Here is a 72,089-nt window from a genome sequence, read left to right as displayed (position 1 = left end):
GAGAATTTCTCTACAATCCTTTCATGGAATATTGTAAAATTAATGGCATTAAAAGACAGTTGACAGTTAGCAGATGTCCTCAACAAAATGGAGTAGCTGAGAGAAAAAATCGCACGATTGTGGAGATGGCAAGAAGCATGCTAAAAGGCAAGGGAATTCCAAATATGTATTGGGCTGAAGCTGTACACACAGCTATATATATTCTCAATCGATCACCAACCAAAGCTGTCAGAAATAAAACCCCGTTTGAAGCTTGGTACAAGAAAAAGCCAGGAGTTGATCATTTTAGAATATTTGGCAGCATTTCTTATGCACTTATACCATCCCAAGATCGCGAGAAATTTGATGAGAAAGGCCAGAAACTTGTGTTCATTGGCTACAGCGATGAATCCAAGGGATATCGTTTGCTAAATCCATCAACAAACAAAATTATTGTATCTCGAGATATTGTTTTTGATGAGAAAGCTACTTGGGATTGGAAAGAGAAAGAAACTGTTGACATGGCATCACATCAATTTGATAATCCAGTAACTTCTCAAATTGGTACATCTCAAGCTTCTACACCAAAATTTCCTACAAATCAAGAATCTGATTCTGAAAGCTCTCCAAGAAAGACAAGATTACTAAGTGACATCTACGATTCATGTGAGCTTGGATTGTTCTCGTGTGAGCCGCAATCTTTTGAAGAAGCATCAAAAGATAAGTGTTGGACAAAATCAATGGAAGAAGAATTGTCCACAATTGAGAAAAACCAAACGTGGGAGCTTGTTGACTTGCCTAGAGGAAAAAAACCATTGGTCTAAAATGGGTCTACAAAATAAAATACAATGAGGATGGATCGATTCAAAAACACAAGTCTCGACTGGTTGCAAAAGGATATTCTCAACAACCAGGAGTTGATTTCACAAAAACATTTGCTCCGGTTGCAAGAATGGAGACAATCCGTACTGTTTTAACCATAGCAGCGCAGTTGGAAGTAAATGTTTTCCAACTTGATGTAAAATCGGCATTCTTAAATGGAGAGATTCAAGAAGAAGTGTACGTCGAGCAACCCGAAGGTTTTGAGATCAAAGGTAAAGAAAACAAGGTATTTCGACTCAAGAAAGCATTATATGGGTTGAGACAAGCACCCCGAGCATGGAATAGCAAAATCAATAGCTATTTCATCAAAAACGGCTTCAATCGAAGCACAAGTGAATCATCTCTCTATGTGAAGAGTGTTGAAAAGGATTTCTTGGTTGTATGTCTCTATGTTGATGATCTCATCTACTTTGGAACCAATAAAGCCATGGTGGAAGAATTCAAAAATAAAATGATGAAAGATTTTGAGATGACAGACTTGGGACTCATGAAATACTTTCTTGGAATTCAAGTCAAGCAAAGTCCTGGAAGATTTTTTCTATCTCAAGAAAGATACATTGAAGATCTTCTGAAAAAATTCAACATGAGCAAATGCAAGCCAGTCTCCATTCCTATGGCATTGAATGAAAAATTTCAGGTTAATGATGATGGTGAAAAGGTTGATTCCACTCTCTACAGGAAATTGATTGGTTCTTTGATCTATCTCAACACAAGGCCAGATATCACGCATTCGGTAAGCTTGCTTTCCAGATTTTTGAATGAACCTAGTAAGATTCATTTGGCAGCAGCAAAAAGAATCTTAAGATACCTCATGGGTACAAAGAATCATGGAATTGAGTTTAAGAAGGAAAATAATTGCAAGCTCATCGGGTTGACAGACAGTGATTGGGCAGGATCGGTGGATGACCGAAAAAGCACCTCCGGATATATCTTTTGCCTAGGATCAAATGTGATATCATGGAGCTCAAGAAAGCAAAAATCTGTAGCATTGTCTTCGGCAGAAGCAGAGTATATAGCTTCCACAGATGCAGCATGTGAAGCAGTTTGGCTCAGGAGAATTTTGAAAGATTTGAAATTTGAGCAAGACGAGGCAACAATAATTCATTGTGACAATATGTCTGCAATTGCAATGACGAAGAATCCAGTCTTTCATGCACGATCCAAGCATATCAAACTACGACATCACTTTATAAGAGATTTGGTTAATCAAGGAGAAATATGTATGGAGTTTGTCAAGACAGATGATCAGCCAGCAGACATTATGACAAAAGCTATTACTATCGACAAGTTCGACAAATTCAAGAAGCAACTCAAGATTACAAATTAAGAGGGGGTGATAAATTGAATTAATTTGCAATCTTGGGAAATCAAAGGATGTCAATAACCTTCTAGAATTGCATATGAAAGGATGGTCAAGGCTGGAAGAATGAAGTGTTAGTCTCGGGAATGGTCATCATTTTAATATTGTTGATTAAGTTTAAATGTCTTTGTTTAACTATAAATTGGCTCTCATGTACGTGAAGTAAAAAAGAAGAGAAGTAAGAAAAACAACAACAAAATATAGGAGTGTGCTGTAGCTACTCTCAAAATTCAGTCAATAAAATTCTTATTTTTATGCTTCCGAACCCAACAGATTCTCCCAATGGTAAAATTCCACCATCTTCTCTTTAGTGCTTTGATTTGCTCGCTCCATTGCAAGGTTATAGTGACTAGAACATTTGACATCTTTGGCGCGACCATAAGGATTTTACTTCCTTTGGCTTTTGGATCAATGAGGAGCAGACCAGACTGTGAGAGGTTTGGTCATATTCCACAATAGAAATTTTCTTAAGTTTAGATATGGGAATGGTAGGAATCGGGGCAGGATGAATCAGCTCAGATGCATGATTTATTAGTTTGATTCTATTTATTTTGGGCTTTTTATTCTGCTTCTTATTGTCAAAGAATACTTGTGTGAGAGGAACTTTCTCTCTAGTATCTTCAGAGTTTGAAGAGAGAACCAATTATCTCTTAATCTCCTTGGCTGGTGTCTTTGCTTTATCGGTCAACTTCTTCTTCTATTTCTTGTTCTTTTATTTTTTCTCAACTTTCTCAATTTTAACAGCGGGGAGTTCCTCTTTTGTTGGAATATTATTCCAAGCAAAATATTTTACAAAGTTCCAATCAAACAACTTGACTTTGTGTAGTTTGGTAGCGTACAATAACTTGAATTTCATCTACTCCAGGAGATAACACAATGGGATGAAAACCTTGGAGATTAGCCCTCTTTCTTCACCATGGCTGTGAAAATCTTGAAGAGTATATTTGACAAGTTGAAATTAAGCTTTGTGGCAATGGTCGCCATGACCAAAACGTTTTATGTAGTGACTTTGCCGAAAGCCCCAGCCTTGACCAACAATGACTTACTCACGATATCTGCCAGCAATTTGTATTCTGGCTTGAGAATCGAGATCTTTCTTCTGAGCAGTGGGCTTATCCAGAGGAAAGTTGGAAATGGTGAACCATGTCCTCTAGTGATCAACATTATCATTTGGTAGAGCAGCAAATGATGCGAGTCCAACCGCTGGCATATCGAACATTTCGGCTAACATTTTCTGTGTGATATTGATACTTAGACCACCCACAGTGCAGAAAACTGATCCATGCTCTGCTCCATCTTAGCAATCTCAAAAAACTCATTTAAGGAGGTTTCGGATAAACGAAAGCTACATCGGAGAAACTTGTGAAGCCTCGATGCTTCAAGCATTCTGAACATTTTCGCCATTGCTTTTTCCTTCATGGCCAGAAAAGATGCAAAGTTGATAGCAAGTGTGTTTGCGGAGTATGAAGTAATCTTGAAGCTTGATTTGGGTGAAGCAGTTGACTTGACCTATATAGCGGTTAGAAAACAAGGGAAACAAGAAAGCAAGAGAGCAAGAAAATTAAATATACAAGTAGTCGGAAAGGAATGATGTTGGTGAATATGAATTATAGATATGATCCAATTTGATAGACATGACAACCCATAAGTATGCATATCATTTGTTAATGTTTGAAAATTTGAAAGGTAAAAAATATGACTTTAGGCAGTTCTTATAGCCGCGTAAGAATAAATTGATAATAAATATCAGAACAATAATTGCAACAATAAAATTATTTCAAAATATGAAAATTCAGAAATAATGAGATTTCGGACTCTTCAAATGATTAATATGCCTTAGGAAAAACTCTTCATAGCATATGATAAAATCGAGCTTTAACGACTTCTAACCGGAGCGGTAAAAAATATATATTAGTTAGATTAATTATTTTACAGACTCAACTTTTGTTCCTTTTAAATATATGCACCAATTTAAATCAACTAAACCAATAATATTACGAAAGTGAGAAAACTTTGCGTCTGATAATGGCTTAGTGAAGATGTCAGCGGTTTGTTGATCAGTTGAGATGCATTCTTGCTGGATGTCCTTCTTCATCACATGATCTCGAATAAAATGATGTCTTATATCAATGTTCTTGGTCCGAGAATGAAGAACAAGATTGTAGATGATTGCTATGTCACGCTTATTATCCAAGAAAATGGGGGACTCAGCGGCTTGAATTTCATAATCTCTTGATTGTGGTTGAATCCGGAGAAGTTGTTCACAACAACTCCCAATGTCAAGATATTCTTCTTCAACCGTTTATGTAGCAATTGAGTTCTTTTTTTTTTTTTTTTTTTTTTTTTTTTTTTTCTGAACCAAGATATCAATCTATCTCCCAAGAATTGACACGTTCCACTGGTGTTTTTTTGGTCAATCTTGCAATCTGCATAATCGGCATCTAAATAGAAAATAAGGTTAAAAGTTGAGACTTTGAGATACCGAAGACCCACACATGGAGTTCTTTTGATATATTTAAGTATGTGTTTAATTGTAGTGTAATGAGATTGTTTAGGATTAGTTTGAAAACAAACACATAAACAGATTACACAGAATGTCTAGCCAGCTGGAAGTTAGATATAATGTGAACCAATCAAGCCTCTATACATAGTGGTGTCCATTGACATCCCCCTTCATCTTTGTCTAACTTGATTGATGAACTTATTGGGGATAGCGACAACTGCACAATTATCCATGCCAAATTTTTTGAGTAGATCTTTTGTATATTTGGTCTGGCTGATGAAGATGTCATTTTTGAGCTGTTTGACTTGCAACCCAATGAAGAATGTGATTTTTCTCATCATGCTCATTTCAAACTTTTCCTGCATTATCTTGGAAAGTTTTGGATTAGTTGAAGTAAAAGTTATGTCATCCACGTAGATTTGAGTAAGTAAAGCATGGTCACCCTTAACGAATTTGAATAGTGTTTTATCGACTGTTCCAATCACAAAGTCATGGTCAAACAAGAATTTAGATAATGTGTCATACCATGCACGGTGAACATATTTTAAACCATTTAATGTCTTATCAAGTTTATAAACATAGCTTGGATGATTGTGACTAATAAATCCAGAAGCTTGTTCAACATAAACTTCTTCATTTAACAAACAGTTAAAAAATGCAGATTTAAAATCCGTTTGATAAACCTTAAAGTCTTATGGGCAAAAAAATGGCTTCAAGTCTAGCATAATGAGTAAATGATTCATCAAAGTCTATTCCTTCTCCTTGTGTATATCATTGTGAAACTAATCTTGCTTTATTTATTACTACTGATCCACTCACATCCATTTTACTCCTAAATACCCATCTAGTTCCAATAAAACATTCATTTTACGGTCTAGGAACTAGGTGCCAAACCTTACTTTCCTCGAATTGATTAAGTTATTCCTGCATTACATTTATCTAGTTTGAATCTTTTAATTTTTCATCAATTTTCTTAGATTCAAGTTGAGATACAAAAGCAACATGCATAAAGTCATCTATCATTTTTTTCTCGTTCTAAGAGGAATGGTTGGTTACCGATGACCAGCTCGAGTGGATGATTATTATTCCACTGGTGACTTGGTACAAATGGATTTGAATCTAGCTGTTGAACTGTTTAATCTTCATTGGTTTCGTCTTCATCAATATCTTGATGTATTTCAGGCAGGTGATCGATCACTGTCTCAACTTCTTCAACAATTTGATTTTGATTAGTTTTTCATTGCTGGTTGGACTTGCTTCATGGGTGATTCTGACCATTCTTCTTATATATATCTCATGATTACTTGTTGGAAACTTAATTTCGGATGTTTGACAAACCGATTACTTATTGGAACTAACTGATCAAATATGCGATCCATACAGCTTGCCTAACTGAAGAGTATCGCGCATATTATCAAAGGCAACCGAACCCACCTGAACTGAACTTTCGAAGAAAACCAACTGATCAGTTGGAAACCGATCAGTTGATATATTCAGCCGTTCGCGCATATTATCTAAGGCAACCGAACCCAGCTGAACTGCACTTTCGAAGAAAATCAACTGATCAGTTGGAAACCGATCAGTTGATACATTCAGCCGTATGCTTCCTTCAACTAAACATGTCTCGGGAAAGAACGATCAAACGACAAAGAGACATAGAAGATTGCAACGCCGCACTTAAATCAATAAAGCTTAGAACAACACATTTCGGTGAAAGCAGTTAAGACGCCGCATCTAAATAAATGAAGGAAACAATATCCAAGGAATAATCAAGTAAAAATCAACGGATACAAAGATTCAAATTTATCTCAAGCTACCGTTGGAAAGGAAGTATATAAATAAGTGAACAAAGTAGTTGAGGACAGAAAATCAACGCATTATTGAAGCTTGCTGTTACGCTGCTATAATCACAATTCACAGCTCACGTATATCAGATATATCAGTAGCATCTAAAGCTACACTTTGAGCGTGTTAGCACCTTGTAATTCAATCAAGAATATATCAGTTGTGCTAAGATCAGTCACGAACTGATAAAAGCTGTTGTATGGTAAGAGTTTCAGTTTTGGGTGTGTTAAGTCCAAACTGAAGTGGGTCAGTACAAGTCTTGTATTCGATCAAAGTCTTTTAGTGGAAATCCTATCCTTGATATAGAAGGGGTGACGTAGGAGTGATTGAATTCTCCGAACATCCAGAAAGAATCCTTGCGTACTTTATTTCAGTTTTGTATTCTATCTTTCAATCAGTTATTTTCCGCAACTACTCTTAGTTTAACTGATTGTCATCGACCAACAAGATTCCAAGAATCAGTTTGTCACCAAACTGAATTCAAAATTCGAAAAAAATAAATTTTAATTGTGAGTGTTTATTCAACCCCCCTTCTAAATACTCTTGATACATTAATCGATCCTATCAAGTGGTATCAGAGCGGTTGAATCTTGTTCTTGAATACTTTTGATCTATAAACTTGCCAGCATGACCTCATTCAACAAAATCCCTATGTTCTCCAAAGAAGAATTTGATGATTGGAAAATCAGAATGCAGGCTCATTTAGCTGCACAAGATGATGACATGTGGTATGTCATAACTGATGGACCCATGAAGATTCTGAAAACTAATACAGCAGTTGCCATAACAGAAGGGGCACCACAAAGAATAGAAAAGCCCAGAGAAGAATGGACAACTGAAGATAAAAGAAAAGCCAATCTTGATAATGTGGCTAAAGACATTCTGTACAAGACGCTGGACAAAATAACTTTCAGCAAAATAAAGATGTGTAAGACAGCCAAATAAATTTGGGAAAAGCTGATCCAGCTCTGTGAAGGAAATGATAAAACCAAGGAAAATAAACTTTCAGTTGCAGTTCAGAAGTTCGATAATATCAAAATGAAAGCAGGAGAATCAATGCACGAGTAGGATGAAAGAGTAAGCAGTATTGTGAGGCCCGGGGCCGAAGAGGGAGGGGGTGATCGCCGGTGCCATCAGTTGCACGGACAATGAGCGGCTCTTGGCAGGCTTCTAGGTGGAGGGAACATGAATGAACCGATCCCACACGGGAATGAGAGGGATTCCGAGACTGTTCAATGTAATGGACTGTACAGTTGAAGAGGGCTTAAAAGATTTGATATGTACTACTCATACCACGAAGGTGCATCTTCTTTTCGGTATCACATAAGAACTTCAAAGTTAAGCGTGCTTGACTTGGGACAATTTTGGGATGGGTGACCTTCTGGGAAGTTTCCCAGGGTGCGTGTGAGTGAGGACATAAGCACGCTGGAAAGACTCGTCTTGGTACAGTGAGGACAGTCGTTGAATCTGGGGCGTTACAAGTATCATCAATGAGTTAAATGCACTTGGAAAAGTGTATACAAACAAAGAGGTTGCACAGAAGGTAATGAGAGGTCTTCCCGAAGAATGAGATGTCAAAACTATGGCAATGAGAGAATCCAAAGAATTGAACCAGATTGAACTTCATGATCTATTTGCTGATCTTAAAGCTTATGAGTTCGAACTGCAAATCAGAGAAGGAGAACCATGCACACCAGCAGCTACAACTGCTCTAGCTGCTGTCAGAACAAAACCAACTAGTTCAGTTGAGAAATCTGTTGATCAGTTAAGCAATGATGCTATGTCACTATTCATCAAAAAGTTTGGAAGGTTCATGAGAAAGAATCAAGGAAACTTTCAGAAGTCATACCAAAGAAACAACTCCAAAGATGAAACAAATGCTTGTTACAATTGTGGCAAATCAGGTCACTTCATTGCTGACTGTCCTAAACCCAAGAAGGACAGTCAAGGCTCAACTGATAGAAGAAAGAAATCATATGATAACAAAAGAAAACCCAAGGATGATAAGAAGTCCTTCAGAAAGAAACATGAGGTACTTCTAGTCGAAGAAAGCAAATCTAAATGGGCAGAAACTGACAGTGAGGAGTCAGAACCAGAAAGCTCATGCAGCTCTAGTGATGATGAGGAAGACAAGTGCCTGATAGCTAATGATGCAGAAGAAGAATCATCTAGTCAACAGGTATTTGATTTCAGCTCAACTGACTTTACACGAGAAGAACTCATTCTAACACTACATGATATGGTAAATGAATATCAAAAGCTTGCATCATTATTCGAAAAAAACAAACCAAAGCAAACTGATCCACAGACAATAAAACCAAAACTGATGAATCAATTGACGGGTTGAGTCTAAATAGGGAAATTGCTGAGTTAAAAGCATAAAGAAACAAAGATCAGTTATTAATACAAAAGTTGATTCTTGAAAACTCAAAATAGACTGAGCTCATTCAATCTTGGAACAAGTCATCTACTGCACTAAATGAAATGCAGAATTCACAAAAATCAGTTTCTGATAAAATTGGTTTAGGATTCAACACTCAAGGATAAATGTGTCCAAATGACAAAGGGAAATATATTCACTTTGTTAAATCAGCAGTAGTACAAGAACAAATTGAGCATAGTAAGCTGATTGAGCAACCTACTGAAAATATAAACAAGGATAGAAGATATGGGATTGGTTATAGTCAAAAATCTTCAACTGATTCACAAAGTCAGTCATCAAAGAGGTTTCACAAAAACTATTCAAATAGCTACTTCAATTACTATAACTGCAAGCCAGTTCAGAAGATATATAGACTAAACAATCAGTTGAATAAACCCGAAATACATAATGTATCATCTATACACTACACACCATGCACACAAAAACCGAGAAAAACAATCTGGAATACAACTACTGGAAAGTCTGTTAGACTAATCCAAGTGTGGGTTCCTAAGGAACTAATCAGCTTAGCACCCAAATAAGTATGGGTACCAAGTTTTATTATGTGTGTGATTGCAGATAACAGGTACAAACAAGAACTCAATATGGTATTTGGACAATGGATGTTCGCGACACATGACAGGAGATGCAAGTGTGCTATCTCAACTGACCAAATACAGTGGTCCAAACATCAGTTTCGGGGACAATTCCAAAGGTAGAACTGTGGGTAAGGGTAAGCTTATCCATGGTAACTTTACTTTTAAAGATGTTCTATTAGTAGAAAACCTGAAGTATAACTTGATTAGTATCAGTCAGTTATGCGACAGTGGATTCTCAGTACAATTTGACAAAAATTTATGTTCAGTCAAAACTTCAACTAATGAAATCATACTAACTAGCAAACGTTGTGGAAACACATATAAAGTCAGTTGGAATGATCAAACTTATGCACCAGTTTGTTTTATTGCTTCCAAGTCATCTAAAAACTGGTTGTGGCATAAGAGACTAAATCATTTAAACTTTAAAACCATTGCCTATCTGAGTAAACATGAACTTGTAACTGGTTTGCCCAAAATAGATTTTTCAAAAGAAAAACTTTGCTCAGCATGTCAGTATGGTAAACAAGTACGATCCTCTTTTAAAAACAAAGGTTGTAAATCTTCATCCCGATGCTTAGAACTGTTGCACATGGATCTTTTTGGTCCTATACCAGTCATGAGCTTAGGGGGAATGAAATATACCTTAGTGGTCGTAGATGATTTTTCAAGATTTACTTGGGTTATCTTTCTCAAATCCAAGGACCATACTGCTTCACAACTGATAAAGCTCTTCAAAAGACTTTAAATGAAAAATCAGTTCGAATTGATCGAATCAGATCTGATAGAGAAACTGAATTCATCAATCAAACTCTTTCAAATTTTATAAAAAATGCTGGAATTAAGCATGAGCTCTCAGCAGCAAGAACTCCTCAGTAAAATGGTGTAGCTGAGAGAAGAAATCGGACCCTTAAAGAAGCCGCTAGAACAATGCTTGCTGATTCTGGTATTTCTCAAAGATTTTGGGCAGAGGCAGTAAACACTGCGTGTTATACTCAGAACAGATCAATGATTAATAAGAAGCATATGAAAACACCATATGAGATCTGGCATGGAAGAAAAAGTATAATGACTTATTTTAAAGTATTCGGATGCAGATGTTTTATCCTTGATAATGGTAAAATCTATTTAAAAGAATTTGATGCTAAATCTGCAGAGGGAATATTTCTTGGATACTCATCAGTTAGTATAGCCTATAGAGTCTTCAACAATAAAACCCTAAATGTTGAAGAATCAGCTCATGTTGATTTCGATGAAACTGAACTAACTGATAAGCCAACTGATCAAGTTGAGCTAGCTGATCGATTTACAGATATCAGTTTGGAAGATGATAGCAAAAATGGAAGTCACGGCAATCGAAACAGATTTCAAACACCTGAACCAGAAGTACTGGACCAATCAGATGTACATAAAGTTGTTGCTGGTGATCAGTTGACAGAGCATAATGATAACATTCAAATACCAGTTGACGATGCACCAACTGAGACTGAAAATTATGTTCAGTTACCAACTGAAGAAATTGCTGATACAACAAATACTGAGTACAGATGGAAAAAATCACACCCACCTGAACTGGTAATAGGAAATCCATCAGATCCAGTAAGAACTCGAAATCAAATGCTAAATTTATTTATCCATTCAGCTTTTGTTTCACAACTAGAACCAAAGAAAACTGATGAAGCTCTTGCTGATCCTAACTGGGTAAATGCAATGCAAGAAGAGCTAAATCAGTTCACTCATAACAATGTCTGGAATTTAGTTCCAAGACCAATTTCTAAAACTATTATAGGTACAAAATGGGTGTACAGGAACAAACTGAATGAAGACGGTTCAGTTGTACGCAACAAAGCACGATTAGTGGCACAAGGATATAGGCAAGAAGAAGGAATTGACTATGATGAAACTTATGCACCAGTTGCAAGACTGGAGGCAATAAGAATCTTTCTTGCTTATGCATCACACAAGAACTTCAAAGTATACCAGATGGATGTGAAGAGTGCTTTCTTAAATGGTCAGCTGCAGGAAGAAGTATATGTTGAACAACCTCCAGGTTTTGTAAATCATAGTTTACCTGATTATGTTTATCATTTGAACAAAGCCCTGTATGGTCTTAAACAAGCTCCCAGAGCTTGGTATGAAACCCTTTCAAAATTTCTAACTGATCATGATTTTTCCGTAGGATCAGTTGATAAGACTTTGTTTAAATTTTCTAAAAATAATCATATCTTACTTGTTCAAATTTATGTTGATGACATTATATTTGGGTCAACTAAACCCAAATTGTGCGAAAAGTTTGCTAAGTTAATGCAGGACAAGTTTGAAATGAGCATGATGGGTGAACTGACATTCTTTCTTGGACTGCAAGTGAAGCAACTGGAGACTGGTATATTCATCAGTCAGACTAAATATACAAAGGAATTGCTAAAGAAATTTGGAATGGAATCATGTTCAGCTGCAACCACTCCCATGAGCTCATCAGTTAAAATGGACACTGATCAAGGGGGAATATCAGTTGAGGCGACGCTGTACCGAGGTTTAATAAGTTCATTATTATACCTAACTGCCAGTCGTCCTGATATTGTTTTTGCAGTCTGTATGTGTGCCAGATTTCAAGCAAATCCTAAGCAATCACATTTCTCAGCTGCCAAAAGAATTTTGAAATATCTTAAGGGCACACAAAATGTCGGACTATGGTATCCTAAAGATTCATCTTTCAATTTAGTTGGATATTCAGATGCAGATTATGCAGGATGTAAGCTAGATCGTAAAAGCACAAGTGGATCATGTCAGTTTCTTGGAGACCGACTGATTTCTTGGTTCAGCAAGAAGCAGACATCTATAGCTACCTCAACAACTGAAGCGGAATATCTAGCTGCTGGTAGTTGCTGTGCACAACTGATCTGGATCCAGCAACAACTGAGAGATTATGGAGTAATTACAAATTAATCGCCTATATTTTGTGACAATACAAGCACAATTGCCATTACCTATAATCCAGTTCTTCACTCAAGGACAAAGCATATAGATGTCAGACACCACTTCATTAGAGATCATTCTTTGAAAATGGACATTCGACTGGAGTATATATCAACTGAGCAACAAGCAGCTGACATCTTCACCAAACCATTACCCGAGACTAAGTTTTCTTACTTTCGCAATATTCTTGGTTTGATTGATTTATCATAAGAAAATTGTTAATGCCACTTTACTAATGAAATTGTTTGCAGAAAATAAGGACACAACAATAAACTGAAAACGATATGTTATTAAGAATAAAAACGATTCCATCTTACAGTAGACAATTCAGAACCAACTGAATCCTGCCATTCTGTAATAAAATTGTTCAATTCATACATTCGCATTCTAGAGAATGATTTAGTTATAGAAATCTTCTTAATCACATGCCACTCCTTCCACAGCATTGCTTGTAACAGAACCTTGTCAACGACAAGCTCTGTAACATGTCTTACTTCAAATCGATCCAAGTATTTTCTGGCTGTTTTTGCTTGAACTCGAGAAGGAGTCGCACCACTACTATTTATTCTCTGCAACTCATGAATTTTGAACCATGTTGACATCATCTTTTTCAAGACATATTCTTCCATCTTCTTCTTCAACTCTTCCAAATAAGCACTTGTTTCTTCAGAAACGTAAACATGCGTACTACTACAAGCATCGGAAATATCTGAATCTGCCATGTTTAAATGATATTATCTCACTACTCACTGCTATTATCTTATAGACAGGTGACATTTAATGTCAAAGAAGTTGAAGAGTCTCAAGCCAACAAAAGCGTTTTCTCAATTACCCAGACTTCTTATCTATCAGTTGATTATTTGATATCAGTTTGTTAATTATCAGTTGATTCATTTTTAACTGATTTCAGTTTGGCTTTTAAATCTTAACTGATTTCAGTTTACAGTCAACTAATATTAGTTCTTTAACAGTTCATTTGTTCAGTTAGTAATTCATTTATAACAACTAATGCAACTGCCAATTTACAGGAAAGAAAAAGACAAAATTAACTCAGATAAATATTTTATTCAAGCATAAACATTAGCTCGCATTACAGCATAATATTTTTCCTCTACATCAATTATCCACATCTTCAACCAAGTGGATAAAGGTGGAGTGGACGTCTTGGCAAAGCTGTGTGAATAAGCTATGCGCCTCATGATTTTCAATTCCTTCCGGAGCATCAGCTGATGAATATGACCATCTTTAAAGACGTCAATCCACTCAGCTATGTGCAAGTGCTCACCTTCCTCAGCTCTGCCACCCATTTAGGAGTGGTAGCCTCTCCAGTGTTATACAAGAACTCAAGTTCTTGTGACTTCTCCCAGTACTGAAGATTCTCATAGAAGACTTCATCTTCTATCTCAGTCTTCCTGGCCTCCAGAGAAAACGGCGACGCACTCGAGCTACTCGCACCAGCCATTTCTTTTATCTTAAATATTTCACTAATATGACTGAAACTAACTGTGTTACTTCTATTTATAGCCGAGAGTTATGGAAGCTGAAGGGCCGTGCACGTTCCAGCAAACAATAAATTTCTTAAGCTTTAAATTTATTTTTATCGTCATTTTTAATTATTTTGAGCACCCATTAAGGGGGAATATTAGTTTTTAAGAGGTTAACTGAGAAGACAATTGTTTGTAAATTCTCAACTGAAACGGATCAGTTTCACAACTGATCGTTCAGTTGGTTGTTTTACAAAACTTCTCACATAAGTTAACAAATTAAAAAACTTATTATATTCCAAATCAACTGACGTGACTGCAGTTTCATAACGTGGCCTATTTTAAAACCATTCACTTTTTGCACACACACTTATAGCACACGTACACATATTTTTATTCAAATTTTTGGGACTGACAAGTGTCCTATAATTCGAACAGTCACGAACATAAGTACTTTACCCGCCCCATTTTAGTTCTTCTTCTTTACTCTTATCCAAATTTCTCAGAGCAAAAACAAAATCAAGCATTCTCTTTCGCAGGAAATCATTCAGTTCAACTGGCAAACCAAATCCCCGCGCACGTTCTAAATGCTATGACCATTGATTTCGATTCAGTTTTATCAGTAACTGAGGTTGAAGTGAAGAATGTTTTTTTGAAACTAGAATCAGTTGGGCTGAAGACGTTTCTAGGGCAATCTTCACAAACCATCTATCCAAAGGAAATCGATGATTTCTATACAAAAGGTTTTGTTACTATTGATGGAAATATCTCTATTACTATCAATAATCAGCTAATGATCATATCTGAAGAAAGCTTCGGGGAAATTTTCTCTCTACCAACTGAAGGAATTATCAGCTTCTCTGAGGTACGAACTGCTGATATTGAAGAAATGCAATCTCTGTTATCTGCTGATGGACGGAAAATCAAAGTCTACGATCCAAAGAAAGAACTAAAGCCAGAAATTCAATTGCTGGCTGATATTGTTGCCAAGCGCATTCTGGCTAAGGCTGGCTCATTTGCAGCCCTTCCTCTTGAAAAATTCCAAGCCATGACCGTGATAATGGCAGAAAAGAAAATGAACTGGAGGCATATTATTTTCAGTATTTTGCGAAATATGCTTCAATCTACCAAGCAGTCCAGAGGTTATGCAGTTCAACTCAGTTATCTACTGAAAACAAAAGGTTTAGTGGCTGACAATGCCGAAAAGCTATCCAAGTTTAAGGTATTCTCTGAGAACAACATATTGCCACCAAAAACCAAACTGGAACTGTCTCTTGATCAATTCGTGAAGATCAAGAAAGAGATTGGGACGCAGCAGGCTGCTCCCAAATCAGTTAAAAAGGCTAGGTCTCAGGCCCAACTGAAATCTACCAAGAGNAAAAATTTTATTTGGGATTGCAGAGTTAATAGATCAGTTTCTAGCTGAGTGATCANATGGCTTCGCTGACAGCTGTTCCTGAGAAACCAAAGGCATCAGATACTCAACAGCCTATTCAGGCTGTTCCCTTGACAGCAATTCCTGCTGATAAGGAGAAAAAATCAGCAAAAGCTTCAGCCCCCTTGACTCAAATCAAACGACCCTCAATTCCTGCTCCTGCTCGACCTAAGGGAATTGTTATTCAGGAAAAAGTGGACTCCACTCACTCTGGACTAAACATTCCACATATTCTTACTGATGAGAAAGGAAAGGGCAAGATGATCAAAGAACCAAGGCCCTCAAATGCTATTCAAACTCATATTGACCTCATATGGGAACAGGTAAATGCCTTTGCTGCATAAAAAATGAACATTTTTGAAGCTTGGATGAAGTTTAGAACACATACTTTTGCCAAGCAGCTGAAGAAGAAGTCCAAGCTGAATACATTTATCAAATTGGAGACAACTGTTCTAAGAGTGGTCAAAGCTGCAACAATAACTCAGGCCTTGGAGCGCAAGAACTACTTCTTTGATCAAGTCCGAGCTAAAAAGTTGGACCAACTGATCGAAAAATTGAAAGTCAACTATATTCCCACAAGTCCAACTGCATACAATGATCGAGCTGTGATCACTCAGCTAGAAACTGATCTATTAACTCTGCAATCCCAAATAAAATTTTGGGAGACGGATCAGGAGCTTGTTATTCATGAAGGCACTTCAGAAGATGAAGAAGCTGATTCACCTTCTCGGCACCGTGAACCATCTCCTGAACAAGCTGCTACAACTGATGAGCCAGTTCAGAATGTGCCTCAACCTACTGCTGCTGATCCTCAAATGTACTCAGAAGCTGACCTGACACTCGCCAATATTGATGAAATTATTCAGTCAGTGATTCAAGAATCTCAAACAGAGGAACTTGTTTCTGTCTCAGTTGATCACTCAACTGATCGAGCAGTTCTAGAGGATCCCGTCTTACCTGAAGAGCTTGTTCAGCCTACTGATGTGCCAGCTCAGTCACCTGGTCAAGAAACTACTGAAAATGTGGAGGCTCAGTTGCTACATTCTGAAAATATTCCAACTGATGAGCCAGTCCTCGTTTCAGCTGAATCTCCAGCAGAAGCACCAGTTCTTGATGCTCCGACTGAAGATACCACAAATTTGCCTATTCAGCCGGACAATTCAGTTGCTACTCAGGATCTATCTTCTCCTCCCCCAGATCAAATTGGAGTTGCTGAAAAAATTGTTCCAGAACAGACCATTGCAGAGACAGTTATAACTGACAGGACCTTAGTGGTCTTTGATCCAGTCTCCGAAGGACAAGCACCTGGAACTTCTGGACATTCACCACCTCATTCATCTAATGATCTTGAATTAGTTCTTGAAGAAATTCAAGATATTCAGAATAATATGCATAAAATTCTCTCTGCCATCTCTAACATTCAGCATACTCAACTCGCCCATTCTCTGAAACTGGAACATGCAGAAGTATTTAACTCAGAGAAACTGAAGGCAGTTCAAGCTACCGTGACCTCTCTTTCCTTTGCAATTGCTGAAATAAAAAAGAATAGAGGTATAGCAGAAAGTCTCTCAGCGACTCAAGACACTATCAGCAAAAGAGTTGATGCGGTGGAGACACTCGTATCAAGAAAGATAGACTTCATGCAAACCACTGTGCTCAATGCAGTCGCAGACGTAGCCACTTCTGTCAAGATTCTTTCAACCGATGTTAAGAGATTATCTGTCAGAATGGAGGCGTTTGACAAAAAGGGGGAATAGATCATCAGATCAGCAGTTCAATGGAGATCAGCTCAATAGATTTGATACAATGTAGCTACAGATTATTTCATTCTTATTATTTCATTCTTTCATTGTACGAATCTGTACACAACAGTTGATTATTTTATCTACAACGAACTTGAAGCTCATATAAGCTTCATTGATCAGTTATTAGTTGCTCAGTTTTGTCAAACACAAAAAAGGGGGAAATTGTTGGAAACTTAATTTCGGATGTTTGACAAACCGATTACTTATTGGAACTAACTGATCAAATATTCGATCCATACAGCTTGCCTAACTAAAGAGTATCGTGCATATTATCTAATGCAACCGAACCCAACTGAACTGAACTTTCAAAGAAAACCAACTGATCAGTTGAAAACCGATCAGTTGATATATTCAGCCGTTCGCGCATATTATCTAAGGCAACCGAACCCAGCTGAACTGAACTTTCGAAGAAAATCAACTGATCAGTTGGAAATCGCTCAGTTGATACATTCAGCCGTATGCTTCCTTCAACTAAACATGTCTCGAGAAAGAACGATCAACCGACAAAGAGACATAGAAGATTGCAACGCCGCACTTAAATCAATAAAGCTTAGAACAACACATTTCGGCGAAAGCAGTTAAGACGCCGCATCTAAATAAATGAAGGAAACAATATCCAAGGAATAATCAAGTAAAAATCAACGGATACAAATATTCAAATTTATCTCAAGCTACCGTTGGAAAGGAAGTATATAAATAAGTGAACAAAGCAGTTGAGGACAGACAATCAACGCATTATTGAAGCTTGCTGTTACGCTGCTATAATCACAATTCACAGCTCACGTATATAAGATATATCAGTAGCATCTAAAGCTACACTTTGAGCGTGTTAGCACCTTGTAATTCAATCAAGAATATATCAGTTGTGCTAAGATTAGTCACGAACTGATAAAAGCTGTTGTATGGTAAGAGTTTCAGTTTTGGGTGTGTTAAGTCCAAACTGAAGTGGGTCAGTACAAGTCTTGTATTCGATCAAAGTCTTTTAGTGGAAATCCTATCCTTGAGATAGAAGGGGTGACGTAGGAGTGATTGAATTCTTCGAACATCCAGAAAGAATCCTTGCGTACTTTATTTCAGTTTTGTATTCTATCTTTCAATCAGTTTTTTTCCGCAACTACTCTTAGTTTAACTGATTGTCATCGACAGACAAGATTCCAAGAATCAGTTTGTCACCAAACTGAATTCAAAATTCGAAAAAAATAAATTTTAATTGTGAGTGTTTATTCAACCCCCCTTCTAAACACTCTTGATACGTTAATCGATCCTATCATTACTGTTAGAATCAAGATTAGTATAATCTAATTTATTACTTAAATCATGGATATTGCTACTATTATTATCATGACAGATAAAAGATTCATAAAAAACCACATGCACAGATTCTTCAGTGGTTAGATTTCTATATTTCTAAACTCTGTAAGCTTTTCTAATCGAGGAATATCATAGGAACACACCAGTGTCAGATTTATCATCAAAAACAGTTGGATGTATTTTACCATTGTTATAAATGAAACTATTGCAACCAAATATGCGAAAATATGATATTTTGGCTGTTTTCTTGTCCAAATATCATAGAGAGTTTATCCATGATTTTTGTTAATTATTTATCTATTTTATGTATAGCATTCAACGTTGACAACTTCTGCCCATAAACTTTGTGAGATATAAGATTATGTTAGCATGGTTGGAACCGCTTCTTTGAGTATTCTATTTCTTCTCTCGGCAACACCATTTTGTTGAGGTTATATTACGGTTGAAAGCTCATGCTTGATGTCATTATCTTCTAGATAGGTTGATAGGAGTCTGTTGGTAAATTCAGTGCCTCTGTCACTTCAGATCCTATCCATCACAACGGTTCTTTCAGTCTGCAATCTTCTTAAAATCTTGATTAGCAGGGCAGTGGTCTGATCTTAAGAACTCAGGAAGATCGCTCATGTAAACTTTGAAAATTCATCAACAATCACTTGGATGTACTTATTTCCCCCTAGACTCATAATGGCTATAGGACCAAATAAATTCATGTGTAGAAGTTCAAGGCATCGAGCCGTTGAGGTACTACCTTTGTTCTTGAAGGTTGATATGACATGTGTACCTAACTGACATGCTGAACATACTTTATCTTTGACAAAATCAATATTAGGTAACCCTAAGACAAGCTTTTGCTTACTTAGATTGACAATAGATTTAAAATTTAAATGTTTAAGCCATTTATGCAAAATCCAGTTCTTAGATTGACAATAAATTTAAAATTTAAATGATTGAGCCGTTTATACCAAAGCCAATTCTTCTTTCCATGCACGAAACAAAACATGTATAAGCAACAAAATTATTATTATTCCAGCTCACTTTATAATTTTTTTGTTCTCTTAGTCTAATTAGCATAATATCCCCACTTGCAAATTTAATTTTGCAAGTATGTTTGTGAAATTCAACTGAATAGTCATCGTCACTAAGTTGGCTTATATTAATCAAGTCGTAACACAAATTTTCAACTAACAAGATATCTTTAATGATGACCTTACTATGAATAATCTTATATTTACCCACGATCTTACTTTTGAAATTATAACAGAATGTGGTTTTTGGTCTTTTGTAGACAATGAACCTCAAACAACAACTTGATGTCTCTAGTCATATATCTTGAACACATACTATCCAGAAACTAGATTGATTCCTTGATGATGGTCTTCCTTGACACATGCAATAAAAAAACCAAACTTTGGTACCCAAAACTAGTTGGGTCCTAAACAGATTAACTCCTTCAGACCCACATTTGAATAAGTCTAACTAGCTTGCTCGCGTGTGTGTCTAAAAGAGTACGAGCTTGTGCATAAACTGGTGAAGTTTTGTTAGGTGTTGTTTCTCTCACCATATGTTTTTTTAGATAATTCCTTCTTCCTATTCACTCTGTATCTCTTTTAAACATGTCTACAATTATGGTAACAACTATATGTTCCCTTCACAGAGCACTGTCCAGTTAGATTTGGTTTTCTGTGAAACCAGTTTGAGCTGTTATAACTAGATTGACTTTGTCTGCATTTTAATCATGTCACATTGGCATTAGAACTCTCTGAATCGATAGTCTAACCCACAACGCTTGCCTCTGTTCACAAAATTTACATTTTGGATGGGTTGAACTTCGGGCTTGTCATGTTCATATACCGCACTAGACTTGAAAAAATTTGTCATTATAAATTTACCCTTGTCTAGACACGATTGAGTTTTTACCTCAGAAGCACAACACTCATTGTTACCAAACCTTAGCCCAGTTCTATTATCGGTTGTTTTTTGCAACTCATTGCATCTTCTCAATATAGGCAAAAGATTTGTTCCAATAATTGACTATAAGAATCAATCATTTATTTCCATTTAAAGTTTCTTCGATCACTCTTCACATATCATCATTTATAGCAGCTAGTAGATTGTCTTTGCTTTCAACCCGTCAATCTTTTTTTATTATGAACAACTAGATTTGGTTGACTTATCTGTTAGCCATTTAATTTATACTTTAGCTTCATCAAACAATTTTGAGAGTTTCTTAAACTCATCTACCACGTCATGCAGTGTTGTGATAAGATCCTCACCTGTAAATTCTATTGTCAAAATTAAATACGATGTCATTTGAAGTTTTCAGCTCAGCATCTAAAGTCTCCAGCTCAAAATCTGCCATAAGACACTCGACCTTCTCGTCATCACTCTCGCTGGTATACGTCTTTGAACTTGATTGTTCTGAATCTGAATCATCTCACTTGCTCTTAATTTCCTCACCAACAATAACTTTCTGGTCACTTTTCTTCTTATTTAATCTTTTCTTATCTTCGATCGTCTCTTCTCAAATGGCTTCTTATTGTGTTTGTTTATCCTGTTACAATCTGCAATGAAATGAACTTGTATTATACGGTTAAAACAAGCTTGATTTTCATCAGCTTTGTATTTTTTACGATAAGAGTTAAATTTAGATTGATTTTTCTTCATAAATTTACCAAATTTCTTAACAAATAAGGACATAGCCTTATTACTTATCTGGTCAATCTGGTCAACATATTTTCTGCTAAAAGCTTCTTTGCTGACGGTTGGAGTTGATGTAGTGGCGGCTAGAGCTTTGGTAGTTTGAGGAACTGATGGCTTTTCTTCTGTCTGGATCCACAGCTCAGACTCGTAATCTTTAAAGTCGGCAAACAAGTCATGCAGCTCGAGTTTGTTGAGATCTTTGGACTCCCTCATAGCCACCGTTTTGACATCCCATTCTCCGAGAAGTGTTCTCATGACCTTCAAAACAATATCATGGTTAGAGTATTCTTTACCAAGATAAGTTAGTTCAATAATGATATTACTAAACCAATTCATTAAGAGTCTTGCAAGCTTCATCTTGGCATTATTGAACTTCTGGATTGCAACAGTCAGCTTGTTCTCTTTGGTTTGAACGTTTCCCTCGCAAAGTTGGGTAAAATTTTATCAGATTTCTTTGGATACAAGTCTTTATCTTCTTGAACATGTTCTTATCCGGAGTCTTGTTCAAAATTTCTTTGGCCACATGTCGAGGTTGACCTTCTTTTCGTCCTCTATTATCTATTCAGATCAGTGCTTCTCGATCATCGATGGAGCACATCAGATACTGCGACTGCTACATTTGCTTTGAGTGTTCTTATTGGACTGTCAGTGATGACATAACACATGTCATCCTCTTGAGCTGCTAAGTGTGCATGCACTCGAATTTTCCAATCATCATAATCTTATTTGGAAAGCATTGGAATATTGTTTAAAGATGTCATTTAAAATATAATTATCATACTTTGATAAAAAAACCTCTCTGATACCACTTGTTGGGATTGGATTGAAGTTCAAATGGGGTGAATAAATTCTAATAAAAAATTTGACTTTCAACAGTTCTTAACAATTTTTCAGACTATCGAGAAATATTCTTGAATTACTAGACTTGCTGGACCACTAAAATGTGTAAGTCCGGAAACAACACGGCTTGACTAGTCATGAACTATATTTGACAATGTAACAAAAATGGATTGAAATAATATTTACAAGAATTTTAAGTGCGTAATGAAATAACATAAGTGTTTTTATGGATATTCGGAGATAAAACTTCTATGTTTTCCCTCATTCCACTCAGGAAGATTTCCACTAAAAGACTTTGGTTTTACGTCTTGTTACAACCCACTTCAATTAGGACTTATCACTGCCTAACTGAAACTCTTAGTTATCACTTTACAAGTCTGGACATTTAAGAACTCTTTGTTCCCCAGACACCAAATATAAAACTTCAATAGTCAAACTTGACAGTTTACGTTGGATACAACATCACAAAATGATCTTTGGTTGATATGATGTATTCTGATAAGCGTGTTCTTGAGTGAGCATATTATGATAGAAAGATTAGGTGTGCTCGAAGATCTTGAAATATGCAGGCTTGAGATAAATTTGTTGATAGATTTTGTGGTCTTCTTCTCTTCAAAGTTATGCATATTTATAGTTGAAAAGATTCAACGGTCGGATTTGATTTTCAACGATCATCTGTATTATCACCAGACATAATGAACATGTCTCTTTCATTCGCCCTACAAATCATTGAATCCTCATTTAATGTTCATTGTTCTTTTGCGACTTTAACCTCTTGCTTTTCAAAAAGTTGACACACCGTGTCCAAAATAATAAATTTATGTTATTCGGGAGTTGGTAGGATATTGTGAAATCATTCATTATTGGGCAGACATTTGAACGTCTTGAATTCTACATCCTATATGAAATAACACTTTTATGACCTGTGGCAGTGTGGTTGGCTCTTCAACGATTTGAACACATGTTATGCCGGTCAGTTTAAAAGATAATATCTTGTATTTGAATTTCAAACAATCTTTCCAAAGTATCTTGATATTCTAATGTTCTTATTTGAATGATTTGAACTGATCCAATTATCTGAAAAGCTTAAAATACAACAAAATGGTGTAATTAAATATTTGAAAACAAATAGGAAATAAACGCGTACTTAAATGTGATGTCTTTTCATTTTATATTTTAAAATTCAGATTTGAATTTGAATTTGATGTTATTTGAAAATATAAACTACATTTGAGTGTTTACATTTGTTATATAATTTAATTTAATTTCTATTATTATTTTAAGGTTTGTATCACTTTATTCGTTTAGTTTTCACTTGAAACGTCTCTTACTTTTAACTTTAATACTTAAAATGTCCCTTACTTGTAACTTTAAAATATAATAAATACTTTTTTTTAAAAAAACATTTTCCTCCAAACTTCGAAACCATCCAACATAAATAACTAAAATTTAAAAATTTTGAATATATAAATACGTAAATCGTTAATCATAAAATGTAATTCGACTTAAAACAATCAGACAATTTAAGCTTAAAAATCAAACATTAAATTCCATAAAATAATCCTCTAAATTTTTATTAAACTTTAAATTTTAAGCTAATGTGGAAAATAGATATTTGTCCCTCGAGAGTGTACTGCCGGGTCCGATCCACTCAAGCGTCAGCGCCTCCCTCAACCTTATCCTCACCTGCAACCATTCAACCTAGTGAGTCTAATGACTCGGCACGTTCTAACCGTACGTAACAGATAATACATATACATGCACATGTAGCTTTAAAAGAAATCTTTTAATAAAATAAGCTGGCTTAAAAACTCGTAAGCATATATCATTTTCGTAAATCATTTAAATATATATCATCATTCAATCTTTCCTCTTTGTAAATCATTTTAGCATATAACATCATAAATCATTTCCTCATCATATATCATTTTGTGTGAAATTTGATCCTTGAAAGTGACAACATTAAGTCGATTGATCAATTTATAAACCATAGTATTAGGCAGCCGGGTTCAACTTCCACTTCTTCGACGATCCCTCTGACTATCATAAAATAACTTCACTGTTCACTTCTTCAACAGATCCATTATTATTGAGATTCCCGCCCCCGTTTTCGACAATTCACTCCTTTTTCATTGTAAGGTCACCGTTCCCGTTTTCAACGGATTCCTTAATAGGTTTAGGTCACGATCAATTCACATTCCTCAAAAATATTTTTTCTTTCCTTTATTATATCATAAAAACATGCATAACTTTCCATATTCTTTAAAACACAATAAAAATGGCTTAAAACATTCCGGTATGTCGAGCCTGCTAAAAATAGCATAAACATGCAGATATATTAAAGCTTCTAAAAATAGCATATATCATGCATATACCTATAAACTTCTAAAAATAACATTTAACATTATATGGAATTGTTTTAGGAAGTTTCAAACCACCTTTGACTTTCCTCGAATTGACCGCACACGATTCAACTCTTTACTTACCCGGATGACCTCGGACTTTGACTTAATGGCAACGATCGATTCAATAATTTTAAAAATACCAAAATGTCCAGAAACTTGCTGTAAATTTCACGTTAGGACCTAAATTTCAAAAACGACTCTATTCGCTCAAAAAATGATTCGTTTACCTCCGTTTTCGTGTTTTTGGACAAACAAATTACCAAACTACCCTTCCGGCTCGAACCAACCCGAGACAGACCCTTATTAACATCCCAATACTCAATTCAAGCTACTGGAAGTCCCAAATCCCAAGCCAAAACCGAAACTTGAATCAAAATTCTAACCTGGCCCATTTCGTCTCTATTTTGACATGTTTGGACAAGTTACCATTCCGAACGGACCACGGCTCGAAATGACCCTAAACCAGGCCCTAGACCTCTTCCTTAGACCCTAACTAAGAACATGATCAGGCCCTTTTGGACATATACCAGGCACTCTACGCCCTAGACTTAGTGCAAGAGCAAGGTACCATGTGCACCCCTTGCGCAGCAGTAGCCCCCTCGCGCACCAGCGGCTGTCGCAGCCTTTGGCTCGACTCTTAGCTCATCCCAGCCCCTCACCAGGACCCTAAGGCATGCCCAATCCCTTGTCCAGGCCTTTACACCATCCCCTTAGACCTAGGACCGCACACACCCAACACAAGACAACAAGTGCAACTTTTGGAATCACGGCCGCAGCGCTATACCATCTTGTTCAAGCCCTGATTGAACCCTTCCCAGACCTTCTTAGGACCCTAAAACTTCCCTCAAGACCACGGCTAGGACCACATGCAGCCCCCATAGCCGAATGAGCTCCAAAGCCGCGAGCGTGCAGGGTTGTGTAGCCCCTAACCAGCCTCTCTTATGATTCTTACCCTTCAAAACATACTCTAAACATTTAGGTCTACCTTTGGATCTCTTGGTTTGAATCCCTCCTCCAAAAATTCTCAAAAACGTCAAGGATTTCTTATTGAAAACATGAGATGCATATGAATAAAACTTAAAACCATCATCCTTATGAACTTTTCACACAAAATCAAATACATACAATATTATGGATTGAATGGTGCATAAAGAAAGGTTTTAAAACATGCATTTGCATTTAAAACACTCGAAATACGAATACCGAAGCGGTAGAACATCGGTGACGAACGGAAGACGTTTTTTACCCTTTTTCTACCATTTTTTTTTGTCAAAATCCCACCGAAAACCCACCTTGGGATGCAAGGGAATCGGGTGATCGTTGTTAGAAAGAAGAACGAAGAAGAAAATCGAAGAACGAATGAGAAAAAAATCGATATCTTCCGCCTTGACAAGCCTCCAAGTTTCGGCTATGCACTTCAAGTTACGTGAGTGGTGTGTGTGTTTAGGGGTGTGTGTGTGCGCGTGAGATTAGGGTTTAATAATTATTATATTTAAAAAAACAAAAACAAAAAGGCTTTCTAAATAATTAATTAATGAGCTTAACTAACTCTAGTTTTTAATTAATAAATTAGGCCCATTAAGATCAATAAAATCATTATGCGTCAAATTTAAAAGATTTAAAAAACACTTATTCCAAAAATCTCATATAAATTACATAAATTTTTTTGATCCACTAATTAATTTATATTTGACCTTAAAAATGCTAAAATTCTTGAATTATTTAAAATAAATCATTTTCTTAACTAAAAATAAAAATTTTGGTTTTTAAATCTTTAACATCTTAATCGTTTCGGTCCTCCGTCCCTGACCAACCATCGATATTCGTTTGAAAATCTTTAAATTATGCAATCGAGAAAAATTAAACAATTAATCATTTAGTCACTCAAAATATATTATTCATGAAATCAAAATCATTTAATTAAAATATTTTAGCAATTTAATAATTTTCATGCATACGGTCTACGTGGAATAATTTTCGGACGTTACATCACTACTCTCTATCATATTAAATAAAATATTTTTTATATTATATAATGTTTTTCAACTTTTTAAAAGTATGTCGTCATGAATTTCGTTATGTTGACTATCTGTAATTTATATTATTATGTATCTTAATTAAAAATTGGATATATTATTTTGTAACATGTTCTAAAATATAATCAAAATTTTAATCAGAATTTATTCATCTAATAAATGGCAAAGTTTTTGAATTTTTGGAAAATATTTATTTATAGTTTACAATTTCGATACATAAAATAATATATGATTTTTTTAGGTCTTTTTTAATTTTTTAATTTGTAATAGTTTCACTCAGCCAGGAAAAAAAAATTGATTTAATGACAGAAGATTGTTATCCTCATTTAAGTGTTATACAAATAATATAACATTTTTTATATAATAATTTTTGCATAATAAATATATTATATCAATAATTTATTAATTATTCAAACGCTAATACTCACTATATTTAATAATTAAATATATAAAATAATATTTCATGCATCACACGGATAAAATATTAATGTTGATAAAAACTCACATTTGTTACTTGTTTATTTTTAAGTATGTACTGAGTAAATCTCCTTAGTGATGCAGTAAGAAACCTGCAAATCATGCTTAGTTAGATAAACTAAAAAAAAGTCGAACACTGTGCGTTGCTTATTGATATACAGGTATATAGTATAGACTAAGATGAAAGTTAAGAAGAATTATCTAAATCTTTTTTATGTAATTATTTAGTATTTAATTTTAGTTGAAAAATTGGACCCATGCAATTATATCTTATAATGACTATTATTAAATTTGATATATTTATTGCACGTGAGAAGCAATATTATACTAATAATTTATTGATTAGTTTTTATGAAATTGACAGAAGTTTTATCAAAGAGAACAAAGATGTCTCTGGAATCGTCTCGCTTAAAGAGTTAAAGGACTCCAACACGTATGTGTGATCATCCACGCATGCTTGACCGCGACACCAGCGAGAAGGTTCCTCGACCCCTTTAACCTTCTTCGTTACCGAGCGATTAAGTTATCCGAAACCTACAAACTCATCATCCCCACTCGAGGAAAAAGACCAAAACTCTTGGATTTTAAGCATCATCAATTTAGAGTACGTAGTAGATAATTCGATTTGATTGAAGATGTGGGGTCAGTATTACCGGAAGGATGACGTGGAAACCGGCAACCGGCCGCTGTATCCGATGATGCTGGAAAGCCCAGAACTCCGTTGGTCGTTTATTCGGAAGATATACACAATAGTCAGTATTCAGTTACTTCTCACCATAGCTGTTGCCGCTGTAGTCGTTACTGTTCAGCCCATTTCACGTTTCTTTGCCACTACTGGGGCTGGTTTAGCGCTTTACATAGTTCTGATAATCACACCCTTTATCGGTATGGTGCTTTGTTTGTATGTTTCTGGCGGTTGGCTCGTTATTTTTATTTATTTAATTTTTTTTTTTTTTGTGGTTGTGTTGAAGTTTCCATTTATTTGGTGGTCTGTTCTTATTTTCTTGGTGTGTGCTCTGGTGTTGCAGTTTTGTGCCCGTTGTATTACTATTTTCAGAGGCATCCTTTGAACTATTTCTTGCTCGGGGTTTTTACTTTGGCGCTTTCTTTTGCTGTGGGGTTAACTTGTGCATATACCAGTGGTAAGAATTTTTAGTTTTGATTTCTAGTCATGGGAGAGTTTCTGTCTCGATGATAGTTGGTAGAATATTCAATCGCTGATCAAAATGACTGTATACTATGATTTTAGTATTCTTGGTTGGGAATTATTTATCATTTGGATGATTTAAACCGGGAAACAGGGAAAGTTATTCTGGAGTCTGTTATCTTGACCGCCGCTGTAGTCGTTAGCCTGACGTTGTATACATTTTGGGCTGCAAAAAGAGGACAAGATTTCAACTTCCTAGGACCTTTCTTGTTCGGAGCTGTTGTGGTGCTTATGCTGTTTTCACTGGTTCAGGTATGTTGATTCCCACTTGTTTAAATGGCCCCTCATTTTGATTCATTAGGAAACGAGGGATGGTGATTAGTTATCAACCGAACACCGATCGATCCGGCTTAACTTTTTAACTTGCAGATCTTCTTCCCTCTGGGTAGGGTGATTCTTATGATCTACGGTTGTTTGGCGTCAATCATCTTCTGTGGGTACATCATTTACGACACAGACAATCTGATCAAACGCTACGCGTACGATGAATATATCTGGGCCGCCGTCGCTTTGTATTTAGATGTCATAAACCTGTTTCTATCTTTGTTGACCCTTTTCAGAGCAGCAGAAAGCTAGTTAGATTATCAGTAGCTTAAGTAAATTCTAGAAACATGAAGCAAACTCTGATCCCAGGCATGGATTCGAAAGAGTTTTATTATAGCTCAAGAACACAAATCAACATGCATTACACACACAGAAAAGGCCTAGAACCCCAAGTGCTTCAGTACACTCATGTACAGTGGTGGAAATCCCAAATTTTGCTCCTGCAGAAAGCCAAACATTCGTCTGTATTTCAGTTTGGACATAGGATCTCATAATGTATCTGGTAGCATTCTGCATCAGCTATCTGATCCATCATCCCCACTGCATAAAATTATAAATGCAACATCATATCAAAACCTTAATCTATCTCCAAACAAACAAAACAAAACAAAGAAAGAACCTTCATCTGAAATTGATGCGCATACCTGATAGAAGGGCCACGCTCACCATCAGGCAAAAGATTTGAAGACTCGCCATTTTTCGAGGAAAAGTTGTTTTTGTATGTGAGAGGGGGAGTGACTTTTTTTAACCAATTGGTTGCAGTTATTTATGGTTTTTAGAAATATTACCAGAGTGTAAGAGTTGGTTTATCTTTGTAAAAGTGTTTTAACAAAAAATTTATAAAATATTTTCAAAGTTGTTTTAAGAATAAGCATTAATTTTAAAATTATTTCTACAGTTAGAAAGATGTTTTTTAATTTTAAAATTATAAAAACAAATTAGTAAAATTGTCAAAAATAAATGAAAATTTAGTGGATCACGGTTGAAATTTGAAAGCATAAATAATCAAAATTGCAGTTACAAATAACCAAGTATGTAAATAAATTTAAAAAAAAACAATTTTTTCGATAATTTATTATTATGAGAGACATCACCATCATTGTTTTATTACATTATTCTATAAAAACAAAGAGTGAATAGTGATTAATCAATAGAATAAGGTCAGATTGTGATAATCCCCTCTCACACGAATATAGAGTAGGATTTCCAAAATCCAGATTGTGATAATGTCAAAGAAGATCTTGCCCCAAAAAATGGTCCAATGAATAAGAAAAGTTTGGAAGAGAGACAATAAGGCACAAAATTGAGGAATGAAAGTACAAAATTATGTTGTTGAGTTTAGAAACTCTAACAATATTGATTTTATTGATCATAAAATTTTTTATCGTCTTTCTAATATATTTGCTCAAATGTGAAGTTGCTAATTCAATATGGAAGCTGAAACTCGAATTTAGCAAAATTGAAAATTTGACGAACTGCAGTGTTTTTATGATATCTCACAGCTCGTTGTAAAAATGACTAGTCGTCAAAACGACTGAATAGAAAACTCAATTTGAGATAAGTCGTATTTTACATCATTTGGACTAATCAATTTGGCTGATCAGCAAGGATTAGTTGGGTATGAGCAGTTACGGTATTTTGAGCAGTCGATCAGCTCGTTTATCCAAATAGGATAATTCAGTTTGTGTTACGAAGATAAGACGATGATCTAAAAGACATCTTCCCAAGTCAAAGCCTGAGTCGGAGTTTATGATATTGATAAATGACGATAAAGATACGAATTCTTCGCAGGCTTATTTCAACATTCCTCTTTATTTTAGTTGAGCCTAGCTGACAAGCAAAACTTGCAGCGGACTTCAAAATCAGTTAGGCTCTGGAAAAGTGATCAGCAAGATGAAAAATGACCGTTTCAATAATTCAGAAACAGTACAGAAACTTTCAAAACAATCATATTTTTGTGTCTAACGTATATATCACTCTTGGAGGCTAAAATACCACATATTGAAAATCAAATACAAGCTTAAGGAGATTTGAAGCATTAGCATTCTTCATGAATAAATTAACTAGTATGAGAGCAAGTCCAAGTATGAGGATATATACATACACTGTAAAAATCTTCATACACAATGACTCACATATATACAAGAGAGTTGAGCTTCAAAGTTTAGATGAGTAAATCTTCACACAAAGACATGAAAGATTGTGTTTGTAGTTTTGGCATAAAACACGTTAAACATTAAGCGGATTATGAGGTTGCGGTTTATAATCGAGAGTGTGCTAGGAGTTTTAATTATGTAAGAGATAAGTCCTAAGTTGAAATGGATATTTACAAAGAGTTGTATATATCAAAATTTTCTAGTAGATCCTTACAAAATGAATAAAATGTGAAATATGAGTTGTTAATCTTCGAGCTTCCATAAACAAATTTGTGCATATTTATTTATGGCAAATATCTATTTGATACTATTTTTAAGATGCATTGTTAAAGCATTTTATGTGTATTTGAAATATCAAAATATTACATACCAAGTGTTTGATAAAATGCTTCAACTAAAATGTTTTTACTCATTCAACTTACATATCTTTTAAATGTTTTACAAAATGTTTAATCGGTTCTACGAATGATTATTTTGAGTGTCTTTCGCTTGGTTTGAAAATAAACTCGATTTAATTTATCGATGTTCAATATTTCAAAAATCGAACCTATCATATGAAAAATGACTAAGTTTATAGAAAAGTTGTTGAGCCGAAAGAGGGGATAATGAACTAATACTCGAGAAAAAAATTTATGAAATGAGAAAATTAAGTTTTTGAGTGGGACAGAGAGATTTTAATAGAGAATTTTCGTCCACCATGCGAGAAAAAACAAGATACAGTGGGAGATCATTGGACTCAGGCAGCTGAATAAAAAATACATAGAGGATTTCTTAAGATATACCAAAGAAATCTATACGAAATAGTTGGGAGTGTCGGCAAGAGTTTTCAAATAAGGTAGGGCCAAATGAATTTCATACTTTGAGAAAGAAAAACAAACGTGCTGCAGGAAATTTCGTGGATACGCGTTTTTAACGCGTATTCACACTGACAGGAGGTTCTATAAATAGAAATCCCCCCTTCATTCTGAAATCATCCCTTCTTCGAGTTTTCTCTCATCTTATAAGCATTTGAGTGCTTAGTTCTATAATATTTGTTCTGCTGTATTAAGAGAGTGTGTGTTCTCTTTGGAAACACAGTGAGTGAGTTGAACACCACAAAATATTATAGTGGAAATTCTTTTCATCTTGCCCGTGGTTTTTACCCTAATAATTTTTAGGGGTTTTCCACGTAAATCTCGGTGTCCAGTTTATTCTTTATTTTCGGGTTTTATTATCTCAAATTCCGCACGTGGGACCAACAAGTGGTGTCAGAGCATTGGTTTAAAACTTCTTAAAATTCTGAGTATGCTCTGTGGTTGCAGCCTAAACTGATCTTCCACAGCAAAAAAGATTTTTTGAGATTTTTTATTTAAGGCGGGATTATTTTGTCCAGTCTACTAAAATTGTTGTAGACATAATGGCGGGCAGGTACGAGATAGCAAAGTTCAACGGAAGCAATTTTATGCTGTGGAAAATAAAGATACAAGCAGTTTTAAGAAAGGAGAATTGTTTGGCGGCTATTGGAGATAGACCTGTGGAAATTACGGATGATGTAAAGTGGAATGAGATGAATGACAACGCTGTTGCCAATTTACACTTGGCTATAGCAGACGAAGTTTTGTCAAGTATCTCTGAGATAAAAACAGCCAAATTTATCTGGGATACTCTGATAAAGATGTACGAGGTCAAGTCCCTACACAACATGATTTTCCTAAAGAGAAGACTTTATACTCTTCGGATGGCGGAATCCTCATCGATGACCGACCATATCAACACACTAAATACTCTATTTGTCCAACTCACTTCCATGGGGCATAAAATATAGGAAAATGAACGTGCGGAGCTTCTAATTCAAAGTCTACCAGATTCATATGATCAACTTATCATCAACATAACCAACAATATTCTTCTGGGCTTTCTAAGATTCGACGATGTCTTAACTGCGGTTCTCGGAGAAGAAAGCCGACGCAAGAACAAGGAAGATAGGTTGGTAAGCTCGAAGCAGGCGGAGGCTTTACCGATGATAAGAGGAAGATTTATGGACCGTGACTCCAGTGGGAGCCAAAGACGAGGTAGATCAAAGTCGAGAAGTAATAAGAAAAATATTTACTGCTTTAAATGAGGCGGTAAATGGCACTTCAAGAAAGAGTGTACGAGTATCGATAAGATTTCTCAAGGAAATGTGGCCAGTACATCAGGCAGTGGTAAAATATTATTCAGCGAAGCGACAACAGTTGCAGAAGGCAGACACAAATTTTGTGACACATGGATTATGGATTCAGGAACGACGTGGCACATGACATCTCGGAGAGAATGGTTTGACCATTATGAACCAGTCTCAGGAGGATCTGTATTCATGGGAAATGATCATGCCTTGGAAATCGCTGGGGTCGGTACTATCAAAATTAAAATGTTTGATGGCACCATTCGCACCATACAGGAGGTACGACATGTGAAAGGACTGACGAAAAATCTTTTGTCCTTGGGACAATTGGATGACATCGGGTGCAAAACTCGGATCGAGAACGGGATCATGAAAATTGTGAAGGGTGCGCTTGTGGTTATGAAGGCGAAAAAGATTGTTGCAAATCTGTATGTACTTTTGGGAGAAACACACAAGGAGGCAGAACTAGCTGTTGCATCAAATGGTTCAGGAGAAGAATTAACAGTGTTGTGGCATAGAAAGCTCGGGCATATGTCAGAACGGGGGTTGAAAATTCTCTCAGAACGGAAGCTGCTGCCAGGACTTACAAAAGTGTCACTACCTTTTTGTGAGCATTGTGTTACCAGTAAACAACACAGATTAAAGTTTGGCACTTCTACTGCCAGGAGCAAAAGCATATTGGAGCTGATTCATTCAGATGTTTGGCAAGTACCGGTTGTATCCCTAGGAGGAGCGAGATATTTTGTCTTGTTCATTGATGATTTTTCTAGGAGATGTTGGGTGTATCCAATCAAGAAGAAATCAGATGTTTTCTAGATTTTCAAAGATTTCAAAGCGCGGGTTGAACTTGATTCAGAAAAGAAAATCAAGTGTTTAAGGACTGACAATGGAGGAGAATATACCAGTGACGAGTTTGATGCATATTGTCAACATGAAGGCATCAAAAGACAGTTCACAACGGCTTACACACCTCAACAAAATGGAGTGGCGGAGCGGATGAACATGACCTTGTTGGACAGAACAAGAGCTATGTTGAGGACTGTGGGTCTAGACAAGAAGCAGTCAAAACCGCTTGTTATATTATCAATCGTTCTCCTTCAGTGGCGATTGATCTGAAGACTCCGATGGAGATGTGGACTGGGAAGCCGACGGATTATTCTCATTTGCATACATTTGGACGTCCGGTGTATGTTCTGTACAATGAGCAAGAAAGATCGAAGTTGGATTCGAAATCCAGAAAATGTATCTTCTTGGGTTATGCTGATGGAGTAAAGGGGTTTCGCTTGTGGGATCCTATTGTTCACAAGCTTGTCATCAGCAGGGATATTATCTTCGAGGAAGATAAAGTAATGGGAGATAAAGGCACACAGAATTCAGAAACTACTATTTTTCAGGTGGAAAATAAGACGGACGAATGTCAAGTTTCTTGTGAAGCAGTACCAGAGCACGACGAACAAGAACATGTTGAGTCTGAAGTTTCCAATGTGAGGCAGTCAACTCGAGACAGAAGACCACCAAGTTGGCTTTCAGATTATGTCACTGAAAGTAACATAGCATATTGTCTATTATCAGAGGATGGTGAGCCATCGAGTTTCCACGAGGCTACTCAAAGCTCGGATGTATCCTTGTGGATGATAGCAATGCAAGAAGAGTTGGAGGCATTAGACAGGAATAAAACTTGAGATCTTGTTACACTACCACGAGGAAGGAAAGCCATTGGCAACAGATGGGTCTATAAGATCAAGCGTGATGGCAATAACCAAGTGGAGCGGTATCGTGCTAGATTGGTGGTAAAAGGGTATACTCAGAAAGAAGGCATTGACTTCAATGAGATATTTTCTCCTGTGGTTCGACTTACAACAGTCAGAGTAGTTCTAGCATTGTGTGCGGTGTTTGACCTACATCTAGAACAGCTAGATGTGAAAACAGCATTTCTTCATGGAGATCTTGAAGAAGAAATCTATATGCTCCAGCCAGAAGGTTTTGCGGAAAAAGGCAAAGAGAACTTGATTTGCAGGTTGAACAAATCTCTGTACGGTCTCAAACAGGCGCCGAGGTGTTGGTACAAGAGATTTGATTCCTATATCATGAGCCTTGGATAGAACAGACTGAGTGCAGACCCTTGTACGTATTTCAAGAGGTCTGGTGATGATTATATTATTTTGCTGTTGTATGTGGACGACATGTTGATAGCAGACCCCAACAAAGATCATGTCCAAGGATTGAAGGCACAGTTGGCTAGGGAATTTGATATGAAGGACTTGGGACCAGCAAACAAGATTCTAGGGATGCAAGTTCACCGAGACAGAAGTAACAGAAAGATTTGGCTTTCCCAGAAAAATTATTTGAAAAAAGTCTTGCAACGCTTCAACATGCAAGATAGTAAGCCAATTTCGACCCCTCTTCCTGTTAACTTCAAGTTATCCTCCGAGATGTATCCTAGCAGTGAAGCAGAGAGGATTGAGATGTCTCGAGTACCATATGCATCAGCAGTGGGAAGTTTGATGTTCGCTATGATCTGTACAAGACCGAACATTGCTCAAGCAGTGGGAGCAGTTTGTCGGTATATGGTGAATCCTGGACGAGAGCATTGGAGCACTGTTAAGAGGATCCTTCGATACATTAAGGGTACCTCGAATGCTGCATTATGTTATGGAGGAGCGGATTGTACACTCAGGGGCTATGTCGATTCAGATTATGCAGGTGAGCCTGATAAGAGGAAATCTACTACTGGTTATGTGTTTACACTTGCGAGGGGAGCAGTAAGCTGGATTTCAAAACTGCAGACAGTTGTGGCGTTATCTACAACAGAGGCAGAATACATGGCAGCTACTCAAGGTTGCAAGGAGGCAATATGGATTAAAAGGTTATTGGAGGAGATCGGGCATAAACAAGAGAATGTTCATTTGTTTTGTGATAGTCAGAGTACCTTGCACATTGCAAGGAATCCAGTCTTTCATTCCAGGACGAAACATATTGGAGTACAATTTCACTTTGTGCGGGAAGTAGTAGAAGAAGGAAGCGTGGATATGCAGAAGATCCATACGAAGGATAACATAGCTGATTTTCTGACCAAGCCAGTGAACACTGATAAGTTTGAGTGGTGTAGATCCTCAAATGGACTAGCGGAAACGTAAGCAGCATGTAATGGCAAGATTGAAAGGATGTGTGGAGATGTGTTTGATTCTCAATCAAATCTCCAAGTGGGAGAAATTTCGGCAAGAGTTTTCAAATAAGGTGGGGCCAAATGAATTGCATACTTTGAGAAAGAAAAACAAACGTGCTGCAGGAAATTTCGTGGATACGCGTTTTTAACGCGTATTCAAAAACGCGTATCCACACTGATAGGAAGTTCTATAAATAGAGATCCCCCTTCATTCTGAAATCATCCCTTCTTCGAGTTTTCTATCATCTTATAAGCATTTGAGTGCTTAGTTCTATAATATTTGTTCTCCTGTATTAAGAGAGTGTCTGTTCTCTTTGGAAACACAGTGAGTGAGTTGTACACCACAAAATATTATAGTGGAAATTCTTTTCATCTTGCCCATGGTTTTTACCATAATAATTTTTAGGGGTTTTCCACGTAAATCTCGGTGTCCAGTTTATTCTTTATTTTCGAGTTTTATTATCTCAAATTCCGCACGTAGGACCAACAGGGAGATCAACATTTATCAAAGGGATTTCTTAAGAAATTAAGAATCCCTCTATCCAAGCCATCTACATGACAAAGAATCAAGATATTAGGTAGGTCATCTTGTGTTTTCATTATATTTTGTAAATTAGGTTAGTAAACCACTTTCATTTTGCAAAATCTTGTGTTGGCAAAATAATGGCTTTTCAAATCTCAAGCAAGAAATAACTAGGGGAGATTCATTATATGAGTGAGTCTCATCCATACGATCTCTCAGTATTTGTGAAAAGATAAAAAAGAGAGAGAATCTGTAATTCTATGGAAAAGATAAATTGCCAAAGAAGATGCTTGATGGCTGAATCTCACTGATTTCGATGTTAAGAGACTACAGAATAAGAGGATATTGAGAATTGGGAGGCAATGTTAATGAAGGTGCTGTAAGAAATATGACACATGTTAAAAGAAATATCGTGTAGGAACTGACGACGGCCATTGCCTACATATTTTGACGAAACTTGTGTACGCAACCTCAACTTTAGAAAATTGAGATGCGTACACGATTCTTCTTTTGACATTCAAACTCCCGATTTTTCTCGTTGATGGTATGAGATGCCTATAAATAGAGACGATTGAGGTCCCTAAGCACACATACCTCATAAGAAATATACACCATCTATCGAGAGGGTGGAGTGCTTAGAAGATTTCAACCGGAAAGAAAAGCAGAGAAATCAAAATTTTCAATGGCCGGAGGTAATACTCGATCTATTTCCACATATAGTTTTATCATATTCATGTATACGTAAAAACATGATTTTAAGAAAAATTTCTAACATTTGGTATCAGAGCCGTGATACCTCTGCCTTGAAAATATTTGTTTTCATATCAAAAACTTTAAAAAATTATTTTGAAAGTTTTACGTTCGAAATTTGAATTTGATGTTCGAACATAATAGACTTACCTGAGAATTTTGTTCTCGGTTTCACCTTTAAAATCTTCCTTGAAGTCTTGAAAATTGGAGAATTTCTGAAAAAATTATGAACGAATTTTCTCTATGGAAAAATATTGCCGAAAAAATTGCAGGAGAAAGCAGGTTGAAGAAGAATGCAATTGAATGAGATTAATCAATCATTCATACAGATCACATGCAATGTATTGAATTAAATAAAGGAGCCCACACATTTTTTTTCTTCCAAAATGTCGGTTGTTTTTATTTATTATTTTTTTAAAAAAAATTAATAATAAATAAATAATTAAATGGAGACCCACGTGTAGGTAATAATTTAATTTTATTATTATTATTGTTTTTAAAATAAAAAAATAATAATAATAAATAAATAAATAATGATTAATGTGTTATTAAGTTATATGTATAATTCGGTATACATATAGCATTTGGTTAAATAATTTGTACATATTTGTTCATATTAAGTAAAAATGTGAATATAAAGTTATTTAATGAAAAATTTTTGGCTTATAAAGATTCACATAAATGTGGATAATTAAAGTGAATAATAATTATAAGGTAACATGAGAAAACATTATCTGGGGAGTTCTTCATAGATCGGTTTAAATTGCCTTGACTAGCCACTGGTCTCCCTGAGGAATGTTGCTCTGACTAGGAGTTAGATATTTAAATGGCCTTAGCACTACCTATCTTTCCTGAGAGCACTCTTGGAAAATGTTGATTATGTTACTAAATAATTATTATATGAAGTATTACAGTAAAACCAAAATTTTGTCCGGTGAACCGTATAATTTTAAACAATTGAGGAATAGCAACAGCATCCTTAATTATGAAAAATTATGCATTAAGTGGATTTAGATCACATAATGGACATCAATTGTAATTAATTATATAAACATAATAAATTTTACCCCACATGGATTTTTATTATATTTATATAACTAATTAGGTTAAAATATCAAATTATATTTTTCTTAATTTACCCACAGGAGTTAAGGAAAATAAATTTTGATAGTTTTATCATGAAGTTACATAAAAATCTTATTGAATTAAAATTTTAGCCCACAGGCAAATTTTATGTCACTAGATTTTTAAAACATGAATTACATTGGTAAAACATGATATTGTCTCAAAATTTTAAGCATATGATATTTTGTGCAGTTATGCAACCTGCGAGTTTTTCTGATATGAAATGTGACATTCCCGAACTAAAGGGCGATAACTATAAAATATAGAAAGAACAAATTCTTCTTCAATTGGGGTGGATGGATATTGATTATGCTATACGGAATGACGAACCATCTGCTATTACTGAAAACATCATTCCGGATGATGTTGATCTTTATGAAAAATGAGAGCGATCTATTCGACTCTGCGTAATGTTCATAAAGACCAAAATCTCTGGTGGTATGCGTGGTTCTGTAGACCAGCATAACAATGTCAAAGAATTACTGAAGGCTATTGATTAACAATTTCAGTCTTCAGATAAGGCACTTGCAAGCACCCTAATTATGGAATTCTCTTCATTAAGGCTCACCAGTGTGAAAAGTGCGCGAGAGCACATAACGAAAATGCGGGACATAGCGGCTCGGCTAAAGACACTAGAAGTAGAAATGTCTGAAACTTTTCTTGTGTACTACATTTTATGCACTCTTCCACAACAATATGGACCCTTCAAAATTTCCTACAACACACATAAGGATAAATGGTCAATCAATGAATTAATGACCATGTGTGTTCAAGAAGAAGGGAGGTTGTTAATGAAAATGAGTGATAATGTATTTATGACTACACAAGGAAAGTATAAAAAGCAAGCCAAAGTCAAGGGAAAAAGGAAAGGAATAATTGCATCTCAACCTGACATTAAGAAAGAATCCAAGTGTTTCTTCTGTAAAAATACGGGACACATGAAGAAGGATTGCAATAAATTTAAGGACTGGCTTGAAAAGAAAGGTATTCCTACTTCATTTGTCTATTATGAATCTAATATGGTTAATATGATTTATAACACATGGTGGATTGATTCTGGTTCTACAATCCATGTTACAAATACCTTGCAGGGTATGCAAAACCTAAGGAAGCCAATAGAAAATGAGCGGAGCATCTATTCAGTAAACAAGATGTCTTCGCATGTGGATACTATTGGGACTTGCTGCCTTATATTGGATAGTGGTTTTATTTTAAAATTGAAACAGACATTTTATGTTCCTAGTTTTTCTAGGAATTTGATTTCGGTTTCAAAACTTGTACCCCTTGGTTATTCATTTCAGTTTTTGGATAAATCAATAAATTTGTTTTATAAATCAAATCTTATTGGAGATGGTACAATGGTTGATGATCTTTTCTCTATTTCTTTACAAAATAATAACACCACTATGCATGTTCAAGGAGGTATTAAAAGATGAATTATAAATGAAGATTCCTCTATATTATGGCACAGGAGATTGGGACATATCTCCATAGAGAGGATTAAAAGATTAGTAAATGATGGAGTACTCAGTACTTTATATTTTACTGATTTTGAGACTTGTGTGGATTGCATTAATGAAAAGCAGACCAATAAGTCTAAAAAGGGTGCCAAGAGGAGTACAGAAATATTAGAAATCATACATTCAGATATTTGTTGTCCAGATATGGACATGCAAAGTCCGAAATACTTCATCTCCTTCATTGATGATTATTCACGATACATATATATCTACATGCTTCTTAATAAAAACGAAGCACTAGAAGCCTTTAAGGTTTTTAAGGCTGAAGTGGAGAAGCAATGTGGAAAACATATAAGATCGTGAGAACTGATAAAGGTGGAGAATATTATGGTAGATACACTGAGAATGGACAAGAACCTGGTCCGTTTGCAAAGTTTCTCCAAGAACATGGGATTGTTGCCCAATATACTATGCCTGGTTCTCCTGACCAATATGGCGTAGCTGAGAGGAGAAACCGAACATTATTGGACATGGTGAGAAGTATGTTTAGTAGCTCTAAACTTCCTAAATCCTTGTGGACTGAAGCTCTTAAGACAGCTGTGTATACATTAAACCGAGTTCCAACCAAGGCTGTCCCAAAGACGCCATTTGAGTTATTTAAAGGTTGGAAACTGAGTTTGCAACATATACGCGTTTGGGGTTGTCCTTCAGAAATAAGAGTTTACAACTCACATGAAAAAAAACTGGACTCAAGAACCATAAGTGGATATTTCATTGGGTATGCCAAAAAATCCAAAGGGTACAGATTCTATTGTCCATCTCACAACACTAGAATTGTGGAATCAAGAAATGCAAAATTTCTTGAAAATGACTTGATTAGTGGGAGTGATCATGACATAAATTTTGAGAATGATCACATTAATGCACAACCCTCTTATTCAAATGATAGATTGGTTGTTATTCACACCCCTCAAGACCAAATGGGTGTTAGGCAACCGATTACTGAAGTTCCACAAATCGCTGATGAAAATCCAGTAGATCAAGTTGTTAATGAAGAACAACAAGAAATTGTTGATCAACCAAACAACCTTAGAAGATCCACTAGAATAAGAAGATCAGCAATATCTAGTGATTATGTTGTGTATTTACAAGAATCGGATTTTAACATCGGAGCCGAAAATGATCCTGAAACGTTTTCACAAGCTATGAGTTGTAATGAGTCAAAACTATGGTTTAATGCTATGAAAGAAGAGATGAATTCTATGGCAGTTAATGGAGTCTGGGATCTTGTTCAGTTGCCTGATGGTGTAAAAGCTATTGGATGTAAATGGGTCTTCAAAACAAAGAAAGACTCATTAAGCAACATTGAAAGGTATAAAGCTAGACTCGTTGCTAAAGGATTCACTCAGCAGGAAGGAATCGATTATAAGGAGACTTTTTCTCCTGTATCTAAGAAAGATTCTCTCCGTATCATTCTAGCATTAGTTGCACATTTTGACTTCGATTTACAACAAATGGATGTGAAAACAGCTTTTCTCAATGGAGAACTAGAGGAAGAGGTTTATATGAAACAACCTGAAGGATTCTTCTCTAGTAACGGTGAGCAATTGGTTTGTAAGCTTAAGAAATCTATATATGGATTGAAACAAGCTTCCCGTCAATGGTATTTAAAATTTCATGATGTTATCTCTTCATTTGGATTCGTTGAGAACCTCATGGATCAATGTATATACCAGAAGGTCAGTGGGAGCAAGATTTGTTTCCTTATTCTATATGTGGATGATATATTACTTGCAACCAATGATAATGGTTTGTTATATGAGGTGAAACAATTTCTCTCTAAAAACTTTGATATGAAGGATATGGGCGAAGCATCTTATGTCATTGGCATTAAGATACATAGAGACCGAATTAGAGGTATTCTAGGCCTGTCTCAAGAAACCTATATAAACAAAGTTTTAGAGAGATATCGGATGAAAGATTGTTCACCGAGTATAGCTCCCGTTGTGAAAGGCGATAAATTCAATTTGAGCCAATGTCCAAAGAATGTTCTAGAGCGGGAACAAATGAAAAACATTCCTTATACTTCTGCTGTTGGAAGCTTGATGTATACTCAGGTTTGCACTAGACCTGACATTGCATTTGTTGTTGGGATGTTGGGAAGATATCAGAGTAATCCAGGTTTAGATCACTGGAAAGCTGCAAAGAAAGTCATGAGATACCTTCAAGGGACCAAAAATTATATGCTCATGTTCAGACGAGCTGAGAATTTGGAAGTAATTGGCTACTCTGATTCAGACTACGCTGACTGCATTGATTCAAGAAAATCCACTTCAGGATATATTTTCATGCTAGCTGGTGGAGCTATATCTTGGAGAAGTGCAAAGCAAACATTGACTGCTACTTCCACTATGGAAGCTGAGTTCGTATCTTGTTTTGAGGTAACCTCACATGATGTATGGTTGAAGAATTTCATTTCAGGGCTTAGAATTATGGATTCTATATCTAGGCCATTAAGAATATATTGTGACAATTCAGCTGCTGTATTTATGGCTAAAAATAACAAAAGTGGTAGTCGAAGCAAGCACATCGACATTAAGTATTTAGCCATACGAGAACGTGTTAAAGATAAGAAGTTACTTATCGAGCACATTAGCACTGAATTGATGATTGCGGATCCTTTGACTAAGGGCATGCCACCATTGAAATTCAAGGATCATACAAAAAGAATGAGACTTGGTTCTTTTATGTAATTTTGTTGTAAAAACAAAATTAATGAAATTCATTAATTTATGTTATTTTTCATATTCAGTTATGTACATATTCAGTTACCATGAAAAATATCAATAAAGTTGGACCTCGAATAAACATAGGGTTTATTCATTAAGTTATTTGAGAGATATAATACATTGTGATACATNTACGATTCTTCTTTTGACATTCAGACTCCCGATTTTTCTCGTTGATGGTATGCGATGTCTATAAATAGAGACGATTGAGGTCCCTAAGCACACACACCTCATAAGAAATATACACCATCTATCGAGAGGGTGGAGTGCTTAGAAGATTTCAACCGGAAAGAAAAGCAGAGAAATCAAATTTTCAATGGCCGGAGGTAATACTCGATCTATTTTCGCATATAGTTTTATCATGTTCATGTATACGTAAAAACATGATTTTAAGAAAAATTTCTAACAGGTGCTTGATGGCTGAAATCTCACTGATTGTGTTGTTATGAGACCACATAATAGGAGGATATTGAGAATTGGGAAGCCTTGGTAATGATCATACTCAACAAAAAGGAGTGAAAAGTTTTTGTTTAGCTAAGGATGACATCTCTCAGAGAGGAAAAAAAGGCAGAAAGATCGTCAATGTGGTTGCAAGAAAATTAGATTTGGATAGCAAAAGAAAGTTAAAGGAAAGAACTGTAGGCCAGGAACACCTGAGGGCAACATAGAATGCTCAAATGTAGACTTTTGGAGCATAGAAGTTTTATGTTGAAATTTGAGAGTTGGAAAATGAGAAGGGAGCAAGTGAAAATACTGCATTGTCTGTTTTAAAGTAGGCTTTCAAGGGCCACTTTGTTATATAAAAGTTGTTTTCATGTTAAAATGTTGTTGTTGAAATTCTGAGGAAAGGTAAGGTAAGTTAGAGTGATAAACTCTACTTTTTTCCCTCCCGAAAATCCCAAGAAATTAGTAACCATTATGGTCAGGCTCACTTGTCATTTATGTGCAAATTTACTGACATATTGTGAGCTCTTATGATTAATCGATGATTAATTATGGATTGGTATTGGTTAATGATTTCTATTGATGATTTTTTTACCTATTGTAATTTGTGAATTAATATCCACCTAAAGCCTCATGTGCGTCGTTGCATTCGGATGATTGGAATAATTGCTTCTTTAATTTGACATCATATAATTCTCGTTCACTTAGGTTGTCTCTTATTATGTTTTGTGCTGAATTTTTGGGCTTACATGTATTTGAAGTAGGTTACACCCACGTACATAATTTCAATGCATGCAAGGTATTTGTATCGATGCCTACTTTAACTTTGTTTGATATTCCATGTTACTAGTCAACATTTTGTATGGAATTTTCAATGGAATTCCTTGAGCACTATTGGATATAATATGAGTTATTATCATGTGGTTCATTCCCAATTCATAGCGTGCAGATTGGTGTTGTCATACATACTAACAATAGCTGATGCCTAGGGTATGTGTGTCATGGTTTCTCAATATTAGGGTGCATAGACTTGAAAATATAGTCACATCATGACACATTGGTAGATTTTCTCTTTTGGACTCCTTAATAAAGAATATTGTTTGTATGGTAATGATATAAGTGGCTTGGGTGAGCCCTTGCATCTTCTTTGATCTACCCTTGTAGATCTGTATTTCTAATATATAAAATGTTTACTAGTTAGTCATATTTTAGTTGATTGCAACAATCTCACACCATTCTCAATAAGTATGATGTCATCAACATAAAGTATTAGAAGTGTCAGTGTGCTTCCACTAACTTTCTTGTACACACATAATTACTCAGAATTCTTAACAAAATTAAACTCTTTGATGGTGTTATCGTATCTAAGGTTCCAACTCTTCGATATTCGTTCGAGACAAAAAATCGATCTCTGAAGTTTGCATATTTTATACTCACTTATTACAGTTACCATTAAAGAACATTTACATTCATCTCATATATTTCATAGTCATATCATGTTGTTATGGCTAGCATAATCCTAATAGACTTGAACTTTGCGAGGGGAGAAAATGTTTTCTCATAGTCAATTTTTTGTCTTTAAGTATATCATTTTGCTATTAGTCTAACTTTAAAGTTCACTGTATTCCCGTCAACTTTAAGCTTCCTTTTGTAAAATCATTTGTATCATATGAGAAAAATTCCCTCAATTGGATTTACTAAAGACCAAAATTGGTTCGAAAACATGGATTACATCTCGGACTACGTGACTTCAAGTCATTTCGATGAATCAACATCAGATGATGCTTCTTTAAAGTTCATTGGATCACATCTAGAACTGGGCTCATCTTGGCTCTCTTTAAGAAGCAAGCTCATCCTTATAGGTGGCCTTGAGATCCTTTCAGATCTCTTAATAGTGTGTATCTCTTCGACTGAAAGTTGAGGCATGGGTTCTACAATCTGAAGTATGGGTGTTTGTTGAATTTCCTCAAGGTCCTACATATTTTATCTAATAGATACATCTTCTCTACGAAGGTGTCATTCATATAAATAAACACTTTTGTTTCTTTGAGATCATAGAATTAATATCCAACATAGTTCTTTGGATATCTTATAAAGTAGCACAAACTCGATCTACTATCCAATTTGTATCATACTATCTGCTTCACATAAGTATGACATCCTTATATTCTAAGATAAGAATATTTGGGAGGCTTCCTCACCTATATCTCATGTGGTGTTTTGTCAACTGTATTTGTATAGATATTGTTCAACAACATTGTCAGAGTCTCAAGCGCATATCCCCAAAACTATGTCGACAATTGAGTGAATCCTATAATAGATCGAACCATGTCCATCAATATTTGATAACGATGTTCTGAAACATCATTCAACTATGGCATGGCAGAAGAGTTCACTGTGAGATAATCGCATTCTCCTTAAGATATTCTTCGAATTCAGTACTCAAATATTCTCCACCTCGATCATATCAAAATATTTTAATATTTTTTTCTAATTGTTTCTCTACTTCAACTCTGATTTCTTTGAACTTTTCAAAAGTTTCAGAATTGTATTTCATCAAATACATATATTCATACCTCGATAATTCATCAGAATAGGTGATGAAGTAAGAGTGCTCATATTTATTGCTAACATTTAACGGGCTACACACACATCTGTATGGATTCAATCCAATAGGAAAGGGTCTTTCGTAATTTTTCTTTCAGACATGACTGACATGTATCAAGAGAGTTTATGTTTGACTAATCAAACATGTATCACACTTTCTTTTTCTTTTTTTGTTATTGAAATTGCGTTAACTTGGACATTGGTAGGTAGAATATATTTTATTTTTAAGTCATAGAGATCATTTTCCAATTCATCCTTTTTAATTAAATATTCATTATTATAAATATTACAAACACATTTAGTAAGAGAACAATAAAATACAATTTTATAAAGCATGGAAATGTAAAGAATGTTTTTAACTAAATCTGAAACATATAAAGCATCTTTTAATAATAACTGAAAATTATTGTTCAATACTAAATAAATCTCTCCTATAGAATTCGCAAAAACTCTTCTTTCATTGTTTATCCTTAGGAATGTCTCACCATCTTTAAACCTTCTACTTCTTGTCATAGCTTGTAAAACATTGCAAAGATGATATTCATATCCAATATCTAAGAAGATGAGTTAATTGATATATTTACTTCAAAATAGAACATATCGTTGCCAAAACTCTTCTGGGCTAGATATTTCATGAAGTTGCGCTTTCAATGTCCATACTTCTTGTAGTGGAATTTTTTTCTATCTTATCGGGCTTTGTGGGTCATTTAGTATCCTTTGGAGCTTACTTCTTGTTGGGTTTGTTTTTCTTGGGAGGTACAGAAAGCTTCTTCCCTTTCCTTATGGGCCCTTTTCTTCACACAAAAATATTAAAGATTGTGTTTGTAATCTTGGCACAAGAGACGTTAAATGTTATGCGGATTGTGAGATTGCGGCTTACAATCGAGAGTGTACTAGGAGTTTCAATTAGGCAAGAGATAATTCTTAAGTTGAAATGGGTTTGTACAAATAATTGTATAAATAAAAGTCTTCTAATGGACCATTTCTAAGGAGAAGAAGGGGTGACGTAGGAGTTGTTAATTTCCAAACATCTATAAACAGATTCGTGTCTATTTATTTATTGCATTTATTTGTCATTTCTATTGTTTTAAAGATGCATCAATTTAAGCGCAATATTTTTTTCCCTCTCAATATTTAAAACGAGTTCTCCCCATATATCTCTGAAATTTTGAAATTTATATAAGAAAAGGGATAGTCCATAGTTCATTTTCTGCAGCAACACTTAAGGTCTGAATTGAATGAATAAACTGCTTTACCTCGAGCATTACCAGGCTACAAATTTTATACCGCTGAAATCCTTTACGAGTCTAGTTTGCAAGGCAAAAAACGATTTATCATTTCGACACTCGAGCAAGAAGTTATGTCATTTTTCCCACGGTCGCTGCAAGATGTCCGAAAATTGAAACTTTGTATTTATGTGTTAGAAAAATATTGAAAACAAATTTTAAAACTAAAAATCAGTTTCAAGTGCTCTTTCAATAATAACACACTCTAATATCAATTGATATGATCGATTTGGGGGAGAATCGTTGAGTTACAATAGCTCAATTCTTGAAATATTAAACACCAATAAATTAAATCAAATTTGGTTTTCAAACCAAGCGGAATACACTCAAAATAATCCTTCATAGAAACCGATTATGCATTTTGTAAAGCATTCAAAAGATATGCACGTTGAATGAGCAAAAACATTTTGGTTGAATTATTTTATCAAACACTTGGTAAGCAATATTTTGATATTTGAAAAACACATAAAATGATTCAACAATTGAAAATATGACTTTTTGATTCACACAAAAAGGGATAAATATGTTAGTTGAAATCAAGATTTGTGATCATAAAAAAAGGAGAGATTATTGGGTTTAGAAACTCTAAATTTTGATGATGACAAAATTTATTATTGTATTTCTAACATATTTACTCAAATGTGAAATTATTAACACAAAATGGAAGATGAAACTCGAATTTAACCAAACCGAAAATCTATCCAGCTTTGGTATTTTGATGATATCTAACAGCTCGATAATCCAAATGACCAGTCTCCAAGACGAATGAATAGAAAACTAAATTTGAGACAAGTCTTATTTCACGTTAGTTGGGCTAAATCGGATGTAAAACTGAATGACCAGTTTAGGCTTGAGAAAATGTCCAGCAAGGCAGAATTGACAGTTTCAATATCAGAAATAGTACAAAAAGTTTCTAAACGGTCATATTCTTATATATAATGTATATACCATTGTTGGAGCCTATAAATACATCTTAAAGATCAAATACAAGCTTTTGAAAGGGATTCAAATCATAGGCAACTTACATGAAGAAATGAGCTAGAATGAGAGCAAACCCAATGTATGAGGATACATTTGAGAGATAACTGCACTATAAAAGATTAAATCCTCACACACAATCACTCACACACATACATGAGAGTAGAGCTTCAAATTTTAGTTGAGTGAGTCTTTACACAAAGACGTTAAAGATTGTGTTTGTAATCTTGGCATAAGAGACGTTAAATATTATGCGGATTATGAGGTTGCGGCCTGCAATTGAGAGTGTGCTAGGAATTTCAATTAGGCTAGAGATAAGTCCGAAGTTGAAATGAGTTTGTATAAAGAATTGTATAAATCAAAGTCTTCTAGTGGATCATTTCCAATGAAAAGAAAGGGTGATATAGGAGTTGTTAATCTTCGAACATCCATAAAAAATTTGTGTCTATTCATTTACTGCATTTACTTATTATTTCTATTGTTTTAAATATGCATTGTTGAATCATTTTATGTGTTATTCAAATATCAAAATATTTCTTACCAAGTTCTTGATAAAATAATTAAACCAAAATATTTTTACTCATTTAACTTGCATATCTTTTAAATACTTTACAAAATGTTTACTCGATTTCTATGAAAGATTATTTTGAGTGTCTTCTACTTGGTTTCAATACCAAACTCGATTTAATTCATCGGTGTTTAATATTTCAAGAACAAAACTATTGTAGGTCAACGATTCTCCCTCAAATCGATCATATCACCTTTTTTGTTCTAGACGATGAGTCTACTAAGAAAACATGTTTTTCCTTTCTTTATGGTGGTCTCATACGTTATAAAGATGTTTAAACACACAGATGAATACTCATATGATGGGTTCACTGAATTACCCTTAATTGAACTTTCCAAGTGGTTTAATCAAGTGGATAGAGTTCGTGGTTATGATCATACACCCATCAATCCTAATGACTCGGGACAACATTGAGACTCTGCATATTAGGATTGTGTTTTGTCTCGATTACTAACTTCATAATAGTCATTAAGTGACAACATTAGATGTAATCATGACACATATAGTACTTAGTACATAGTGGTTGACGATTCACTAAAAGTGATCATGGTGAAAAGTTGGTATTAAAATAACTTATTTATAATATACCACTCACCTCGGATTTTTAACTTCTTCACTTTCGTCGCCACTTCTTTCTAATTTATAAATTTAATCATTTCTAACAAAGACATATGACAAAAATTTGTATGAGACGGTCTCACGGGTCGTATTTTGTGAGACAGATCTCTGATTTGGGTCATCCATGAAAAAATATTACTTTCTATGCTAAAAGTATTATTTTTTATTGTGAATATCGGTAGGTTTGACCTGTCTCACAGATAAAGATTCGTGAGATCGTCTCACAAAAGACCTACTCAAGACATATTATATTGCATACAGTCCCTTATACTGAAATTATTGACCACCTTTGTTTTTGCTGTGGCGCCGACAGAAGAAAACGAGCAATAACGTTAAGGATCCATCTCTTTTTGGAATCAAGGTTGGGCCACACTCCAATCTTGGACCCTAACGCAATGAGTTCATAAGATCGGGCTTTGGTCGGACCATGTAATATTAGGAGTAATCGAGAATTAGACATCATCGTTCAAATCTATAAAAAAAAAAAAAAAAAAAAAAANCATTTAATTAATTAAATCCAATATTATGTATGTAAAAAGCTTTTGGACGACTATGCCACGCAGGTCTACCGAAGGACCTATCCACATATTCGCCTCTGAATGCGCAGTCCAATTCATTTACTATCTATCGACTATGGCGTTTATGGGTTCTATAATCCGGCGAAGAACAAAACCCCTCATTCTTCAGTTCAGGGGATTTACTTCAAATGCGCCGGGATTAGGGAGCGGAAGGGCTGAAAGAATAGAGAAGATTTTGATTGCAAACAGAGGCGAAATTGCTTGCCGGATTATTCGGACAGCGAAGCGCCTGGGGATTCGAACGGTTGCCGTTTATAGCGACGCCGATGAAAGCAGCTTGCATGTCAAGTCGGCTGATGAAGCCGTTCGCATTGGACCCCCTCCGGCTCGGCTCAGCTACCTTAACGCTGCCTCGATCATCGAGGCCGCTAGCAAAACCGGCGCTCAGGTTAACAGTTTTGCGTTTTTTTCTCGACTTCAGCTTATTTGATTAATCTTAAAGCGACGGTTTTGTTTTGGAATTTGCGATTTCGGAAAGTTTTAAAATATATATATATATCCGAACTCGCACAGATGAAGTTCCATTTGATGAATTACGTAAACTAGTGCTAATTAGGCGCGTGACTTGCTTGACTTTTCACGGATCTTTATTTGTTGGCTCATAATCTAGGTCTCATATTCTATGTTTTGGTGTTAGTATTTGTTTCTTATTGTTTCTCGGACGTGCTTTCAGAGTGGGATATCTTATTTGTGATAATTAGGCTATCCACCCAGGTTATGGTTTCTTATCAGAGAGTGCTGATTTTGCTCGACTTTGTGAAGATGAGGGTCTTACATTCATTGGGCCTCCTGCCTCTGCGATTCGTGACATGGGTGACAAAAGGTAAAAAAAGCAGGGAATCTCCATTTCCTTCTGTTCACTACTTTTCTCCCTTTGATCATTCTTCAGTTCAGGTTAACTATTTAATTAGTTTCTCACTCTCACTCCATGTCGTTGACCTTTCCAATACTTGCAAGTGAGATTAAGACATCAAAAGAAACCAAAGGAAACTTTTGTACATCTCATCAAACTGAATAATCCACTGACATACAAGAGAAAGTACAGGTGAATCCAAATCACGTATAAAATTAATAGTTCTAATTTCTAATTGACATATTTTGAGATGAAGCTATTTAAATGCACTAAGGAAGTGCTCAACATCAATATGCCCACGTGGTGCGTGTGTTTCAACTATTTGGCCTTTTCCAGCAACGGACTTTGCATGATTTCTTGTAGTCTCTCTAATATATTTTTTTCAAAGATGGGAAAAAGGTACATTGCTCATTTTCCACGGGACCTTTATTTTAAGCGTGGATAAGTACATTACCTTCTTGTTCGCTGCACTATTTTTTGACCTTTCCATCCTCTGTTTTCACATAATTAGTCAATGCTTAAGGAATTGTTGCATGGATTGCTAATTGTCGGATATTATGCTTCAGTGCTTCAAAGAGAATAATGGGTGCAGCTGGAGTACCCCTTGTGCCTGGATATCATGGTGACAATCAAGATATTGATTTAATGAAGTTGGAAGCAGACAAAATTGGATATCCTATATTGATCAAGCCAACCCATGGAGGTGGAGGGAAGGTGCGCCATTGATTTGTTCTTTCTCGAAAATAGTATGTCAAAGCTGAATTTCTAAGATCATTGGTGGTTCAAATGTTTCCCTACTGTAACATCTCTATTTGCCATGTAAAATTTCTTTATTACCGAACAATTTTTATTTTGTCATTTTTGGGGGGACATAAATAACGGACTCCGAGGCCTATTGTTGTAGACCATGCATGCCCTTATATAATAAAATCGGAATCCGTGTGTTAGTTTGAAAACAATTTTGCTAGCATTAGATGTTAAAACTACCAGAGTTTGACAATCAGAAAAGATAGTTGCTTCCATACTTGGGTTCATGTGCATTTTTCAAATTATCTTATGCAATTCCTTGTTCAACCTCTTAATCAAGCAAAATGTGCACTTGGCATTGGGCCATTTCTTGTCTTTCCTAAACTGATTGCAGACTGGCTATTCAGCATATCCAGTCAAAATTGTTGATGGTTTTATCGTGTAACTTTTTATTTTACTGATTCTAGGGTATGAGGATTGTGCATAGTCCTAATGATTTTGCTGATTCTTTCATTGGTGCGCAACGTGAGGCTGCTGCATCATTTGGTATAAATACGATCTTGTTGGAGAAATATATCACAAAACCTAGGCACATAGAAGTTCAGGTACCCACTTTTTGATGTCATTTATCCACTTTAATACCTCTGTCCTTGTGTTTCCCCTTAGTGTCATGCAGGAAATATTTTCTTTCCATTTTTTATTCAGTCCTTTACAGTAGCCAATAGGGTTTGAAGTGGGGGAACGACGGCTTAATTGTTCACATAATCAGTAGAGACAGCTGCGGGAAAAAAAAATCTGAATCTACTAGTATACCATGACGATAACAAACGATATCATTTGCTTGTATTATCTGTAGATCTTCGGGGACAAACAGGGCAATGTGATACATCTAAATGAGAGAGATTGCAGTGTCCAGAGAAGACACCAGAAGATAATCGAAGAAGCTCCTGCTGTAATTCTTCTTTCCCAGATTTGCTCCTTTAGTTTCTTTTTTTTCCCTGGTGATTGCGAGCTAAGTTATGACCAAAATACTGTATGTGCAGCCAAATATTGATGTTGGTTTTCGCTCCCACTTAGGTCAAGCAGCTGTGTCTGCTGCCAAGGTTATACGTGCATATACCCTTTTCTGCTCTGTTTGTGCCATCACTGCATTTTATTTTGTTTTTCTTTACCTTCAATTCTCATTCTTTGTCGTAAATTTTCTATTTTTTCATTTTTTAAGGCAGTCAATTATCACAGTGCTGGCACGGTCGAGTTTATAGTTGATACGATCTCTGGGAAGTTTTATTTTATGGAGATGAATACCCGTCTTCAGGTGTCTTGATCTCTCCGAGTGGAGTCCTTTCTTCGTTATGCAGGCTTTATATATTTTCCAATGCAGAAGATAATGCACTTAGTTGCAGGTTGAACATCCTGTTACTGAGATGATTGTCGATCAAGATCTTGTTGAGTGGCAAATCCGTATTGCCAGCGGAGAGCCTCTTCCAATTAGTCAATCAGAGGTGCCATTGTCAGGTTATTATATTCTCTCTACAAATCTAAAATATCATCCATGTTGCATGCCTCAAAGTTGAGGCTGGGCTATGTCAAATTGAGTTGGATAGAGGAGGGACATCCAATAAAAGGTTTTGATCTGATGTCAAACATTTCCACCTATATAACACTTATAAGTGCTCCAAGATGATTGATTATGATAAACGTCGTATTTACGTATTTTATTGCATCGTTTGAGTCTTAGTCTGCATTATTTTGTGTATATGAAGTCCTCATTTTGTTCATTTTATCTTAATGTGTTGCATTTGATCACCGCTCAACGATTACATGATTCTTTATTATATTTTGCGTGCATCGTTCAGGATATGATACTCTTAACTTTCTTCATCATTTTTTACTGACGAATCTCTTCAATTAATTATCAGACTAAGTGAATTGACTCCTTTGGTTTCCTTATTACAGGCCATGCTTTTGAAGCTCGTATATATGCTGAGAATGTTCCAAAAGGATTTCTCCCGGCAACTGGTATTCTTCATCATTATCAACCCGTCCAAGTTTCATCAGGAGGTACTTGGAATGAGAATGTTAATTTAGTCAAATGAATATCATGCAGCTTCCAAACTCTCTCTTCAAACTACTCATGCTAGTATGCGCAAGTAGCTATTGGTGCTGATCTTATTGTTCTTGCCAAACTACTAGGAACTTCATACATCTCTGACTGTAGAAGCTCCAAGATTTGCTTTTCATATTATTTGTCTTTTGCTCATGTGAAGCAATACCATTTACCAGTCAGGGTCGAGACTGGAGTCGAGCAGGGAGACACAGTTAGCATGCATTATGATCCCATGATAGCAAAGCTTGTAGTGTGGGGGGAAGATCGAAACATTGCTTTAACCAAAATGAAGGACTGTCTATCAAAATTTCGGGTATGCGGAATTCTACATTTATTTACCCCGTGACATTGTTTATGTGAATTCAGTCACTTTCCAAATAGTTTACAACTTGTTTTGAACCTTCTACATATGCATAATCATGGAATATTACTGACTGTTGAAATTCAGTACAAATTATTTCTCTTAATCTAATTGACTATGTATTGGCTGATACTTGTCATGAAATATATTTTTTGAATATTTTTAAATCATCATTCTGCCCATGAAAACTCCTCAGTCTGATGACTTTTCCCATGTGTATGCTTAAGCTTGGAAATTCTCAGTCTTTACCTATTTTAGCTACATATAAATTTTATGGATTTGTCAAGTTTTGTGCTGTATCATCTACATATATTGTTGGTGAATGTCTGTTCACTGCTGGGTGCTTCAATCAGATAGACCTTCATGTATCTTCTTACTTCACCTCTCTTCTAGTGCCTACTCAAAGGGCTCAATTTCCATATCCTTTGTTCAGATCTGATCAGTAGCATTTCCAGGTTGCTGGTCTGCCAACCAACATAGATTTTCTCTTAAAACTTGCATACCATGGAGCTTTTGAAAAAGGAGAAGTAGAAACCCATTTCATTGAGTTGCATAAGGATGATCTATTCATTGATTCAAATAATTCGTTATCAACTCAAAAAGCGCATAATGCTGCTGTACATAGTGCTGCTATTGCGGCCGTATGTGTTTGTGAAAAGGAACATGCAGCAGTGAAGGAAAGGGCCCCTGGTAATGTGCTAAGGCAACTCTTATGCATATCCACACCTTCTCCATTCTAGAGCATTACTTATTTAATCTTTCGCAGGTAACCTTTCTGTATGGTATGCTAATCCGCCTTTCCGAGTCAATCATTGTGCCAAGCGTTTCATAGAACTTGAATGGGATGATGAGTCCAGCAATACTGGCTTGAAAATTGTACCAGTCCATGTCAGTTATCTGACGACGGGGAAATATGTAATTGAGGTAGTTATACATTTTTTCTTTGAACTCAATTGATTCAAAGTATGTTTACCTTGTTGCTTTGTGTTTACAGACAGGACTGAGCGGTTTTTCAGGTCTCGAGATGAATGTAATGCAGTTAAATAACCATGATTTCAGAGTTGAATATGATGGTGTGAGCACAAATGTCTGCATAGCTGTTTATGCCAAGGTTAATCTTTGAACCCGGTTACAAGCTAATGGATTGCAAGATGTTTGAAATTTGTATGTTTTGTTCTCTGTTTGTTGAGTGTTTATGGGTCTCTTATTATCAATTGTTCTCATTTGTGTTGTTGATGTTATAGTTTCCATCAGAAAGTGGAAGCCCTACTCTTTTTAGCTTATATCCAGAACAAGTAACTCCTCAGGTTGAAAATGTGTATCTGAATATTCCTTGACGATTTTGCGGACAAACATATAGGACTTGACGCTCTTGGCTGCAAGATTGGGAAAAACACTAATATTATAAGAGCAGAAAGCTGGGCAATGAGGTGTTTGATATAATTTTAAGTGAACAAACCAAGAGACATGCATCATATGGATGACAAATGGTTTGATGCATCAGCGCCTTAGACCATACTGTACATGACTACATGTACATGAAAGCACACAACACCATTAAATGGAGGAGGGAAAGGGCCTATACTTAACAGTCCCCATCGCTTATATGATTAATAAATTGCTCATGAAAGATTTATGCCTGTACTGTCCTAAGATGGTATTATTATATGTTTCCAGTGTGTACAAGATTTCTTTCGCCTCGGCTCATTAGATTTGTTTGTACGGTGTTGACCCTCACCAGTGGTTTCTTTAGCACAGCATTTTGCATTTATAACCCTAAATAAGAGTTCAAGTGATGTCTGCATTTCAGGGTCAGATGGAGCACATCCACATCTGGCATGGATCACATCATCACCACTTTAAACGTAGAAAGGGGATTGAACTTGCTGATGATGTGGAAAACCAATACAGGCCTGCTGCCGAGACGTCCTCACATCCACCTGGTACTATGGTGGCTCCTATGTCTGGTTTAGTTGTCAAAGTTTTGGTGAAGGATGGAACAAAAATTGATGGAGGGCAACCCATTTTGGTTTTAGAAGCAATGAAGATGGAGGTTTGTGTTTCATATGAGCATTACGCCTTACTCGATTTACTCGTTGATTTGGTTTTTGATTCACTATTTCTGCAGCATGTTGTGAAGGCATCAGCTGGGGGTTATATTAGCGGGCTCCAAGTGTCAGCAGGCCAACAGGTCTCCGATGGCACCATTCTTTGCACTGTGAAGGTAACTCGTGCATATGATGAGTTAAGATACTCAAGCACCCATGTATTATAAATGCCATTTTGAAAATATAATCCATTTTTTCTTTCATGTTGTTGAAGGCATAACGGTGTTAATTTCGAATCGAACTAATGTCATACTTATTTTCAATTGTTTTATTGAACAGGCTGAATAAAAATTAAGAGTCCTGGAATAATTTGTGGGCGCTGTGCACTGCACCTACCCCTACACCTATGCCATGGTAACAGAATCCTAGTTGGACACCTTTCATTAAGCTCAATGGTGGCTGAAGATATGAGACCAGGGGCGGAGCCAGGATATTAGTTCAGTGTAGGCAACAATATATTATAATTAATAAAGGAAAAAAAGAGCAATGATTAATCGACAACTAAAAATAATGTGTCATAAAGTTTGAACACAAGTTACGAACATCCAGTAGCATTGATAATTGATGGGAAAACGTCAGAAAATGACGAACAACAGCGTGTATATATATATATATACACACACATATATAAAAAAAATTGGCCCAGTGTAGGCATCGGCCCACACTGGGCATATGCTGGCTCCGCCAGTGTATGAGACCACATACGAGGATGAATATTTATGAGCCTTAATTAGCAGAACAATGCCTGCTGTATTTCCTCAGACTTGTTCTTTTTTAATTTCTTTTTTTAAAAAATAAAAATAAAAATCTTGGTCGAATGCAATGGTATTTACTTATGAACTTGTGAATACTGAAGTTTGTAAGTTTTAAATAATAATTTAAAACTTTTAAAATATAAGCACTCTTATTTATGTACCATTTGTGAGCAGAAATTGTTGCCCAAGTGACACAAGTGCATTTACAATCATATTGCAGCACGAGTATTGGGATTCCATCTTCATCTTGTGATAAACTCAAGTAACATTCGATAATGGGTGCCCATTAAAGCTGAGTGGCGCCCATGATACCTAAAGTTTGAAGTTGACAAAAGAGCAATAAGTTTTTTCTGTTGGAAAGATTCCTAGATCTGTTACATAGTACAATGACTCAACTATGTGTGAGAATATTAGTCACTCCCAAAGGAAGGAATAATCTCTGAAATTGGCGCAGGTGACACAGACATATGCCATTATAATCAGAATTGACAACCCATTCCGAGATGTCGGGATAAGCAGACAAAACAAAGTGGCCTAGTCATGTTTCGTGTCCCATCCAACAATGGGATTCATAAATCTATTCTGATGCTCTATAATTTTGATCTTGAAAAGTTACCCTTATTTCCACTTCGTAGCTTTGATTTTAACTTATTTGTGTCAAGCATTATGATGCATTATCTTAGTAGAAATAATTATTTTCGAGTAGATTTCTAATGTATAGCAACGGACCAACGGTTACAACACCGACAAATGTAGAAGTTTATTTAGATATGTAACTATTTATTATTATTATATTACATGGGGGCGGGTTTTTTTTTTTTTTTTTTTTTTTTTTTTTTTTTTTTTTTTTANTTGGAGTTGTTGAAAAAACTGGTAATTAAATAATCATGTTTGTATCTTTGTTTGAACTTTGAAACATGGATATATGTGCAAGTTGTCACTTTATTCTTGGTATTCACTTGAGCGTATATACGTATACGATACCTGTTCCAAATCTTAGCACAAAATATACTTTTTTAATTGAAATACCCTTGCTTGTGTATTGTATGCGACTAGGAGTAGGATACGGCGTTGTGGCCTAGGAAAATAAGCAGTTCTACTATAGTCGGCTACAATGTCTTCGATTCACTGATTTTATGCGATTAGGTGAACACAAATTGGTGTCTCACCATTCACTTACAATGACTCGAGTTCGAGTCTCCTTTTTTTTAGTGTAAGTAATAAAAATAACATACAAAGTTGAATATGCAAATCTAAATGTCTTTATTTTTTGAGTAGTTTTCTTGTGAGGTGGATCGACATGTTCCATATTTAATGTGAGAAGTGATATTTTTGACATAAAAATAATATTTTTAATAGATCGGGTCAGATGAGACATTCGTCTCATAAAATTGACATATAAAATGATCTCATGTGAATTTTTAAGTTATTTTTCAACAGTTTCAATTAGGTTTCAGTTTGGTTCAAAATATCATTTAATTGAAATAATAAGGGGTGTTACTTATGCTAGATAGTTTGTTTAATCTACTCCATTTTTTTATTTTATACTAAAAATTGACAATAATATCTTTGTTTTATTTTTAGTAAATTAATTCATGGTTTCAATTCCTAAAATAATTTTGATAGGATCGGTTCGTATGGGAGATCTTTAGGCTACCCTTTGTACCCTACTACAAGAAATGTTTGATCGTTTTAAGAAATGTGATGCCAAAAAATAAGAAGAAGAACAAAGAGAAGAACAGTGAACGCAAGAAGATGCCAGACAGAAACAAGATAACGCTAAGAGAAGAGCAGGTGAAGAGGAAAGGAAAAAGAGATATCAACATAAGAGAGGTGGTGGAAATTCCTGGTTCAGGAGGCGGTATAGGCGGATAGGAGGTAGTATTGATGCTTATGTGTATTAGGATTGACTGCTTTGACTCTTACATTGTAGCAATGAAAATTATTTTTCTTGTAGCTTATGTTTCTGTTTTTGGGGATTAGGTTTTGTCATCATCGAAAAGGAAGAAATTGTTAGATCTTTTAGTTTGGTGATAACAAACAATAACTTATTATATTATGTCCAACTTTCTTTCCAATATATTATAGGTATCCAACTGTCCATTGAAGTTTTAGAAGAATTCGTTCAACCGGTCTCAAGATGCAAATCTATCCAATCGTTTTATCATTAGCAGCGTGTTTGATCTACTCAACCGCTCAAGAGTACAAGTCTGTGGCATAAGCTCTACTCAACTTTTCACCTTATCGAAATACATTTATAAACAGTTGAGTAAAATCATCTTTAGATACAAGCTACATGCCTTACAAATATCTCATCTGCTTTATCAAAAAGTTTGTAGGCAGATCATGCACGACAAACAGAATATCAGAGGATCAGATTGTTTTCCTAAAAAGCCTACACATAGAGCTAGTTACTTTTTGTTGTCATTGGTTGTTTCATATCATATTTTTGTAAATTTCAAATTGCTCATTAATTAAAGTGTACGATAAATCAAGAAAATGACGACGATAACAGTACTATTGAATTAATGCTCATTTATTCAGCTACAATCAAACGTTGAACGGGAAGATGGAATAAGTACTATAAATAGAGAATATAAAAAAGAGTTTCATAGACTACAACTTTAACAAATACGAGATTTTACATACTTGAAGCATTCACTGAAAAGATTTATGAGCACTCATCACTCTGATATTAACTATTGCTTATCAGCCCTCCATCAAAGATCATTTATCAAATCACCAAGGATCATCAAGGGCTTCTATCAAGCTAATCGCCGCTTCTGTCTAGAACATTTGAAGACGTGTTCGACCGTTTGAATATGACGATTCACTTCTTTACTTCATTTGCGTTGTATTGGTTGTTAGATTCATGTGTATCTAAACAGTTTGAGTTAATTAGGAGTTCCTAAAGTTTAATCTGGTTGTCATAAAGAGTTGTACAACCAAAGTCTTCTAGTGGCATATTCTTAAGTGGAAGAAGAGGTAATGTAAGAGCTCGAGTATCTGAACATCCATAAAATTCCTATGTCATTTCTTTCACTGAATTTACTCATTGTTTATTTGCTATATTTGAGCATATAATATTCATAAGAATAATTGGACCGTTTTTCGCACTATTTGTGGTTCGAATGTTTCTCAAAGTAAAACTACTCTATCAAGACTGGTGACATTATAACAGTTTTTTAGAGAAAATTTTAAAATATTTATTCATCGCTTCTAAACACATCATCGATTCTAACACAAGTCATATTTCCACGAATTATTAAAAATTGAAGATACTAAATTCTATGTATAAAAAAATATAATAAATCTTAAACAAAACATTTGATTAATTTATTTTTTTAATAAATAATAAATTTTTTTAACAGTTTATTCTACTCGACTTACAATTTATTATTATTATTTTTCCAAAAATATATATTAAAAAATATTTTATTTATAATTTATTGTATTTCATAATATTCAGTAAATTTTACTTTATTATCACACTGCACCCCCTTAATTATAACTTTATTACATATCACTAAATAAAGTATTAAAATGGATAAAACATCTATTACCAAATAAGAGAGATTTATTAAATGATTATTTAAAGGAAAAATATTTTCATCTTTTGATTTAAAATCAGGGTTTTATCAAATTCTTATGAAAAAAAGAAGATAAATATAAAATAGTTTTTACAGTCCATTCGGACATTATGAATGAAATGTTATGTCATTTGGATTAAAAAATGTTCCAATGAAATTTCAAAATATTATGAATGAAATTTATAATCCTTTTATGGATTATATCATTATTTATATTCATAATGTTCTTATTTATTCTGATAATAATGAACAACATTTCAAACTTCTAAATATATTTATTCAAGCTACTAAAAGAGATGGATTAACAGTTAATGATAAAAAGGTAAAAAAATTTCAAACTAAAATAAGAATTCTAGGACATTCTATTGAAAATGGAATACTGATTCCTATAGAAAAAGCGATTATTTTTGCTGATATATTTCCTGATAAAATTACTGATCTAAATCAATTACAAAGATGTTAAAATAATATCATTTAAATCATATTTATCTTTCAGATCCAAATATTATGAAAGTTATCACTTTAAATATGAAAACGGAAGGGTTTGATATGATATCTGGAACATAAAATGCCGTTTTATTATATATAATTTGTTATAAAATCATGAATTTAACTATTTCTAATTTTAATATTAATTTCAATCAAATCAGTTCTAAAAGAGGTGAACAACTCTTTTTATAACTAATATTAATAAAATCAATATATATTATGATTTCTAAAACAATTAATTTGGATCAATTAATTCTTCCAGAGATTTGGAAGACAGAAAATATTGCCCATTCTCTTAAAGAAGACGATAGAAAATTAGAAAGTATTATTCAATATATTAATGGTAATGTTGAAATAAAATATCCCAGAGACATCTACGTCTTAAAATGCCCGAAGAAAATAGAAATTCTACTTCTTCTATTCCTATATCTGATTTTGAAAAATGTTCAAAAAACTTATGAACAAATTTCTCAACCAGAATATAAGATTGATATCCTCCTAAAACTAGTAATTCAAGATTTGAAAAAAGTAATTTTGTCAATAACAGAACTTCAAATTCTCCTATATTCTCTAATATAGGCTATAACATTATGGTTGTATCAATCTCTTATTCAAAAAAGCTTCAATAAACCTAAAAATCAAAATAAGAAAAAATTATTTTTAAGTTATTTAAAATCAAAACAACAATATTTATATCTTTTAAGATATCAAGAGTGGATAGAAAAAATTAAATTAAATTTAGATTTTTTCAAATAGATGAAAATGTTATATTTTCGTGGAAAAATTAAAAATTTCTAAATTTTTCAAATGAATCTTTTATAAATGTTCCTGAGTCAACATATAAAATATATGTACAAGAAACATGAGAAAGAATCTTTTGAGGTTCATCCTCCTTTTACTATTTTACAAGTTAAAAAAAGAAACAAAGAAATTTATGTTTCTCCCATAGAATCAGAATTAGGAAATGAGAATTTTGATCATATAATACAACAAAATAATTTCACTAATATTACGTTACATACTTTAATAAATCAAACCACCACAATAGAAGAAATTTTGTTAAAGCCTAAATAATAAACCTTTTAGTGAAGAATGTTCAAAAACATTAATGATAAAACAATTTCCTAATCTTAAAAAAGAAAAAATTATTTTAATTTCTAAAAAAGATGATGATTTTATGGTAGGTCTAATAGACATATTACAAAAAATTAATATAAAAGAAAATGGTTCTATTTCACTAATAACTAAAGATGAACAATTTGAAAATCCTTCAAGTTCTTATGATGAAGAAATGAAAATTAATAAAATGCATAAAGTATCAATTGTAACACTTTTTTTTTTATAAAAAAGCTACATCAATTCATCTTCAAATTGAAGAAAAGAAAGAATATGTTCAATTTAATGGAGAAGCTATTACTGAATGAAATACAGATGGTAAATCTGAATATAAGATAAAAACTATTATTAAACAAATATTAATATATTCTTTTGTCGCTAAAATAAAAGGTAATAATGATAGACAAATTGTTCAAGCCATTATAACTAATTTTACTAGCCAACTTCAAGGTTGGTGGGATTTTTATTTGTCCAAGAAGCAAAAAATAAAATTCTTAGTTCTGCTATAATTGATTCGACGGGAAGAGAAGAATCAGATGCTGTAAATACACTTATTTACACTATACTATCTAATTTTTTTGGAGCTAATGAGCTTCAGTTATATAGGTCTCAATAGCAATTAATGAATTTAATATAGATTGAAATTCACATACTTATGGTGATTTATCTGCAGAAATAACTGCAGAAGGAATAACATTATGTAATGACGTCAAGTTAAAAAGACAATTTGATATGAAAAAAAAATAGAAATATTATTGGAGATTTTTGTGAACAAATTGATTTTCAAATAATACAATACCCTAAAAGAGAAAAGAAAAGAAAAAAGTACATTTTAAAAAGAAAATATTATTCTAAAGATAATAATAAAACTAAAAAATATTTTAAGAAAAAGTCTAAACAGAGTATAAAAAATAATAATCAAAATAAACTTTCAGTATGTTGGAAATGTGGTAAAGTAGGATATAAGACGAATAAATGTAATGTCAAAAAAAATTAATAATATTAAAATAGATAATGACTTAAAAAATCTTTAATAAATATTCTTCTTAATAAAAAATATATATATAAAGAAAAATTTATATCAATATTATTGATAATGAATCATATGAAGATTCTAATAGTAAATCTGAAAAATTAGAAAATAAAATTTGTGATCTAGATTTTGATTGTGACATTTATCTCAAAATTTTATGGGATTACAAATAAATGTTATAACTGTTGAAGAAACTTTCATTCTGTATATTACAAATCATATAAAAATTCTTTAAAAGCTATAGAGCATTATTTAAATATGGCAAAACAAAAGCCTACTAGACTTATACAAAATATAGTACAAGAATAAAAATTATATTGTTATAATAAAATTAAAAAAAAAGCAAAACAAAAAGAAAGAGAACATATTATCTCTGAATTAAAAAGAGAAATTTAACAGATAAAATCTGAATAAAATATTTAAAAGAAAGAGTAAATATTCTTAGTATAAATAATAAAAATATTTGAGAAAATAATTCTGCATCTGATGAAGAAGAAGAAAAAAGTGAAAAAAAAATTTATTAAAAGAAGAAAATGAAATAAATCAAATGATATGGATCGATAAAATTGATCAAATTATTTTTCTCAAAGTGGTACTCAAAAGTAACACTTATTATTAATAAAAAGTTTTTAATTACTATAGAAGCACTCCTAGATACATGAGCTGATGTAAATTGTATTAGTGAAAGAATTGTTCCATCTAAATATTATAAAAAGCAACTCAATTTATAAGAGCAGCTAACAAACAACTTCTTATTGGTAATTACGAGTTGTCTCGTGTTACAATATGTAACTCAGGAATTTGCCTAAATAATACCTTTATTCTTATTAAAAATATTTCTAACTTTGTTATTTTAGGAACATCATTTTTTCAAATGCTATTTCCTATCAATAAAATTAATGAAAAAAAGTTTACATCAAATATTAAAAGAAATGATTTATTCTTTTCATTTACAACAGTGCTTAAGACAAAATCTAATAATATTTTACAAAAAATAATCACTAATAAAGAAAATTTTGTTAATTTATTAAAAGTTTGAATTATTTTTTAACAATATTAAAGAAAAATTTAATTATGAAAATATTCAAGAAAAAATAAAAATCATTTCAAAGTAAATATCTAAAGAAATTTGGGCAGAAGTTCTTAATGTTTTTTGGAATAAAATTATTGTAAAAAAAAAAAGAAATTGACGGTCTTCTTATAAATGGATTAATTTTAATAAATCCCGGAAGACAAAAATTTGTGTGAGACGGTTTCATGGGTCGTATTTGTGAGACACATCTTTTATTTGGGTCATTCATAAAAAAATATTATTTTTTATGTTAAAAGTATTACTTTTTGTTCTGAATATGAGTAGAATTGATCCGTTTTACAGATGACGGTCTCACATAATACTCACTCGCTCCCTCCGGAAAACTATAGGATTTAGAGCACCGTTTACAAATAAATCAAAGTATTTCGTAGATGATTGTTATCTAAAATATTCCAAATTTTCGCAGGAAACAGAGAGTGTTGTTTTCGATGATTTTGACGAACTTTCTCAAAGGTTCAAAAGTTTTGAAAAGATGCAACGATAAATTGAGACGTTTGCGCTTATTTACGTGATCTTACCCACTCAGGTCATCTCAGAGCGCCAGCTGGCTCAATATTTTCCATTCGGATTGGAGAATATGGGTCCTATGGAGAGCGCAATGTCAGATTTCCTCCGTGAATGCGGCGGAGTCGCCGTGATCGACGGTGGCCTCGCGACCGAGTTGGAACGCCATGGTGCGGATCTCAACGATCCTCTTTGGAGCGCTAAATGTATACTCACTTCCCCTCACCTCATCCGCACCGTACGTCTCCCACTCCCTGTTTCCGCCACTCTCTTTTCGTGCTTGGTTTTGTATCTTAATTAAAATGTTTGCTGCGGTTCTAACTAAATAGTGACGGAACTTTATGGCCATCAATTTTGTTGGTTGCGGTTTTTGTCATTGGCACAGCTCTAAGACTAAGAGATTTGTTTCGGCAGAGTTTTAGTTTGCCTTGAATCTTGCAGTGAGTTCTTGATTCTGTGCGTGTTGGCATTAGACATAATAAAATTTGAACAATGAGTTTTGAGGTACGAGGGGAAGAAGCTCACGGGACCCACAATAGGAAAACTCCAACTTCACACTAAGTTGCCTCCCAATTAGCTTCGCCCCTTGGAGTCATTGCCCATCTTTCTTCCAGTCACGCGTAAGCATTTACTGAACGCTTGGGTGGCTGCCTGGCTTCTGGTGGTGGCATGGCCCTTACTATTCTATTTCTTTTCTTGGTCTTTATTCCATTTTGTGATAAATGGCTTTTCAGGGAATGTAGGAATTTATTCTGAAAGCATATTTTAGTTATCTAAGCTCCGCAAAATTGGAGAATATTCTCTACTGTTTAATATGAAGTGCTTTAGCCCTTATGATATGGATAGCACTTGTTTTTTTCTATTGAAAACTCCATATTGATTGTGATTCTTTGAAGGTTATGGATTATTACTTTGATCATGATGGATGCTAGGATGTTATTGGATATTAGAATTTGAAGACATAACATAACTAAGCTTATATTTATGATGTTTCCTCTAGTGTGTTTGGACTGTTAATCAGAAGATCTTCACCAGCCGAATTAGCATCTCATGACCATTAATAAAAAAATACTGCCATCTCTTGGTGGTTGTGAGACAGGCATATTGAACTCTGAGGTTCTTGTACTGCTGGAAAATTATGGCCTGGCAGTCTGAATTTTATTTTTCTTCAAATGCTCATTGTTATCTTTATAGAGCAGGTACATCTTGATTACCTGGAAGCTGGTGCAGATATAATAATTACGGCATCTTATCAGGTGCTTATTTTTTTCATATAATGTAGTGAATTTTTTCATTGCAAAGATGGTATATAGGTTAAATCTGAAATAAGCTATTTCTGAAATTGCAGGCAACTATACAGGGATTTGAGGACAAAGGTTATTCTCGAGAAGAAAGTGAAAGCTTACTCACAAAGAGTGTTGAAATTGCTCGCGAGGCACGAGATGTTTACTACAATAGGTGTCGGGAGTCCTTTTCTGGTCATGCTCCTGATGGTAGAATTCTGAAGAAGAGGCCAATACTGGTTGCAGCATCTGTTGGAAGTTATGGTGCGTACCTGGCTGATGGTTCGGAATATAGGTGAGCTTAACTTAACATTCTGTGATCCTGTCCAGGATTAGATATTTTTATGATCAGAACGATATGTTATTAATCTCAATTCTCTTCATGCATCTCCACTATTTAAGGTGCACATTTTGTACTGTCAAACACCTCTGTTGTACTTGTTTGGACTTATAAAAAAAATTTCGATGTTCCGTCATCCTTCAATTCTAGCATGGGATGAAGCTTTTACTCACTCCTTGGCTGTAACAGGACTGTAATCTTATCTGATTCATGCAATACAGTATTAAGGCCCGATTTTGGCTTATGCTGGACAAATCTAATGTGTCCCTCTTATTTTTCTTGATGACTTCTAGTGGCGACTATGGAGATAATATGGATCTGGATTTCTTAAAGAATTTTCATCGGAGGAGGGTTAGGGTTCTTGCAGACTCTGGCCCTGATCTTATAGCCTTTGAAACAGTACCCAATAAACTTGAAGCTCAGGTACCAACTTTATTTGCTGAAGAGCTTGTTTTTCTCCATCAAAAATGGGAGTAAACAGGGAGATATTAGCATTGCTAATAATGAATGTATAAAACATTGAAAACAGTGATGAAGAACCCTCTGTATTCTTTTCCTTGATAATCATTTTAATGTGCGATGGTGCATTTTGTTAGGTTGTAGCTTTTTGGAGTCTTGTTATTGACAATACTTTGTGCTTGCTCAGGCTTTTGCTCAGCTCCTTGACGAAGAGGAAATCAAGTTGCCTGCATGGCTGTCCTTCAATTCTAAGGATGGTGTTAACATTGTTAGTGGTGATTCTTTGCTCGAGTGTGCTGCCATTGTTGAAAATTCCAAGAAAATTGTCGCTGTTGGAATTAACTGTACCCCGCCAAGATATATCCAAGATCTGATTATATGCCTCACGAAGGTATGTATAAAGTGTTTCTTCCGTCCTGATTGATCGTTGCTGTTTTTTATTTTTTAATTTGTTACTGAAAAATGTACCACAATTTTTAGCTGTAGACACCTGTGAAGACATTTTACTGTTATCTTTACTTGATTTTACCTCAGGTGACGACCAAACCAATACTTATTTACCCAAATAGCGGTGAGAGTTATGATGCTGATAAGAAGGAGTGGGTGGTGAGTCCTTATACCTTGGTTTCCTGTCTTCATTCATCTGAAAAAGGGATAGAATCGCCTCATCTTCTTCTATCTCGTTTATTTTACAAATCAATATCATGACATGTTAGAAATACAAGGAGTTTTCTGAATGGTCAGGAACTCCTACTCAGTGTAATTTTGTTCGATACTTGCTCTCCTATTTATAATTATTATTTTTTAAGCATTTGCAAACACTTCCTAAAAGGGTCAATACACCGAAAGAAACAGGCTAAATAATTTGGCAGTCGGCATATTTACATGTTTCTGCATTTCGTGGTTGTTTAAGTGTGATTATCTTGTACTGTAATACAGCAAAATACCGGGGTCTCGGACAAAGACTTCGTGTCATACGTGAACAAATGGTGTGAAGTTGGGGCATCTCTAGTGGGAGGTTGCTGCAGAACAACTCCCCATACCATCAGAGCTATTTACCGAACCCTCTCTAGTAAGGTGAGTCGCCCCATCTTGAGTGTTGATGGTGATGTAAGTCCGAAGGGCGAAGAATCTTGATCATGACTGGCTCTAGATGAGTGCTGAAATGGGTTCAGTTTGCTGCGGGCAAAAGTGTTGGTTAAGCAATGGATGAAGAGAGGTGAAGACTAATCACTCTGTTAAATTTCTCTCGGTATAGCAACAATAAATTATCTTTTTTGCTGAAAACTGGAAAAAAAAATGCACTTAATTTGGATGGTTGAATTTTTGAAAAAGGACCTTAATTTTCAAATATATAATCTCCTACAAGGCTATATATCCAAATTCTAAAATTATACTCGTATATCAATGTGACCGATTTTAATAATCAGGTAGTGTTTGTATTGGTGGTGGATGCCATAAGATTTTTTGTTTGGTACATTTTTTTTTCATTTTCTAATTATTTGTTCAGGGAAAACTATAATAAAAAAATCTATTATATTCGAAAACATATGTTCTGAACGAGAAATAAAGAAAAATAACTCAAAAGTAAAACAAGATGTTTGGCCTAAAATTATTTTAGCCAATTAAATTGACCCAAGCCCAATGAAGAAAATGATCTTTGAATTGGTTTCGTTGCCCGCAAAGTATACTCATGGTTGAGAACGTGGGATGTTGGAAAAAGTGCCTTCGGGATCATTCACAAGGAGTAAGCAGCAGATAGAAATAGACAGTGGAGAGAAACTGCTTTGGGATCATACAGATGGAGAGTAAGCAGCAGATAAAACGACAACAACTCAACAGTCCAACACTTGCAAATATTCTATAGTTTTAGTCAATCTAGTTCAAGCATTTTCTCATATTTCTAACCTAGTTTCCATTGTTATTGTAACGTTCCGAAAATTTAAAGGTCTACGTAAACTATATGCATATAAGTTATTAAATTCCTTTGTATTTTAATTAAATGTTTTAATTGCATGAATTAAATATGTTGTGCATGTTTGCATGTTTAAATTAAAATGTATTTTTAAAGGTTATTCGAGTTGCGATCGAGGAACGGATACCGAGAGCCGAAAAATAGAAAATGTTTTTATTAGTTAATTGTTTTTAATTATTTAAATTAAGGGTGATGCTTTTTCTTATTTTTGAAAATATGGTTGATGGTTTTTCATATTTTTGAAAATAAGGGGTTTTTAGGTGAATTTGTACGCCGGGACGTAAATTTTATCGGTATTGGTTTTTCAACAAAAATACGAACTTTTTGGCGACACGGCTAATAAATTCACAAACTTATTTTACCAAAACTATTTTAATATTTTAATTAAATCTTAATTAAGACTAATGTGCTTAAATTGTTGGCTTAATAGGCCTAAAGTCTTGTTAGTGATTTAATTAGTATATATTATATAAACCCTTCCCAAACCCCACAATTTTTACACGCCTCAAGTCTGAAAATTCTCTCCCAAAAAACCCCACCAAGTACACGAACACAAACACAAAAGTTGAAGGAAAAAGCATCAAAAGTTGCAAGGATTTTCAAGCCGTCGTTTCCTCGTCGTCATTCTTCAATCGTCAACGTAAAATCGTGCGTTAAATACGCAAAGGCACGCCATATTCTCCTTTTACTCATCATCACACCATATTATGTATTTATGTTTGAATTTGTATGAAAACAAGTTGCAACTTTGAAAATTTTTCGGATATGCATATTGGGTGATTTTTAAAAGGGGAAGTTGGTGAAAAATCCCCAATCAAAACATTTCTTTGGGTTCATTCCCTACCCACAAAATTGTGGTACTATGTCATACAAATTGTGGTACACTTCATGTGGAAATGTGGTACACTTCATGTGGAAATGTGGTACTAAAAAAGTACCCAGGGACTGAACACAAAAAAAACGACGGTTGGGGACTGAAGGCCAATTTTCCGTTAAAAACATGTATTTTGATCCAAAACCATGAATTTCATCTACCTAAGGGGCTGCCATGATTAGGATGTGTTAGGGTCATGTTTTACACAAGTTTAAGGAGTCCTAAAACACCCCAAAAGGCTGCACACGTTAACAGAACCAAGCTGGAAACGAATGAATCAATTTTGGAGCCAATTTACTGTCATGTGCTGTAGGGTTCGGTTTCATGGGATTAAAGGCTAGGCTTGGGTTCGGTTGAAACCAGGGCTGGGCTAGGGACGTGCTTGGGTCAGGAGAGGAGTCCTAGCCACTCTAGGACTCGAAAATCAGAGGCTGGGAGGAGTCCTTACCAACAAGGACTCCACCCGAGAACAAATTAGGAACAGCGCAGGTGGTGCTGGTGCAGGGAAGAGAGGGGCTCGGCCAGGGGGCTTTGGGCTGGTCTAGGCTAGGTCCTTCGGTTCCTAAGAGGGTGCACAATGGTCTGGGCAGGGGCTGGGACGGCCTGGTCGGTTGCTGGTTGAGAGGGAGCGTAAGGGGAAGCATTGCAGCTTGTGCTCGCGTGAGGTTGCTGTCATGGGCAGTGCTTCAGGCGCAAGTTCAAGGACTGGGGCTGGCCTGAGCTGGGTCTGGGTGTGGTCCAGGGAGGGTTAGGTTCATGAGGGGTCGAGGGGTTCACAGCTGGTTGAGTCCTAGTCCAATTAGGAGTCCTAATGCAACTTGGATACACACCTATACACATGCAAGCACTTGGGTCCAGGGTTCAGGGGCTTAAACACGGGCCAGGGGCTGGTTCTTGGGCTTGGGGCTGGTCAGTAGGGTTCATAGATGGGTTGGATAGGGTTTGGCTCAAGGTGGCTCGGGCGCGGCTCGAGTAAATTGGGAGATGGCTCGGTGGTTTTGATTAGGTGTCGTTATTTCGAATTTTAGAACAAAAAATAGGTCCATGGGTCCACGGGGGTGGCTCATGACTTGGAAGGGTAGAATAAATCATAAAAAGATTATGTTTAAAATTTGAGATCAAAATAATGAGTTTTGGATTTATTCGGGATTTAATCGTCTCACGAAACGCTAATTAACGAGTTAATTGAAAAGCCTAGTTTTAAGCTTTATAAAATTATGAAAAATTATAATTAAGCTTAAATAATAATTAAAAGTCTAAGTTTTTAATTTGGGAATTTTATATTAAGATTTGGTTTAATTCGGGATTAAAACGCGTTAATATATCTTATTTCCAGATTAATTTAAAAGTCCTCGATTTAAGCTAAATAAAAATATGAGAAAATTCATGTAAGCTTAAATAATTATTTGGAACATGTTAGAGTCGATGAAATTAAGAATAATGTCAAAAACGAGAAATTTTACGTCTAGTGGTAAAACGGTCATTTTACACCTAAAAATTAGTTAACGTCATGGCAGTGCCCTGAATGCTGTTTTTTGTGCTAATATGATTATTTCAAATATTTATGAATTTTTATGACATGGATTTTAAATGTTTACGATTTATTATGTCAAAATGTTATTTTATAAGGTTATGATTTAATATGTTAAAATGTTTATTTTAAATATTTGAGATTTAAAAGCATATTTTAAATGTTTATGATGCTGAAATGTTTATTTAAAAGATTTATGGATTTTTATATGTTGAAAGGTTTCTTTTAAAATATTTATGGATTTTTATGAGGAAACGATAACGTTAAAAGATATGTTGCATGCTTGTTTTTTAAAAGAAAATGATATTAAATGCATGATTTTTACAAAGTGATGATAATATGAAACGTTGAAGGAAGTGAAGTAATTGTGACTAATACGATGATATGTTGGAAATTTCGTGAGGGTTATGGTCCCAGTGGGAGCCCGACGATCGTGTTTCCTTGGATACGGATATGTATATGTATACGATAACCCTAGTTGACCGGTGAGAGTGTTGCTGGTGTCCCCGTCGCCCAATACTGTGGTTACATGTAGATGGATCCATCGCCCAACACGTAGACGTAGATGAACACGAAAATCACAATTAACGATCTGAATTCAACTAAAAGAAAATAGAATACGTATATGTTGATGATAATATGTATATGAATATGTTGAGGATGACATGAATATGTTTATGAAAATTTTTATGCAAAATGATCATGAAAATGTTTTTGAAGTTTACGCATCTTCATGAAAACGATATTTTAAGTACAAGTATTTTTCACTGTTGCATGATATCTGTATTATGTATTACTTGTTATCAAGGATATGACGTGTAAAGTCTTTAGACTCACTAGGTGTGATTGATGCAGGTGCTATTGATTATGAATATGTTAAGGGAGGTCTTGATAGTTGACTTTGCTGGACTGAAGGTGCTCATAACCCGAGGACCGACGCTAGTTTTTCGCACTAGTTATGATTTAAGATTTTAAGTTATATTAAGAATATTTTTATGACTTTTAATTATTTATGAGTGGTTTTTGAGAGGTTATAGTATGGGCTATTTCCTTTGATTTTCAAATGTTAGTTGGTTAATTTATTTTTAAAATG

The 72,089-nt window shown here is 34.8% G+C and overlaps 3 protein-coding genes across 3 annotated transcripts; all 3 read left to right on the top strand.

Moving 5' to 3' along the window:
* The first annotated feature begins 27,465 nt into the window (after nucleotides 1–27,465).
* LOC140973385 (protein LIFEGUARD 2-like) lies at nucleotides 27,466–29,399 on the top strand. The gene is made up of 4 exons (XM_073436130.1): nucleotides 27,466–27,941; nucleotides 28,085–28,198; nucleotides 28,358–28,515; nucleotides 28,633–29,399. Exons 1-4 carry the CDS (start codon nucleotides 27,692–27,694, stop codon nucleotides 28,837–28,839), a joined length of 729 nt encoding a protein of 242 aa, XP_073292231.1. The 5' UTR covers nucleotides 27,466–27,691; the 3' UTR covers nucleotides 28,840–29,399.
* A 20,378-nt stretch (nucleotides 29,400–49,777) lies between these two features.
* LOC140973384 (methylcrotonoyl-CoA carboxylase subunit alpha, mitochondrial) lies at nucleotides 49,778–56,325 on the top strand. Its single transcript, XM_073436129.1, has 16 exons — nucleotides 49,778–50,166; nucleotides 50,480–50,601; nucleotides 51,198–51,345; nucleotides 51,846–51,983; nucleotides 52,235–52,330; nucleotides 52,422–52,481; nucleotides 52,601–52,693; nucleotides 52,782–52,893; nucleotides 53,335–53,439; nucleotides 53,662–53,798; nucleotides 54,302–54,536; nucleotides 54,613–54,770; nucleotides 54,841–54,957; nucleotides 55,657–55,899; nucleotides 55,975–56,070; nucleotides 56,234–56,325. Exons 1-16 carry the CDS (start codon nucleotides 49,834–49,836, stop codon nucleotides 56,240–56,242), a joined length of 2,202 nt encoding a protein of 733 aa, XP_073292230.1. The 5' UTR covers nucleotides 49,778–49,833; the 3' UTR covers nucleotides 56,243–56,325.
* An 8,120-nt stretch (nucleotides 56,326–64,445) lies between these two features.
* On the top strand, nucleotides 64,446–68,077 carry LOC140973383 (homocysteine S-methyltransferase 2-like). The gene is made up of 7 exons (XM_073436128.1): nucleotides 64,446–64,772; nucleotides 65,734–65,790; nucleotides 65,883–66,112; nucleotides 66,451–66,580; nucleotides 66,804–67,007; nucleotides 67,151–67,222; nucleotides 67,556–68,077. The coding sequence occupies exons 1-7, from the start codon at nucleotides 64,608–64,610 to the stop codon at nucleotides 67,751–67,753; spliced, it is 1,056 nt and encodes a 351-aa protein (XP_073292229.1). The 5' UTR covers nucleotides 64,446–64,607; the 3' UTR covers nucleotides 67,754–68,077.
* The last annotated feature ends 4,012 nt before the right edge of the window (nucleotides 68,078–72,089 follow it).

This window comes from Primulina huaijiensis, chromosome 3 (assembly GCF_012295235.1).
Source record: "Primulina huaijiensis isolate GDHJ02 chromosome 3, ASM1229523v2, whole genome shotgun sequence".
Lineage (NCBI taxonomy): Eukaryota > Viridiplantae > Streptophyta > Magnoliopsida > Lamiales > Gesneriaceae > Primulina > Primulina huaijiensis.
Note: the sequence above shows the minus strand (reverse complement) of the source record. Positions and strands in the feature narration are given on the sequence as shown.

Coding starts and splice junctions, on each gene's coding strand:
- LOC140973384 (XM_073436129.1), top strand. CDS start 49,834: ATGGCGTTTATGGGTTCTATAATCCGGCGAAGAACAAAACCCCTCATT. Junction 53,440..53,661: donor CGTCCAAGTTTCATCAGGAG/GTACTTGGAATG, acceptor ACCATTTACCAG/TCAGGGTCGAGACTGGAGTC. Junction 54,958..55,656: donor GCATAGCTGTTTATGCCAAG/GTTAATCTTTGA, acceptor TCTGCATTTCAG/GGTCAGATGGAGCACATCCA.
- LOC140973383 (XM_073436128.1), top strand. CDS start 64,608: ATGGGTCCTATGGAGAGCGCAATGTCAGATTTCCTCCGTGAATGCGGC. Junction 64,773..65,733: donor CCCCTCACCTCATCCGCACC/GTACGTCTCCCA, acceptor TTTATAGAGCAG/GTACATCTTGATTACCTGGA. Junction 66,581..66,803: donor CCAATAAACTTGAAGCTCAG/GTACCAACTTTA, acceptor GTGCTTGCTCAG/GCTTTTGCTCAGCTCCTTGA.
- LOC140973385 (XM_073436130.1), top strand. CDS start 27,692: ATGTGGGGTCAGTATTACCGGAAGGATGACGTGGAAACCGGCAACCGG. Junction 27,942..28,084: donor GATAATCACACCCTTTATCG/GTATGGTGCTTT, acceptor CTGGTGTTGCAG/TTTTGTGCCCGTTGTATTAC. Junction 28,516..28,632: donor TGCTGTTTTCACTGGTTCAG/GTATGTTGATTC, acceptor TTTAACTTGCAG/ATCTTCTTCCCTCTGGGTAG.